Below are 72089 nucleotides of genomic sequence, written 5' to 3' on the forward strand. Positions count from 1 at the left end.
ATTTGGGACACCGTCCGCACAACAAATGAAAAATTAACCTCTCTGCTTCTTACATTTCAAATGAAAAATAAAGAATAAAATATAAAGTTGTGGGATATGATTGTAAAACAGTGATCTTTTAGCAGTCGAAAGGACAAATATTCAGCAGGAGGCAGGCAGGTAGAGGTGCAAATGACTGTTGGATTTATTTACACAGTGCTGGGGTTCAAGAGGATGGTGGTACAATTACAAATAATATATATATATATATATATATATATATATATATATATATATATATATATATATATATTATACAAACTTCTGACTTTAAATGTCAGCATTCCTAAAGAAAAAGGCCTCTTTTCAGCCAAAACCTGTCCTTACTGTACAAGGCACAGGTGGGGTCTCCTAGGCTCAAACACAGCCTTCCCAGTGAGTTACCAAACATGAACTGACGAGAACACTGGTAGTGTCAATACTAGACTAGCTGCATCAGGACACTGGTAGTTTCAACACTAGACTAGCTGCATCAGGACACTGGTAGTGTCAACACTAGACTAGCTGCATCAGGACACTGGTAGTTTCCACACTAGACTAGCTGCATCAGGACACTGGTAGTGTCAACACTAGACTAGCTGCATCAGGACACTGGTAGTTTCAACACTAGACTAGCTGCATCAGAACACTGGTAGTGTCAACACTAGACTAGCTGCATCAGAACACTGGTAGTGTCAACACTAGACTAGCTACATCAGGACACTGGTAGTTTCAACACTAGACTAGCTGCATCAGAACACTGGTAGTTTCAACACTAGACTAGCTGCATCAGGACACTGGTAGTGTCAACACTAGACTAGCTACATCAGGACACTGGTAGTTTCAACACTAGACTAGCTGCATCAGGACACTGGTAGTTTCAACACTAGACTAGCTGCATCAGGACACTGGTAGTTTCAACACTAGACTAGCTGCATCAGGACACTGGTAGTGTCAACACTAGACTAGCTACATCAGGACACTGGTAGTGTCAATACTAGACTAGCTACATCAGGACACTGGTAGTGTCAACACTAGACTAGCTGCATCAGGACACTGGTAGTGTCAACACTAGACTAGCTACATCAGGACACTGGTAGTGTCAATACTAGACTAGCTACATCAGGACACTGGTAGTGTCAACACTAGACTAGCTGCATCAGAACACTGGTAGTTTCCACACTAGACTAGCTGCATCAGGACACTGCTAGTTTCAACACTAGACTAGCTGCATCAGGACACTGGTAGTTTCCACACTAGACTAGCTGCATCAGGACACTGCTAGTTTCAACACTAGACTAGCTGCATCAGGACACTGGTAGTTTACACACTAGACTAGCTGCATCAGGACACTGGTAGTTTACACACTAGACTAGCTGCATCAGGACACTGGTAGTGTCAACACTAGACTAGCTGCATCAGGACACTGGTAGTTTCCACACTAGACTAGCTGCATCAGGACACTGGTAGTGTCAACACTAGACTAGCTGCATCAGGACACTGGTAGTTTACACACTAGACTAGCTGCATCAGGACACTGGTAGTTTACACACTAGACTAGCTACATCAGGACACTGGTAGTTTACACACTAGACTAGCTACATCAGGACACTGGTAGTTTACACACTAGACTAGCTGCATCAGGACACTGGTAGTTTCCACACTAGACTAGCTGCATCAGGACACTGGTAGTGTCAACACTAGACTAGCTGCATCAGGACACTGGTAGTTTCCACACTAGACTAGCTGCATCAGGACACTGGTAGTGTCAACACTAGACTAGCTGCATCAGGACACTGGTAGTTTCCACACTAGACTAGCTGCATCAGGACACTGGTAGTTTCCACACTAGACTAGCTGCATCAGGACACATAGTTTCTGACCAGTAGACTCGATGGGCAGGCAGGCAGCCCAGCTCCCTGGTGTCCTTTGGAAGGGTGCAGAAGGTCAAACAGCTGGCTGAGTTGAACACCACACTAATGCACTGACAACGCAGTTCAGGAAGCTGGGATGCCTCTCTCTCTCTCTCTCTCTCTCTCTCTCTCACTCACTCACTCACAGGCTTGACCTGTCTCAATCCACATTACATCTCTCCTGCTATCCGATCTTAAAGTCAGTAGAACATCAGGGTCACAGGCCAATTCATACAGTTATTGTCACAGACAGTTATTTTCAAAGCAGTACTTGGTGGATGACATTTTGAGGCCAACGTCCCTTTTCAAATGTCCCTCTCTGTGAAAGACTCAAATGTCCCTCTCTGTGAAAGACTCAAATGTCCCTCTCTGTGAAAGACTCAAATGTCCCTCTCTGTGAAAGACTCAAATGGACAAAGGAAAACAGGACATTTTGCATCCAACTGCCATGCAGCTTTGACAGACTTAAATTGTGTTTTTATGTCAGTATAGATGAAGGTCGTTGACAGTCTCCCCCTACAATCATCCACACACATGCACAACAATATACTGCTGCATTGTTACTGATGTCAAGCACATCGATGTGTGAACATGGGGTTTGTGGTGCGTGTTTCTCCGTGGGAAATGAGTGCAGTTCATTAAAACCACACAATAACAGGATGATACGTTTCCATCCTATTCCGCCTGTCTGTCATGATAGGAGATTTATAAACACACGAAGAAGAAATGCTCCCCTTTTAAATCACATCTAACTCGTGAAGATCACACAGGAAGTAACTAATAGCCGTTGCAGAAAGGTGAAAAATAAAAACAACTGCTGTGTGTGAAACATGTTGTCTGACATTGGCTACACAGTAGGCTGCTGAATGTCAACAACATAGAGACAGGTATGCCTAACTAGCCACAGGACAATTTACAGGAATAGACTTTGCTCACAAGGCAAGGAAGCGTATTTGGGCAAAAACAATGGGAGCTTTTAGCATTAACAATTCAGATACTTTTGAAAGCAAGCACCAAAATAAATGGTTGGGGCCACATAGTTCTCCACTGTTGCTATATTCTATCAGTATTCCAATGCATTATTAATTCATATGCAGCTCCCAACTTACTCATGCAACTCAACTCAGATATTTCCATGGATAGTCAACTCTTCCTAAGCAGGTGAAGGTTCCGTATATTTATGGAAGGTGAAATTAGCTGCGCACTCAGAAGGGGGCGCCTTGGCCGTCCTCGTCCTGCGTTGTAAAGCCACCATCTCGTTCGGACATGACCGGGGCTCGCGGTTGGCAGGTTTGTGGCTGAGAATATGCTAAACGCTCTGTCATTGGCTGCTTCCGAGTAAACAGTGCTTTGGCATAGCAATTGATATCCTACAGCTGGAAGGTAGTGTTTGTCACACAAAGTGAGAGGGCTCAGAAAGTGTACGAAAGCTTAATGTAGGGTCTCAAAAGGAGGGATACCGAGGTTGTTTATTTTTTTAAAGAGAGGTATAGACCAAAGCTAAACTATTAGATTGCCAAAATGCTTTGCCATGTTACCCGGCCGGATTCGGTGGTTATGGAAGTGGAAGTTGATACGAAGGCGAATGGTGAAGACTGTCTGAATAAGGTATGGATAGTGGATACTAATTTAATTACCCCCTTTTCAGGATGTTAATACGTTATTTATAACATATAACATTTGTGTCAAATTCCAGTGAATATTGTCCTGCAAGTGTAATTTACAGTGAAATGTTCAGATTGAAACGCAACACTTGGCAACATGAGCGCGTGTGTTGGTTTGTCGAGATGATAAATCCAAATGTTGATGTACAGGCGAAGTTCAATGTTATTTGCTAGATTTTCTGCCAACGTCAGTTATCTCGAAATGGCATTCTCTGTCAAATGATAGACTACCTACCCATACATTGTCACACACAGCATTACAAATGATTATTAATTTAATCTGTAATTTTATTACATTTTTCCTCTATCGTGCAACAATGTTGCTTTGGTCGAAAATAAGTTGGCTATATTTTCCGTGAAATATTCCCCCCCCCCCATCAAACTCATTAAATTGGTGATTTCCTAAATCGGTAATTTACTATTAAGGTTCTTTCCGAGGGAGTTGTTTCCTGGTAGTATATTCGCGAGGAAAGGCTTTGTCAAGCCAAGGTTACTTCAGTTCATTTGGTTCCCCGGTGCATGCTTGGCAAATTGGCAATGCTGTTGTGAAGCTTGAATGGGGGTTCCCATTGTTGACTAGATCAACATTGAATATACAATAGTTCCAAATTGCTGCGAAATCCGTTTTGAAAGAGTTAATAAATACTATCACGCGTGCACAGAGCTGCTGGTGTCAGACTGTACATATATTCATGTTTCTATTGTGTTATGGACTGTACGTTTGTTGATGTGTAACTGTGTTTTGTTGTCGCTTTGCTTTATCTTGGCCAGGTCGCCGTTGTAATTGAGAACTTGTTCTCAACTTGCCTACCTGGTTAAATGAAGGTGAAAAAAAATAATGTAATGTTAGTCCTCAAACCAGGAAATAAAAGGAACCAATGTGAATTTATCGGAGGCTTTAATCGCCTTGTTTTCTAATGAGTTCTATCCATTTTATATCATATGCACAGCGCGTTGACACTAGTCCTCATCCTCCGTCCCGTCTGGAAGTAGGCTGTCCTTGACGTTATGTAACTCCATCCCGTCTGGAAGAAGGCTGTCCTTGACGTTGTGTAACTCCGTCCCGTCTGGAAGTAGGCTGTCCTTGATGTTATGTAACTCTGTCCCGTCTGGAAGTAGGCTGTCCTTGACGTTATGTAACTCTGTCCCGTCTGGAAGTAGGCTGTCCTTGACGTTATGTAACTCTGTCCCGTCTGGAAGTAGGCTGTCCTTGACGTTATGTAACTCTGTCCCGTCTGGAAGTAGGCTGTCCTTGATGTTATGTAACTCCGTCCCGTCTGGAAGTAGGCTGTCCTTGATGTTATGTAACTCCGTCCCGTCTGGAAGTAGGCTGTCCTTGACGTTATGTAACTCTGTCCCGTCTGGAAGAAGGCTGTCCTTGACGTTGTGTAACTCCGTCCCGTCTGGAAGTAGGCTGTCCTTGACGTTATGTAACTCCGTCCCGTCTGGAAGTAGGCTGTCCTTGACGTTATGTAACTCCGTCCCGTCTGGAAGTAGGCTGTCCTTGACGTTATGTAACTCTGTCCCGTCTGGAAGTAGGCTGTCCTTGACGTTATGTAACTCTGTCCTGTCTGGAAGTAGGCTGTCCTTGATGTTATGTAACTCCGTCCCGTCTGGAAGTAGGCTGTCCTTGATGTTATGTAACTCCGTCCCGTCTGGAAGTAGGCTGTCCTTGACGTTGTGTAACTCCGTCCCGTCTGGAAGTAGGCTGTCCTTGATGTTATGTAACTCCGTCCCGTCTGGAAGTAGGCTGTCCTTGACGTTATGTAACTCTGTCCCGTCTGGAAGTAGGCTGTCCTTGACGTTATGTAACTCTGTCCCGTCTGGAAGTAGGCTGTCCTTGATGTTATGTAACTCAGTCCCGTCTGGAAGTAGGCTGTCCTTGATGTTATGTAACTCTGTCCCGTCTGGAAGTAGGCTGTCCTTGATGTTATGTAACTCCGTCCCGTCTGGAAGTAGGCTGTCCTTGATGTTATGTAACTCCGTCCCGTCTGGAAGTAGGCTGTCCTTGACGTTATGTAACTCTGTCCCGTCTGGAAGAAGGCTGTCCTTGACGTTGTGTAACTCCGTCCCGTCTGGAAGTAGGCTGTCCTTGACGTTATGTAACTCCGTCCCGTCTGGAAGAAGGCTGTCCTTGACGTTGTGTAACTCCGTCCCGTCTGGAAGTAGGCTGTCCTTGACGTTATGTAACTCCGTCCCGTCTGGAAGTAGGCTGTCCTTGACGTTATGTAACTCCGTCCCGTCTGGAAGTATGCTGTCCTTGACGTTATGTAACTCTGTCCCGTCTGGAAGTAGGCTGTCCTTGACGTTATGTAACTCTGTCCTGTCTGGAAGTAGGCTGTCCTTGACGTTATGTAACTCAGTTTCTTTCTTGTCGCTGTTGAGAGGCGCGTGGGATGCGCTCGAGGTGAGTTGTATTATCAGGTGAAAAAGATCCCATGTGTTTTCCATCAACGCTCCCACTGGCTTTACGGCCTGCATATTGATGTGTACGAGCCACGGAGTCAATGGCAAAGGCAAAAAATTGTCATAAAAAAAATACACGGTAAACTCAGTCTCATGTTTTATTGAAGATGCGCTAGACTTTTTTTTAGGCCTTCACAAACCAAATCAACTGAGGTTTTACTTTGATAGAATGACTATTCTGTGGGTTTGACTGGTTTCCCCCTGATCACTTTGTTTAACCTAACACACTGAATTCTTCTATTCTAAAGGTGTGTAGGAAGTTGGGAATCCTAGAGGTGGACTACTTTGGCCTGCAGTTCTCAGGCAATAAAGGAGAGAACCTGTGGCTCAACCTCAGGAACAGAATCTGTCAGCAGGTGGACAATCTGACTCCCTGCCGACTCCGGCTTCGAGTCAAGTTCTTTGTGGAACCACATCTCATACTCCAGGAACAGACGAGGTATGGATATTCTGTATCACACACACACACACACACACACACTCTTATTACCACATGGTCCTTACATCGTCTTGTTATGATGGGAAAAGGAAGCTAAATAAATCTAGGGCATGTTACTCATTAAATATTCATATTTTAACATATTCTCTAACTCAACCCTTAACTGTTCAGATTCCCTCTGACTCCAGTCATGTGCTGTAGGAGGAGAAGCTTAACACCCAGATAATTCAGCACCGTACTGTAGCTACTGTATCCTGTGAAGTAAGTTGTGACTTCCTGATTAGGCTCTACAGTGGAGCGAACTACAGTAACCCCGCAGCACACAGGGTTACTACAGGTCATTGTGGAGCAGGGCGGGAGGCATCCAGGAAATGGGAACTCTGTAAAGGCTCTGTTGCTGATGCCTGCCTGGTCCTGCCTGCTGAGAGCTATACAGCCCTCCCCAGACCTTCCCTGCTGGCTCTCATTCAAGTGAATGAAGTAGAAGTGGGCTTTACTTCAACATTTGTTTCTCTTTGCTTTTGGTTTCTTTTCTTTTGTTGACTTTCTCATTTAAGGAGAAGCGTCCTTGTTCTTGTGCATTTCTCTGTTGTTAGTTTCTTTTGGCGTTTGACAGTCTCAAAGGCACGTCTCACCGTTGTGAATGTGTTTAAATGCTAAAATGCTTTTACTACATACTCAGAAAATATGCATGAGTTAAAATAACTATAAAAAGACCAGTGTGAAAGGCTTTTTTTCTCATTTAATATGCTCTTAGCTCTGTATTTTGTCAGACTCATTTTTGAAATCGTTCTTCTTTTCCACAAACAAACCAGAGAATAAATGATCCAGTCTTCCAAAGAAAGCATGTTGATACTTCTCTAGTGAATACCCTGACACGCTGACTTCATCAGGCTGATAGATACCCTGACACGCTGACTTCATCAGGCTGATAGATACCCTGACACGCTGACTTCATCAGGCTGATAGATGGCCTGACACGCTGACTTCATCAGGCTGATAGATGGCCTGACACGCTGACTTCATCAGGCTGATAGATGGCCTGACACGCTGACTTCATCAGGCTGATAGATGGCCTGACACGCTGACTTCATCAGGCTGATAGATGGCCTGACACGCTGACTTCATCAGGCTGATAGATGGCCTGACACGCTGACTTCATCAGGCTGATAGATGGCCTGACACGCTGACTTCATCAGGCTGATAGATACCCTGACACGCTGACTTCATCAGGCTGATAGATACCCTGACACGCTGACTTCATCAGTCTGATAGATACCCTGACACGCTGACTTCATCAGGCTGATAGATACCCTGACACGCTGACTTCATCAGGCTGATAGATACCCTGACACGCTGACTTCATCAGGCTGATAGATACCCTGACACGCTGACTTCATCAGGCTGATAGATACCCTGACACGCTGACTTCATCAGGCTGATAGATACCCTGACACGCTGACTTCATCAGGCTGATAGATACCCTGACACGCTGACTTCATCAGGCTGATAGATACCCTGACACGCTGACTTCATCAGGCTGATAGATACCCTGACACGCTGACTTCATCAGGCTGATAGATACCCTGACACGCTGACTTCATCAGGCTGATAGATACCCTGACACGCTGACTTCATCAGGCTGATAGATACCCTGACACGCTGACTTCATCAGGCTGATAGATACCCTGACACGCTGACTTCATCAGGCTGATAGATACCCTGACACGCTGACTTCATCAGGCTGATAGATACCCTGACACGCTGACTTCATCAGGCTGATAGATACCCTGACACGCTGACTTCATCAGGCTGATAGATACCCTGACACGCTGACTTCATCAGGCTGATAGATACCCTGACACGCTGACTTCATCAGGCTGATAGATACCCTGACACGCTGACTTCATCAGGCTGATAGATACCCTGACACGCTGACTTCATCAGGCTGATAGACACGCTGACTTCATCAGGCTGATAGACACGCTGACTTCATCAGGCTGATAGACACGCTGACTTCATCAGGCTGATAGATACGCTGACTTCATCAGGCTGATAGATACCCTGACACGCTGACTTCATCAGGCTGATAGATAACCTGACATGCTGACTTCATCAGGCTGATAGATACCCTGACACGCTGACTTCATCAGGCTGATAGATACCCTGACACGCTGACTTCATCAGGCTGATAGATACCCTGACACGCTGACTTCATCAGGCTGATAGATACCCTGACACGCTGACTTCATCAGGCTGATAGATACCCTGACACGCTGACTTCATCAGGCTGATAGATACCCTGACACGCTGACTTCATCAGGCTGATAGACACGCTGACTTCATCAGGCTGATAGACACGCTGACTTCATCAGGCTGATAGATACGCTGACTTCATCAGGCTGATAGATACGCTGACTTCATCAGGCTGATAGATACGCTGACTTCATCAGGCTGATAGATACGCTGACTTCATCAGGCTGATAGATACGCTGACTTCATCAGGCTGATAGATACGCTGACTTCATCAGGCTGATAGATACGCTGACTTCATCAGGCTGATAGATACGCTGACTTCATCAGGCTGATAGATACGCTGACTTCATCAGGCTGATAGATACCCTGACTTCATCAGGCTGATAGATACCCTGACTTCATCAGGCTGATAGATACCCTGACTTCATCAGGCTGATAGATACCCTGACTTCATCAGGCTGATAGATACCCTGACTTCATCAGGCTGATAGATACCCTGACTTCATCAGGCTGATAGATACCCTGACACTCTGACTTCATCAGGCTGATAGATAACAGGACCTTGAACCTGGTTGTGTTTTTTTCTTCCCTTCTCCTCCTCCCCTAGCCCTTTAGAGGACCTCTATTGAGAAGTCCTGACTGCATCTCTCATGGAACCCTATTCCCTATATCGTGCACTTCTTTAGACCAGCGACCTATGGGCAGTGCACAATAAAGGGGATAGGGTGCTGTTTGATACACAGAATCTCAACTCGGCTTCTCTTTTGATGTTATTTATAGGGCACTCTGATCTCAGTGTTAACCCTCCCTCTCTACCGCCTGCCCGTTGCAGAAAAACAGCTTTGCATGCAGTATTCATGTTAATATCATCATGTCTATCTTTCCACAGCTGTGGGAGATCCTGTATCATTTAAAGCTGATTCTAACCCCAGTCAGTCAGTCTGCCAGGAGAGGCATCAGATAACTCAGTGTTAGAGTAGAAAAGTGTGTGGGGAGCAGAGCCCCTGAGCTGCTCATCTCCTCTCTCTGTGTCTCTGTGTGTGGGGAGCAGAGCCCCTGAGCTGCTCATCTCCTCTCTCTGTGTCTCTGTGTGTGCACGTTTGGCCAGTAACTGTTCATTAAACAGAGATCTATCCCTCATGGCCAGCAGCCTTCATTTTCCGTCTGGACTCCAAGCACACACTACGGCTTTCTCTCCCCTTACTCCTGACTTATTTCAGGATGGACTGTGTGTGTGTGTCTTTAGGACTGGACAGTGTACCTGTGGAGTTGGGGGGAGGAAAGGGATAGATAAGGGTACTGCTGTCTCCCTCCGCTCGTCACCCAGTTAGACTACTGCTGTCTCTACTCGTCACCCAGTTAGACTACTGCTGTCTCTGCTCGTCACCCAGTTAGACTACTGCTGTCTCTGCCCGTCACCCAGTTAGACTACTGCTGTCTCCCTCCGCCCGTCACCCAGTTAGACTACTGCTGTCTCTGCCCGTCACCCAGTTAGACTACTGCTGTCTCCCTCTGCCCGTCACCCAGTTAGACTACTGCTGTCTCCCTCTGCCCGTCACCCAGTTAGACTACTGCTGTCTCTGCCCGTCACCCAGTTAGACTACTGCTGTCTCCCTCCGCCCATCACCCAGTTAGACTACTGCTGTCTCCCTCCACCCGTCACCCAGTTAGACTACTGCTGTCTCCCTCCACCCGTCACCCAGTTAGACTACTGCTGTCTCCCTCTGCCCGTCACCCAGTTAGACTACTGCTGTCTCTGCCCGTCACCCAGTTAGACTACTGCTGTCTCCCTCCGCCCATCACCCAGTTAGACTACTGCTGTCTCCCTCTGCCCGTCACCCAGTTAGACTACTGCTGTCTCTGCTCGTCACCCAGTTAGACTACTGCTGTCTCTGCTCGTCACCCAGTTAGACTACTGCTGTCTCCCTCTGCTCGTCACCCAGTTAGACTACTGCTGTCTCCCTCTGCTCGTCACCCAGTTAGACTACTGCTGTCTCTGCTCGTCACCCAGTTAGACTACTGCTGTCTCTGCCCGTCACCCAGTTAGACTACTCCTGTCCCCCTCTGCCCGTCACCCAGTTAGACTACTGCTGTCTCCCTCTGCCCGTCACCCAGTTAGACTACTGTTGTCTCCCTCTGCCCGTCACCCAGTTAGACTACTGTTGTCTCCCTCTGCTTGTTTCCCAGTTAGACTACTGCTGTCTCCCTCTGCCCGTCACCCAGTTAGACTACTGCTGTCCCCCTCTGCCCGTCACCCAGTTAGACTACTGTTGTCTCCCTCTGCCCGTCACCCAGTTAGACTACTGCTGTCTCCCTCTGCCCGTCACCCAGTTAGACTACTGTTGTCTCCCTCTGCTCATTTCCCAGTTAGACTACTGCTGTCTCCCTCTGCCCGTCACCCAGTTAGACTACTGTTGTCTCCCTCTGCCCGTCACCCAGTTAGACTACTGTTGTCTCCCTCTGCCCGTCACCCAGTTAGACTACTGCTGTCTCCCTCTGCCCGTCACCCAGTTAGACTACTGCTGTCTCCCTCTGCCCGTCACCCAGTTAGACTACTGCTGTCTCCCTCTGCCCGTCACCCAGTTAGACTACTACTGTCTCCCTCTGCCCGTCACCCAGTTAGACTACTGTTGTCTCCCTCTGCCCGTCACCCAGTTAGACTACTGTTGTCTCCCTCTGCTTGTTTCCCAGTTAGACTACTGCTGTCTCCCTCTGCCCGTCACCCAGTTAGACTACTGCTGTCTCCCTCTGCCCGTCACCCAGTTAGACTACTGCTGTCTCCCTCTGCCCGTCACCCAGTTAGACTACTGCTGTCTCCCTCTGCCCGTCACCCAGTTAGACTACTGCTGTCTCCCTCTGCCCGTCACCCAGTTAGACTACTGCTGTCTCCCTCTGCCCGTCACCCAGTTAGACTACTGCTGTCTCTGCCCGTCACCCAGTTAGACTACTGTTGTCTCTGCCCGTCACCCAGTTAGACTACTGCTGTCTCCCTCTGCCCGTCACCCAGTTAGACTACTGCTGTCTCTGCCCGTCACCCAGTTAGACTACTGCTGTCTCTGCCCGTCACCCAGTTAGACTACTGCTGTCTCTGCCCGTCACCCAGTTAGACTACTGTTGTCTCTGCCCGTCACCCAGTTAGACTACTGTTGTCTCTGCCGTCACCCAGTTAGACTACTGTTGTCTCTGCTCGTCACCCAGTTAGACTACTGCTGTCTCTGCCCGTCACCCAGTTAGACTACTGCTGTCTCTGCCCGTCACCCAGTTAGACTACTGTTGTCTCTGCCCGTCACCCAGTTAGACTACTGCTGTCTCTGCCCGTCACCCAGTTAGACTACTGTTGTCTCTGCCCGTCACCCAGTTAGACTACTGTTGTCTCTGCCCGTCACCCAGTTAGACTACTGCTGTCTCTGCTCGTCACCCAGTTAGACTACTGCTGTCTCTGCCCGTCACCCAGTTAGACTACTGCTGTCTCTGCCCGTCACCCAGTTAGACTACTGCTGTCTCTGCTCGTCACCCAGTTAGACTACTGCTGTCTCTGCCCGTCACCCAGTTAGACTACTGCTGTCTCTGCTCGTCACCCAGTTAGACTACTGCTGTCTCTGCCCGTCACCCAGTTAGACTACTGCTGTCTCTGCTCGTCACCCAGTTAGACTACTGCTGTCTCTGCCCGTCACCCAGTTAGACTACTGCTGTCTCTGACCGTCACCCAGTTAGAATACTGCTGTCTCTGCCCGTCACCCAGTTAGACTACTGCTGTCTCTGCCTCTCACACTCCAACCACAAACAGACAGGAGTGCTACGTCACTGCTTGTAAGTTAAGTAGAAATATATAAGAAATATAAGATGTGTTAAATGAATGATATCCAGCTCAGATAGCGCCCCTTGTGTGCACTTCCGGTAATACCATATACCCTGGTATGGTACAGAAACAGTACGACAGTGTGACCATCTGGAGAGCACCCGACCAGTAGACTCTCACAGTGAGAGCAGAACATATAGGTAGAATGCGTGACCGTGTCCAACTCCTATTCCTCCGTCTCTCCTCTGCATGTGCTCTAGTCTATTCCTCCGTCTCTCCTCTGCATGTGCTCTAGTCTATTCCTCCATCTCTCCTCTGCATGTGCTCTAGTCTATTCCTCCATCTCTCCTCTGCATGTGCTCTAGTCTATTGCTCCATCTCTCCTCTGCATGTGCTCTAGTCTATTCCTCCATCTCTCCTCTGCATGTGCTCTAGTCTATTCCTCCGTCTCTCCTCTGCATGTGCTCTAGTCTATTCCTCCATCTCTCCTCTGCATGTGCTCTAGTCTATTCCTCCATCTCTCCTCTGCATGTGCTCTAGTCTATTCCTCCATCTCTCCTCTGCATGTGCTCTAGTCTATTCCTCCATCTCTCCTCTGCATGTGCTCTAGTCTATTCCTCCGTCTCTCCTCTGCATGTGCTCTAGTCTATTCCTCCATCTCTCCTCTGCATGTGCTCTAGTCTATTGCTCCATCTCTCCTCTGCATGTGCTCTTGTCTTCCTCCATCTCTCCTCTGCATGTGCTCTAGTCTATTCCTCATCTATCAGCTTCTTCTGACGGCTACAAGTGTTACACTGCCAGTGTATGAGTGAGAGAGACCCCGGCCAATAGTTTACTAATGAAGGACGACTCTCAGAATCTACTATATACCAATGGAACATGCTCACAAGCTAATATCCACCAATGGAACTGAGTGTTCTTGGCAAGTAACAGTGCTGAATGGTGACCTGGCCCAGGGGGATTTTCCAGCATTATAGGCATGCTCACACTTACCCTCACAGCTATACACACGTACCCTCACAGCTATACGCACTTACCCTCACAGCTATACGCACTTACCCTCACAGCTATACGCACTTACCCTCACAGCTATACGCACTTACCCTCACAGCTATACGCACTTACCCTCACAGCTATACGCACTTACCCTCACAGCTATACGCACTTACCCTCACAGCTATACGCACTTACCCTCACAGCTATACGCACTTACCCTCACAGCTATACGCACTTACCCTCACAGCTATACACACTTACCCTCACAGCTATACACACTTACCCTCACAGCTATACACACTTACCCTCACAGCTATACGAACGCACGTACGTACACCCTGGTACTGGAAAGCCTGCAGGTAGTAACAGATGCTGGAGAGCGTGTGAATTGTCCTTAGTGGGTACAGACGCACGCAGAACGCCAGTATGTACACACTCACTCACGTACGCATATACATGGACCTCTCTCTCTCACCCTGTTACATAGCATATGGTGGACTCTGCACCCACAGAACACAAAACAAAAAGCTGCTTACATAAGCTGGACTGCTTAAATTTACAGAATCATCACCAAATCCTGCTGCTGTCCCATTGTGTGTGTGTGTGTGTGTGTGTGTGTGTGTGTGTGTGTGTGTGTGTGTGTGTGTGGGCCCACTCTGGTACAAGTCTGCACAGGACTGATTTATTCACCCCTCTCGCACCTGCAGCTTTTCGTCCCACTCCTGCCCACACCAGCTGTCTTTGTCGGACTCCCACTCGCTACCACAAGAACTGATCCCACAATGTTATTTTAGGCTCATGTGAAGACTCTTACCCTTATTGGCAATATCGAAATGTGCAAAAATAAATAACCTACGAAATAGGTTAAATTACTAGAGATTCTCACGTGGCCATTTTTATATTAAGCTTTCGGTATTACCGGGCTATATCAGCGAGTAGGCTAGACGTGGACTTTCTGTATTACCGGGCTATATCAGCGAGTAGGCTAGACGTGGACTTTCTGTATTACCGGGCTATATCAGCGAGTAGGCTAGACGTGGACTTTCTGTATTACCGGGCTATGTCAGCGAGTAGGCTAGACGTGGACTTTCTGTATTACCAGGCTATGTCAGCGAGTAGGCTAGACGTGGACTTTCTGTATTACCGGGCTATATCAGCGAGTAGGCTAGACGTGGACTTTCTGTATTACCGGGCTATATCAGCGAGTAGGCTAGACGTGGACTTTCTGTATTACCGGGCTATATCAGCGAGTAGGCTAGATGTGGACTTTCTGTATTACCGGGCTATATCAGCGAGTAGGCTAGATGTGGACTTTCTGTATTACCGGGCTATATCAGCGAGTACGCTAGATGTGGACTTTCTGTATTACCGGGCTATATCAGCGAGTAGGCTAGATGTGGACTTTCTGTATTACCGGGCTATATCAGCGAGTAGGCTAGACGTGGACTTTCTGTATTACCGGGCTATATCAGCGAGTAGGCTAGATGTGGACTTTCTGTATTACCGGGCTATGTCAGCGAGTAGGCTAGACGTGGACTTTCTGTATTACCGGGCTATATCAGCGAGTAGGCTAGACGTGGACTTTCTGTATTACCGGGCTATATCAGCGAGTAGGCTAGACGTGGACTTTCTGTATTACCGGGCTATGTCAGCGAGTAGGCTAGACGTGGACTTTCTGTATTACCGGGCTATATCAGCGAGTAGGCTAGACGTGGACTTTCTGTATTACCGGGCTATGTCAGCGAGTAGGCTAGACGTGGACTTTCTGTATTACCGGGCTATATCAGCGAGTAGGCTAGACGTGGACTTTCTGTATTACCGGGCTATATCAGCGAGTACGCTAGACGTGGACTTTCTGTAATACCGGGCTATATCAGCGAGTAGGCTAGACGTGGACTTTCTGTATTACCGGGCTATATCAGCGAGTAGGCTAGATGTGGACTTTCTGTATTACCGGGCTATATCAGCGAGTAGGCTAGACGTGGACTTTCGGTATTACCGGGCTATGTCAGCGAGTAGGCTAGATGTGGACTTTCTGTATTACCGGGCTATATCAGCGAGTAGGCTAGATGTGGACTTTCTGTATTACCGGGCTATATCAGCGAGTAGGCTAGACGTGGACTTTCTGTATTACCGGGCTATATCAGCGAGTAGGCTAGACGTGGACTTTCTGTATTACCGGGCTATATCAGCGAGTAGGCTAGATGTGGACTTTCTGTATTACCGGGCTATGTCAGCGAGTAGGCTAGACGTGGACTTTCTGTATTACCGGGCTATGTCAGCGAGTAGGCTAGACGTGGACTTTCTGTATTACCGGGCTATATCAGCGAGTAGGCTAGACGTGGACTTTCTGTATTACCGGGCTATATCAGCGAGTAGGCTAGACGTGGACTTTCTGTATTACCGGGCTATATCAGCGAGTAGGCTAGACGTGGACTTTCTGTATTACCGGGCTATGTCAGCGAGTAGGCTAGACGTGGACTTTCTGTATTACCGGGCTATATCAGCGAGTAGGCTAGACGTGGACTTTCTGTATTACCGGGCTATATCAGCGAGTAGGCTAGACGTGGACTTTCTGTATTACCGGGCTATATCAACGAGTAGGCTAGACGTGGACTTTCTGTATTACCGGGCTATATCAGCGAGTAGGCTAGACGTGGACTTTCGGTATTACCGGGCTATGTCAGCGAGTAGGCTAGACGTGGACTTTCTGTATTACCGGGCTATGTCAGCGAGTAGGCTAGACGTGGACTTTCTGTATTACCGGGCTATATCAGCGAGTAGGCTAGACGTGGACTTTCTGTATTACCGGGCTATATCAGCGAGTAGGCTAGACGTGGACTTTCTGTATTACCGGGCTATATCAGCGAGTAGGCTAGACGTGGACTTTCTGTATTACCGGGCTATATCAGCGAGTAGGCTAGACGTGGACTTTCTGTATTACCGGGCTATATCAGCGAGTAGGCTAGACGTGGACTTTCTGTATTACCGGGCTATATCAGCGAGTAGGCTAGACGTGGACTTTCTGTATTACCGGGCTATATCAGCGAGTAGGCTAGACGTGGACTTTCTGTATTACCGGGCTATATCAGCGAGTAGGCTAGACGTGGACTTTCTGTATTACCGGGCTATGTCAGCGAGTAGGCTAGACGTGGACTTTCTGTATTACCGGGCTATGTCAGCGAGTAGGCTAGACGTGGACTTTCTGTATTACCGGGCTATATCAGCGAGTAGGCTAGACGTGGACTTTCTGTATTACCGGGCTATATCAACGAGTAGGCTAGACGTGGACTTTCTGTATTACCGGGCTATATCAGCGAGTAGGCTAGACGTGGACTTTCGGTATTACCGGGCTATGTCAGCGAGTAGGCTAGACGTGGACTTTCTGTATTACCGGGCTATGTCAGCGAGTAGGCTAGACGTGGACTTTCTGTATTACCGGGCTATGTCAGCGAGTAGGCTAGACGTGGACTTTCTGTATTACCGGGCTATATCAGCGAGTAGGCTAGACGTGGACTTTCTGTATTACCGGGCTATATCAGCGAGTAGGCTAGACGTGGACTTTCTGTATTACCGGGCTATATCAGCGAGTAGGCTAGACGTGGACTTTCTGTATTACCGGGCTATATCAGCGAGTAGGCTAGACGTGGACTTTCTGTATTACCGGGCTATATCAGCGAGTAGGCTAGACGTGGACTTTCTGTATTACCGGGCTATATCAGCGAGTAGGCTAGACGTGGACTTTCTGTATTACCGGGCTATATCAGCGAGTAGGCTAGACGTGGACTTTCTGTATTACCGGGCTATATCAGCGAGTAGGCTAGACGTGGACTTTCTGTATTACCGGGCTATATCAGCGAGTAGGCTAGATGTGGACTTTCTGTATTACCGGGCTATATCAGCAAGTAGGCTAGACGTAGTTTGAAGAGAACAGAATTGGTGAGACTTGCTCTTTCACTTCGTTTTTATAGCTTACCTTTTTAGGAGTGGGACGATTTCCAGACAGACAAATATGGGTGATCAATATTTATTTTTAGGCAATGTAGTTAACTATATTCTAATCCTCATATTTGGGAAGTACATTTCCTTGGAAAGATGAAAAAAAAAATCGTAGGCAGCCTACTCGATTTCATTGAGACCACGGGCAGGCCTCTTAACTTGAAGCAGTGAATGAGACCACAGGCAGGCCTCTTAACTTGAAGCAGTGAATGAGACCACGGGCAGGCCTCTTAACTTGAAGCAGTGAATGAGACCACGGGCAGGCCTCTTAACTTGAAGCAGTGAATGAGACCACAGGCAGGCCTCTTAACTTGAAGCAGTGAATGAGACCACGGGCAGGCCTCTTAACTTGAAGCAGTGAATGAGACCACGGGCAGGCCTCTTAACTTGAAGCAGTGAATGAGACCACGGGCAGGCCTCTTAACTTGAAGCAGTGAATGAGACCACGGGCAGGCCTCTTAACTTGAAGCAGTGAATGAGACCACGGGCAGGCCTCTTAACTTGAAGCAGTGAATGAGACCACGGGCAGGCCTCTTAACTTGAAGCAGTGAATGAGACCACGGGCAGGCCTCTTAACTTGAAGCAGTGAATGAGACCACGGGCAGGCCTCTTAACTTGAAGCAGTGAATGAGACCACGGGCAGGCCTCTTAACTTGAAGCAGTGAATGAGACCGATGTGACTTTTTAATACAATAGGTAGTTTAATGCGCAACAAGCAGAAAGACGACCGTTTACAAATAACCTGCGGGACGACACAAATATACCCATCCCGAAGCCTGTCTGATCTGACCACCCGCTCCCAACCGCAGAATGACAAATGGCGACTGCAGCAGTGTTCTGTCGGGATCCTCAGCGCTCTAAACTCTTCTTATTAGTTAGCTTGCTGAAGGCAAGCTACTCCAAATGTATTACAAACTCATTATTATTATTATTATTATATTTATTCGGCCCGCTCTAGCGCTTAAACCATTTAACACGAAACCAACTTTAAAACGTACATGCAAGCCCCAACTTCTCATAGCATTTCTACTTTGACTACAACAAAGGCACATCTCAATAGGTGGTCCAGATATGTTATGACATGGGGGGGGGGGGGGGGGGGGGGGGGCTTTCCTCTTTTGTTCTCTTATTGTTCCTCGAGCTAGGGATGACATCACGGACTCCCATCAGACCAACTCCTTGAGGTTTGCAGTTGTCTTTACCCTTTAGTGTGTGTACCTCATTGTATTTATACTTTGGATATCGCTTTTCAATCAGTCAAAGTTCAAAAATCGCTGGAGGACGTCTTTTAAGATGATCTCAAATGAATTTCACACACACTCCCACATTTTTTAAAAGCTTTCTATAAATACACACTCAGGTCTTTGGTCTGTGGCGCAGGCTCAGTTCAGTGTGATTTCTGTGGTTCCTCTGTCCTCTGAACATCAAATAAACCCCCATCCTAATCCTGTAGCTTAGATCACAGCAACTCTCTACACCGCTCCACCTGGGTAGCTTTTGAAACACCCTGTCCGACTGCCTAATGCAGCCGACTGCCTGCTAGTGGGAGAGATGTTTTCTCTACTCCCCCCCATCTATTTTTTTTGCTGCTCACACCTAGACTGACTCTGTCTCTGACCATGGTTTGAGTTGAGCCAGTCTTGATGTTTGTGTGTGTGTGTTCACTGACCAGATCTGTGCAGTCTCATAGAGCTACTTCTGCATTTGGTTGTAATTTCTGAATTCTCAGAGGAGTAGTAGATTTAAATTTGTTTTAAAAGCTGTTCGCTCAAACAACAAACATCCCTCTTTATGAAACTTCCTGATAAATCCATCCATTGGTTAGGAGATGATGGGAGTGGTCATGTCTGTTTGGGTGAGAGCAAGGCAGGGATTGAGTTGGGGCCCCATAGAAATAGAATACGTAGAATGTCATCATTGTTCTAGTTGTTTTAATTCTACGGTTGGACCTTGGCCCCCCTCAATGAATGTGTGCTGTCTGCCTCGTTATCCCTCACTAGTCTAGAGGTAGTGCTGCCTGCCTCGTTATCCCTCACTAGCCCAGAGGTAGTGCTGCCTGCCTCGTTATCCCTCACTAGCCCAGAGGTAGTGCTGCCTGCCTCGTTATCCCTCACTAGCCCAGAGGTAGTGCTGCCTGCCTCGTTATCCCTCACTAGCCCAGAGGTAGTGCTGCCTGCCTCGTTATCCCTCACTAGCCCAGAGGTAGTGCTGCCTGCCTCGTTATCCCTCACTAGCCCAGAGGTAGTGCTGCCTGCCTCGTTATCCCTCACTAGCCCAGAGGTAGTGCTGCCTGCCTCGTTATCCCTCACTAGCCCAGAGGTAGTGCTGCCTGCCTCGTTATCCCTCACTAGCCCAGAGGTAGTGCTGCCTGCCTCGTTATCCCTCACTAGCCCAGAGGTAGTGCTGCCTGCCTCGTTATCCCTCACTAGCCCAGAGGTAGTGCTGCCTGCCTCGTTATCCCTCACTTGCCCAGAGGTAGTGCTGTCTGCCTCGTTATCCCTCACTAGCCCAGAGGTAGTGCTGCCTGCCTCGTTATCCCTCACTAGCCCAGAGGTAGTGCTGCCTGCCTCGTTATCCCTCACTAGCCCAGAGGTAGTGCTGCCTGCCTCGTTATCCCTCACTTGCCCAGAGGTAGTGCTGTCTGCCTCGTTATCCCTCACTAGCCCAGAGGTAGTGCTGCCTGCCTCGTTATCCCTCACTAGCCCAGAGGTAGTGCTGCCTGCCTCGTTATCCCTCACTAGCCCAGAGGTAGTGCTGCCTGCCTCGTTATCCCTCACTAGCCCAGAGGTAGTGCTGCCTGCCTCGTTATCCCTCACTAGCCCAGAGGTAGTGCTGCCTGCCTCGTTATCCCTCACTAGCCCAGAGGTAGTGCTGTCTGCCTCGTTATCCCTCACTAGCCCAGAGGTAGTGCTGTCTGCCTCGTTATCCCTCACTAGCCCAGAGGTAGTGCTGTCTGCCTCGTTATCCCTCACTAGCCCAGAGGTAGTGCTGTCTGCCTCGTTATCCCTCACTAGCCCAGAGGTAGTGCTGTCTGCCTCGTTATCCCTCACTAGCCCAGAGGTAGTGCTGCCTGCCTCGTTATCCCTCACTAGCCCAGAGGTAGTGCTGCCTGCCTCGTTATCCCTCACTAGCCCAGAGGTAGTGCTGCCTGCCTCGTTATCCCTCACTAGCCCAGAGGTAGTGCTGCCTGCCTCGTTATCCCTCACTAGCCCAGAGGTAGTGCTGCCTGCCTCGTTATCCCTCACTAGCCCAGAGGTAGTGCTGCCTGCCTCGTTATCCCTCACTAGCCCAGAGGTAGTGCTGCCTGCCTCGTTATCCCTCACTAGCCCAGAGGTAGTGCTGCCTGCCTCGTTATCCCTCACTAGCCCAGAGGTAGTGCTGCCTGCCTCGTTATCCCTCACTAGCCCAGAGGTAGTGCTGCCTGCCTCGTTATCCCTCACTAGCCCAGAGGTAGTGCTGCCTGCCTCGTTATCCCTCACTAGCCCAGAGGTAGTGCTGCCTGCCTCGTTATCCCTCACTAGCCCAGAGGTAGTGCTGCCTGCCTCGTTATCCCTCACTAGCCCAGAGGTAGTGCTGCCTGCCTCGTTATCCCTCACTAGCCCAGAGGTAGTGCTGCCTGCCTCGTTATCCCTCACTAGCCCAGAGGTAGTGCTGCCTGCCTCGTTATCCCTCACTAGCCCAGAGGTAGTGCTGCCTGCCTCGTTATCCCTCACTAGCCCAGAGGTAGTGCTGCCTGCCTCGTTATCCCTCACTAGCCCAGAGGTAGTGCTGCCTGCCTCGTTATCCCTCACTAGCCCAGAGGTAGTGCTGCCTGCCTCGTTATCCCTCACTAGCCCAGAGGTAGTGCTGCCTGCCTCGTTATCCCTCACTAGCCCAGAGGTAGTGCTGCCTGCCTCGTTATCCCTCACTAGCCCAGAGGTAGTGCTGTCTGCCTCGTTATCCCTCACTAGCCCAGAGGTAGTGCTGTCTGCCTCGTTATCCCTCACTAGCCCAGAGGTAGTGCTGTCTGCCTCGTTATCCCTCACTAGCCCAGAGGTAGTGCTGCCTGCCTCGTTATCCCTCACTAGCCCAGAGGTAGTGTTGTCTGCGTCATGCTGGTCTAAATTAACATGTTTTCCACTCCTTGTTGTTTAGCATTCCGATCAGGCCAACGGTTGGTCGGGGGGGTTAGCAAACCAGAGGGCACAGCACAGCCATTAATATAGACCACTGCCATGAATGAGAAAAGGGATGTTTTTAGTTTATTTTCCTTAGAAATATAATCTCTAGAAGGGACTTAAAGCCTCTAACCCTAGCAATTTGACTGGTAAATTCTGCTAATACTAGGTTCAAAATGGAAGGGCATTCTGGCTGGGTTTTTTGAATGGCAGCAACATGCATGCATTCTTGGGTTTGCATGGCCTCTCGGACTCAGTTAGTTGTCCTTCAATCAGAGTCTAGTTGATTTGATTTGTTAGTACACAAATATAAAGGCAACATGTAAAGTGTTGGTCCCATGTTTCGTGAGCTGAAATAGAAGATTCTAGAAATGTTCCATATGCAAAAAAAACATATTTCTCTTAAATGTTGTGCTCAAATGTGTTTACATCCCTGTTAGTGAGCATTTCTCCTTCGCCAAGATAATCCATCCACCTGACAGGTGTGGCATATCAAGCAGCTGATTTAAACAGCATGCTCATTACATGGATGCACCTTGTGCTGGGGACAAAAGGCCACTCTAAAATGTGCAGTTTTGTCACACAACACAATGCCACAACTGTCAAGTTTTGAAGGAACATGCGATTGGCATGAATAAGCCTCATCCAATGTCGTTTTAGAGAATTTGTCAGTACTTCCAACTTGCCTCACAACCGCAGACACATGGTGTGAACGTGGGCGGGCGGTTTGTTGACGTCAACGTTGTGAACAGAGTGCCCCATGGTGGGGTTATGGTATGGGCAGGCATAAGCTACAGACAATGAACACAATTGCATTTTATTGATAGCAATTTGAATGCACAGAGATGCCGTGATGAGATCCTGAGGCCCATTGTCGTGCCATTCATCCGCCACCATCACCTCATGTTTCAGCATGGTAATGCACAGCCCTATGTGGCAAAGAACTGTACTCAATCCCTAGAAGCCTGCATACCAGACATGTCACCCGTTGAGCATGTTTGGGATGCTCTGGATCAACGTATACAACAGCGTGTTCCAGTTCCCATCAATATCCAGCAACTTCACACAACCATTGAAGAGAAGTGGGACAACATTTCACAGGCCACAGTCAACAGCCTGATTTAACTCTGAAAGAGATGTCACACTCCATGAGGCAAATGGTGGTCACACCAGATACTGACTGCTTTTAGGATCAACACCCCTACCTGTTTTAAGGTATCTGTGACCAGATGCATATCTGTATTCCCAGCCATGTGAAATCCATAGATTAGGGACTAATTCATTTATTTCAGTTGACTAATTTTCTTTATACGAACTGTAACTCACTAGAATCTTTGACATTGTTGCTTTTGTTTTGGTTCAATATATCTGTGAATTCAGTTAGAGAGGAACGTTTGAGAATGCTTTGGCAGTTTAACTTGGGTGCAAATGCAGACGTCACGTGTCGTTGTGTTTTGCTATCCTCCCTCTAAACCCCCTGGGAGAGCCCTTGTGTATTATTGAGCCCTGACAACTCCAGTGTCTTTACATGTCTGCACAACCTAGATATTGTCACAACAACAAGGCTGATGGATGTTTTTCATGGAATTCAAGACCATTCGTGTTAGCATTATATCCATTTGCCTTAGTTTAGGAGATGAGGGTTTCCTCAGTCAGCCCCTGTCCTTTTCCCCCAAATTTTTTTTAAAACCTGCCTTTAAGGTCTCTGAACTCAAGTATCAGTCCCTCGTATATCTAGTTTGAACCCATAGCTTTAGTTCCCGGCCAGGAAGGATGTCTGTGGCTGGCTCTGGGCTGTGTGTGTGACCTTTGCCCTTCTACAGTCCATTATTATGGAATACTCTGTTATGTTCCCATGACCACAGGACGTTTTAGCTTACAAAAACAACGTATTAGTTCGCCTCGAAATGCCACTCTTTGGATTCAGGAATACAGTCGGTGTGTGAATAATTTGTATTTATTTATTTAGTGTTTTGTCCCTCTTTCCGTTGCTTAAACGAGCTGATTAACAGCCTTGTGTTGGAGAGTGTAAACTGTGAAGTTTTCATTGAGAGACAGTGAGTGGTGGAATGGGGTTATTAGAGTTCGTTGATTGGGAGTGACCTCTAGCACCACAGCTTTGGGCTGTGTTGTTTGTTACTCCAACAAACCACATTGTTTAGAGCCTGGCCCTGTGAGCTCTGAAACAGACACTTCTCATTGGCTGATGCGGTGCAGTCGCAAGGCAGAGGTTTTTTGGTTTCATTTCACACTGACTTTATGTTCTTCTGTGAACTCTGACGTTCTGACGTTCTGATGTGTTCTATGTTAAGTCCAGTTGAAACAATTGTTTTATTTGTTTTTGGCTACTTTTGAGAACTTGTTAACTCTTTAATTTAGTTAAGAAAAAGTACTGAGGTGAAGAGAGGAGAGCATGTGAAATATATATAGCCTATTTGAAGTCATTTAACTTTGACAACATCTAAAACACAGTTAAAATATGTCATTAATAAAATCATAACTCAAGTGCACTCTTCCTCCTCCCCCTTTCTCTTCTTCTTCTTCCTTCTCCTCCTCTCTTATCTTCCATCTGCTGTCACACATAGGGATCAATGAACCATATTCCCCCCTCAATCTACGGTCCACTTTAATTGAATTATTCCAGCTATGCAGTCAAGTGTTTTAGCATTCCAGCAGTAGAACAGATGACTTTGTGTTGGAGTCCCCGCTGTCATCCATTGCCCGCGGTGGTGTGTGTGTGTGTGAACAGTAAATGTACCATGCGGTCCAGTGGTCTGAGAGCAGGTGTTCCTTGACAGTAACGAAAGCCTTAAAGAGGCTGTGTTCATCCCAGTTGTATTTAAACTGGGCCAGCAGAGAGGAGGAGGTTTGAGGGTTTTCTGTTTCCAGATATCAGATTCCCTGCAGGCTTAACTAGAACCCCTGCTGTTTTGTCCGTCTGTGTTAGAGTTGAATAGTGGCAACCAGGTTAGAGATTTCCAACCCAAACCCGCTCTCTTTTCCAGAGAAAAAAATAACTGCTACAATTGTTATAATAAATGATTTCTATGAACAGCATGACGTGAAATGGATCTGTTTTTAATTGATATGTAACGTCTCAATCTGGCTTCTCTACGGCCGACTCTCTGCTATCTGCATTATCAATCACTGACGGGACAGACAGCACGTCTTCGTATGGAGCGCAGTTCACCATGCGGGGGTGACCTTATTTTGTTTTTTTAATTGTAAAGAGTTTTAATTAAAGCAGCCTATCGCTCAAATATCATTGCTTTAAATCAGTGTGCAGGCAAACACTCTCTCACGGTTTTTCTCTCCATCAATTCCATTCAAATTTGATCAAAAATAGGTCTAATCCTGTTGAAGATTTAATTATATATACAGTTCCAGTCAAAAGTTTGGACACAGTCATTCAAGGGGTTGCCTTTATTTGAATTTTTTACAATTTTCTACATTGTAGAATAGTAGTGAAGACACAAACTATGAAATAACACATGGAATCATGTAGTAACCAAAAAAGGGTTAAACAAATCCAAAAATATTTTATATTTGAGATTCTTCAAAGTACCCACCCTTTTCCTTGACAGCTTTGCACACTCTTGGCATTTTCTCAACCAGCTTCATTTGGTAGTCACCTGGAATGCATTTCAATTAACAGGTGTGCCTTGTTAAAAGTTAATTTGAGGAATTTATTTCCTTCTTAATGCGTTTGAGCCAATCAGTTGTGTTGTGACAAGGTAGGGGGGAAGAGGTATACAGAAGATGGCCCTATTTGGTAAAGGACCAAGTTACTTTTAAGACATGAAGGTCAGTCAATTCTGAAAATGTCTAAAACTTTGAAAGTTTCTTCAAGTGCAGTCGCAAAAACCAAGCGCAATGATGAAACTGTCTCTCATGAGGACCGCCACAGGAAAGGAAGACCCAGAGTTACGTCTGCTGCAGAGGATAAGTTCATTAGAGTTACCTGTCTCTCATGAGGAACGCCACAGGAAAGGAAGACCCAGAGTTACCTCTGCTGCAGAGGATAAGTTCATTCGAGTTACCAGCCTCAGAAATTGCAGCCTAAGTAAATGTGTCTGTTACTTGAAGTCTGAAGCATCTCAACATTAACTGTTCAGAAGAGACTGTGTGAATCAGGCCTTCATAGGTGAATTTCTGTATAGAAACCACTACTAAAGGACAACAATAAGAAGCAGAGGCTTGCTTGGGCCAAGAAACACGAGCAATGGACATTAGACCGGTGGAAATCTGTCCTTTGGTCTGATGAGTCCAAATTAGAGTTTTTTTTTGGCTCCAACCACCGTGTCTTTGTGAGGCGGTGAACGGATGATCTCCGCATGTTTGGTTCCCGCCGTGAAGCATGGAGGAGGTGGTGTGATGGTGATTTACTGGTGACACTGTCTGTGATTTATTTAGAATTCAAGGCACACAAAACCAGCATGGCTACTGCAGCGATACACCATCCCATCTGGTTTGTGCTTAGTAGGACTATGACCCAACACACCTCCCAGGCTGTGTAAGGGCTATTTGACCAAGAAGGAGAGTGATGGAGTGCTGCATTATATGACCTGGCCTCCACAATCACCTAACCTCAACCCAATTGAGATGGTTTGGGATGAGTTGGACTGCAGAGTGAAGGAAAAGCAGCCACCAAGTGCTCAGCATATGTGGGAACTCCTTCAAGACTGTTGGAAAAGCATTCCAGGTGAAGATGGTTGAGAGAATGCCATGAACTTTTGACTACTGGTAGTGTATACTAAACAAAAAAATAAACGCGACATGTAAAGTGTTTCATGAGCTGACATGAATGATTCCAGAAATGTTCCATATGCACAAAAGCTTATTTCTCTCAAGTTTTGTGCACATTTTTTTTACATCCCTGTTAGTGAGCATTCTGCCTGAGCGGCATTTGTGAATTTTTCTACAATACTCCACCTCTAACATCGTTTTAGAGAATTTAGCAGTACATACAACCTGCCTCACAACCGCAGACCACGTGTATGGCGTTGTGTGGACGGCTGATGTCAACGTTGTAAACAGAGTGCCCCATGGTGGGGTTATGGATGGGCAGGCATAAGCTACGGACAATGAACACAATTGCATTATATCGATGGCAATTTGAATGCACTGACTGTTCATCCACCGCCATCACCTCGTGTTGCAGCATGATAACATACACATCCCGTGCCGTTCATCCACCGCCATCACCTCGTGTTGCAGCATGATAACATACACATACCGTGTCGTTCATCCACCGCCATCACCTCGTGTTGCAGCATGATAACATACACATACCGTGTCGTGCCGTTCATCCACCGCCATCACCTCGTGTTGCAGCATGATAACATACACATACCGTGTCGTGCCGTTCATCCACCGCCATCACCTCGTGTTGCAGCATGATAATTCACGGTCCAATGTTGCAAGGATCTGTACACAATTCCTGGAAGCTGAAAATGTCCCAGTTCTTCCATGGCCTGCATACTCAGACATGTCACCCATTGAGCATGTTTGGGATGCTCTGGATCGTTTTCCAGTTGTCGTCAATATCCAGCAACTTCGCAAAACCATTGAATAGGAGTGGGAGAACATTCCACAACCTACAATCAACCGCCTGATCAACTCTATGCGAAGGTGATGTGTTGCATTGCATGATGGTGGTCACACACGGTACTGACTGGTTTTATGTGCAGTGTCCTTCTACCTGGACAGATGGTGGTAGTGTGGGCAGCAGTGTCCTTCTACCTGGACAGATGGTGGGTAGTGTGGGCAGCAGTGTCCTTCTACCTGGACAGATGGTGGTAGTGTGGGCAGCAGTGTCCTTCTACCTGGACAGATGGTGGTAGTGTGGGCAGCAGTGTCCTTCTACCTGGACAGATGGTGGTAGTGTGGGCAGCAGTGTCCTTCTACCTGGACAGATGGTGGTAGTGTGGGCAGCAGTGTCCTTCTACCTGGACAGATGGTGGGTAGGGTGGGCAGCAGTGTCCTTCTACCTGGACAGATGGTGGTAGTGTGGGCAGCAGTGTCCTTCTACCTGGACAGATGGTGGGTAGGGTGGGCAGCAGTGTCCTTCTACCTGGACAGATGGTGGGTAGGGTGGGCAGCAGTGTCCTTCTACCTGGACAGATGGTGGGTAGGGTGGGCAGCAGTGTCCTTCTACCTGGACAGATGGTGGGTAGGGTGGGCAGCAGTGTCCTTCTACCTGGACAGATGGTGGGTAGGGTGGGCAGCAGTGTCCTTCTACCTGGACAGATGGTGGGTAGGGTGGGCAGCAGTGTCCTTCTACCTGGACAGATGGTGGGTAGGGTGGGCAGCAGTGTCCTTCTCTCTGGACAGATGGTGGTAGTGTGGGCAGCAGTGTCCTTCTACCTGGACAGATGGTGGGTAGGGTGGGCAGCAATGTCCTTCTCTCTGGACAGATGGTGGTAGTGTGGGCAGCAGTGTCCTTCTACCTGGACAGATGGTGGTAGTGTGGGCAGCAGTGTCCTTCTACCTGGACAGATGGTGGTAGTGTGGGCAGCAGTGTCCTTCTACCTGGACAGATGGTGGTAGTGTGGGCAGCAGTGTCCTTCTACCTGGACAGATGGTGGTAGTGTGGGCAGCAGTGTCCTTCTACCTGGACAGATGGTGGTAGTGTGGGCAGCAGTGTCCTTCTACCTGGACAGATGGTGGTAGTGTGGGCAGCAGTGTCCTCCTCTCTGGACAGATGGTGGTAGTGGGCAGCGGTGTGGAGATGGTTACTGTCTATGGTAGTGACTGGTAGGTTGTCTGTGTGGGCAGGGTAGTGACTGGTAGGTTGTGTGTGTGGGCAGGGTAGTGACTGGTAGGTTGTGTGTGTGGGCAGGGTAGTGACTGGTAGGTTGTGTGTGTGTGTGTGTGGGCAGGGTAGTGACTGGTGTCATGATGTGTGCTGTTGGCAGTCTGGGCACCTCTGATGCAGCCTGGCGTTGCAGCCTGGCGTTCCCAGACATTGTTGGAGTTCATGTTCGAGCCGTGTACCAGTCACGATCCTGCACAGAGGACAGTCAGACCAGCTCACACCCTCCTCATCACCGCCCTCTACAGTTCACATCAAAGCATGGTGGATGAGGGGAGAATCCTGCCCTGCTGTCCTGGAAGTTGAATTGTGTCGACTTGCTGTACAAGTTAGACTAGACTTGTGACGGTTTCCTATACATTGTCCTTAACAACAATACCTACCTGGTATTTAACTTCTTATTACGAGGATGTTACAGATACTGTATACACCCAGACATGGTCATTTAGCCCTGGTTCTGAGCCCAGATTAAACCCAGTATTCGGTGGGAGGTATGAAAGAGTTGGACTGCACGTGACCGCGCTACAGGAGAAGTGTTCCTTTTCAGTTTGTAGTCACGTAAAGGCGGAGCAGTGAGCTGGCGACCCCGGGGTGACGAGGGAGAGGGAAGGAGAGCAGTCAGGCCAGGCAGGGCCGTGACTGATAGTAAGCCCCAGGCGACCCCGGGGTGACGAGGGAGAGGGAAGGAGAGCAGTCAGGCCCAGGCGACCCCGGGGTGACGAGGGAGAGGGAAGGAGAGCAGTCAGGCCAGGCAGGGCCGTGACTGATAGTAAGTCCCAGGCGACCCCGGGGTGACAAGGGAGAGGGAAGGAGAGCAGCCAGGCAGGGCCGTGACTGATAGTAAGCCCCAGGCGACCCCGGGGTGACGAGGGAGAGGGAAGGAGAGCAGTCAGGCCAGGCAGGGCCGTGACCGATAGTAAGCCCCAGGCGACCCCGGGGTGACGAGGGAGAGGGAAGGAGAGCAGTCAGGGCCAGGCAGGGTCATGACTGATAGTAAGCCCCAGGTAGTCAGAGCCCTTTGGTTTCCAACCAGGCAGGTAGCAAGCAGCCTGCTGGTCACATGAGTCCTGCTGCTGGGCCGAGCACAATAGGGAAACAGACGGCTGTGTGCTGTTTAGAGCCCGACCGCTAAAATCGGTTGACTGATATTATCGGTGATATTAGCCTTTCACATAAATATTAGTATCTGTCTTTATTCCATACATAAAGCACCAAGATTATATACTGTATATAGAATGAACAAAAATAGGTAGAAGAATAGGCATGCTGGTTTGACAGTGAGTAGCGTGCCACCGACAGACTATTTAAAAACAGAAGTAATCCAAAGTACACTTCACCAAGCAAGCAGCCCTCATCACATGATCACTTAGTTAACGTTAGCTGGCTACCTAGGCAGCAGTGTAGTTAGCCTAGCTAGCAATCTGTGCTACTTATGTGTGAACCCTGGACTGGCTCCAAAGTGAACTCATCCTCGATACAAAAATAGCACTGTTACTGTCTGGAGTCCAGACTCTGGACCTAATTATGTTTTCTACCTGAAATATGCAATCTGCAACAAAAACAAGACCGCTGGCGCATTCAAGATGAGATGGGATTGTGTGCTAGCTAAATTAGAATGTTGGTGTGACTAAAACCAGTGCGGCAAGCTTTTTCCTGCATGAATGCTTTCGGCCATCAGCGCAGGGGTGGCAGGAAGAGACCAAGCGGAGTTGACAGTAAAATCTCACACATTCATACACAGTTGGAGTTGTATGTTTACATAGCTTTGTGTTAGCGATGTTGTGTTATTCATTTGTACAGATGGGCTCGGTAGTGGTATGGCAAGGTATGAGGTTACATTATGTGTGAGGAAAACAAGGGAGTCAGTCTGGTCTGGTTTGATCCAGCTGACTGGATCCTATATGATATTATTGGTATCTCAGTTTTGTGTTAACAGCCTCACTGGACAGTGACTTGAAAGAGAAGTGTCATCACATCATAACCAAGTTAAAGTAGGCAACAACTTAATAACTCAATCATTCACCACATCTCAGGAACTAATGCATGTTTTGGGGAAAACAATGTAGAAGCCTCCGTGCCTGTGATTGTACCAGTCCAATGTTCACTGTATTCCATGTTGTTTTTGTCTATTGTTATTCTTTCTTTCTTTAAAAAAAAAATCCAGTTTCTTTCCCGAAGCCTACTATCCCTCCATGTTGAATTCAGCACAATAACAAGTGTTTAGCAACAACATAGGAGGGCCCTTACCTCCCTAAGAACAAGCTTACAGCGTTGCGTCATCATTACATCGATTTAGCCGTGTCTTTGTGTGGGTTTGTTTTGGTATATAACCAGACTTCTTTTTTTAAGAATGAGAGCGGGAGAAGAAGAGAGGCCAAGGCTGAATGGTGCTATCGTACCCAGACCCCACTGTTACAACAGCAGTAGAACCCGGTCTGCTTATCACTCTGTTGCACACTGCTGTGAATAGGCAGCTATACAGAAGTTTACAGGGCTGGCTGCTGACTCCTCTTACACTGTGATAAGAGCTAGAGCTCTGTGTGTGTGTGTGTGTGTGTACAGTGTGTGTGTGTGTGTGTGTGTACAGTGTCTGTGTGTGTACAGTGTCTGTGTACAGTGTACAGTGCACCCTGATTGGAGTTATGAAGCCCCATTTCGGGGCGGAAGGTAGCTTAGTGGTTAGAGTGTTGGACTAGTAACCGAAAGGTTGCAAGATTGAATCCCTGAGCTGACAAGGTAAAAATCTGTCTTTCTGCACCTGAACATGGCACTGTTCCTAGGCCGTCATTGAAAATAAAAATGTGTTCTTAACTGACTTGCCTGGTTAAATAAATATAATAATAATAATTAAAGTCGCTGACTGAGTCACTGGGTTAAAAGTCAGACTTCGTCACGCACTGTCTGGGAACAGCTGTAACTTTTTAACTCTGCTTGTGTTCCTCATTCTATTCCTGGCATCAATGACCGTAGTGAACTAGAAAGCGGAACAGAGTACTACTTTGAGGTATATGGCTTTGGTAAGCTGGAGGTCAGCTGTCAGTCGTAATGTGTGTTGGTGTGAGAGAGAAAGTGAGCTTCTATTGTCAATGAGTGAACAACCATCAATTTTCAGGTGCTCTAGGCCTGTTGCCCCCCCCCCCCCCCCCCCCCACACACACACACACACACAGCTTCTCTGTGTGTAACCCAACCTCTGACTTCCACCTGCTCCCCCAATCATGACCTGTTTGGTTCCAGGCCCTGTGCATCACCCCTCTCCAATCATTACATGTTTGGTTCCAGGCCCTGTGCATCACCCCTCTCCAATCATGACCTGTTTGGTTCCAGGCCCTGTGCATCACCCCTCTCCAATCATGACCTGTTTGGTTCCAGGCCCTGTGCACCACCCCTCTCCAATCATGACCTGTTTGGTTCCAGGCCCTGTGCACCACTCCTCTCCAATCATTACCTGTTCCAGTTCATGTCTAACATTCCCTCCTCTCTCTTCCCTCCACCAGACATGTGTTCTTCATGCAGGTCAAGGAGAACCTCCACAGCGGCCACCTGAGGATGTGTTCGGAGCAGGCTGAGGAGCTGAGTGCCCTGCTGGCCCAAGCTGAGTTCAGAGACTACAACCAGAACACAGCCAAGTACTGGTACTTTGAGCTGTGTGGGAGCGAACCCTGCCCGGCAACAGTCAACAGGTAAGGTCGCACACACACACACAGCTATGTCTTACTATGTTTGAGGACTTTTTGGGGCCCAACAGTTGATTCCCATTCAAGATCCTATTTTCACTTTTTCCCTAAACCTAACCCTAAGTCAGAAATAGCTGGCAAAAATGGCCACACTTCTGAATTCTAGTTAGTTTACTATTCTTGTGAGTACTTTTGGTTCTCACAAGTATAGTAAAATGTGTCCACACACACACACACACACACACACCTATGGTGTGTTTAAACAGGATTGAAGCCATTGTGCTAATTGGATGGAGTTTGCAGGACATGAATACACGGTTGAAATATTGAAAGCAAAGCTACCCTTGACAAGGTCGCTGGCTGGCTTAGAGAACAGATATGTTATTAGAGGCTTATGATATGAAAGTATCAACATCTAGCTGAACCAAGTGACAGATGTGTTGTTAATGATTCATCCTACATCGGTTGGACTTCTAACAATCAGATGCTTCAAAGAGGAAAATTCCCTTTCCTGTCCCAATTCTGAATGTTTGAACATTCATCCCAGAACAGGTCAAACCTTTCATCATTTATTACCATCGGTGTTACCTAGATTTAGCTGTGTTCCTATTCCGAAATAACATATGGTAGCTGTTCAAAACAAATAAACAATTAGGTGTAAAATAGGTTCTAGAATTTGCACCCTAACCCATGAGTTGCTCCGAGCCGTAACACTTCCCTCTACTTAGCCTACCTTCTTGAATAGGAATCAGTCTGTCGCGTGCATCTGACAGAAACATGCAGTGCCATGGGAACCTGATATCAGTTCCACTGACATTGCAGACTGCAGTAGAGTTTGGAAGTCCCCAGAAATTGTTTGCTTTGCAAGTGGAACAAAGTTCAAAACTCATGCCCACGTGTCAGTCGCCATGCGCAAAAGACCGACCAAGAGGAAACTGGAAGAAAAGACACGGTCACGAGGTTCGCTGTACAGAAAGAAAACGTGTTCCCCTCCCATGTTCCTACCATGGAGCCGAGGTTGGTCTGCAATTCGAACAACTGTTTGTCCCACGTGATGTCACCCAACATGAGATGAGTAATAGATGGAAAGGAAATGGCACCCTATTTCCCCATAGACTCTGGTCAAAAGTAGTGCACTAGATGGGTAATAAGGTGCCATTTTTGGAGCCTACTACACATACTCACAAGGTCCCCTCTACAGAGACAGACACACTCCTCTCTTCCCAAAGATTCTACCATGTAGCCACTTGTTTTTCTCTCTCAAGGACCAAACCTGTTCAGGCACGGAACTGAACACCTAACAGGGAATTTCACCAAAGCAAGCAGGGTTATTGAGTTCTAGCCAGGTAACTGTCCTACACATTGTGAAACGACTATAAATCATACAAATGAACACTTGAAAAGGGAATGGTACAGTTGAAGTTGGAAGTTTACGTACACTTATGCTGGAGTCATTAAAACTTGTTTTTCAACCACTCCACACATTTCTTGTTAATAAACTATAGTTTTGGCAAGTCGGTTAGGACATCTACTTTGTGCATGACACAAGTCATTTTTCCAACAATTGTTTACAGACAGATTATTTCATTGTATCACAATTTCAGTGGGGCAGAAATGTACATACAGCTTGGAAAATTCCAGAAAATGATGTCATGGCTTTAGAAGCTTTCCCAAAGGCTAATTGACATCATTTGAGTCAATTGGAGGCGTGGATGTATTTCAAGGCCTGCCTTCAAACTCAGTGCTTCTTTCCTTGACATCATGGGGAAATCAGCCAAAGACCTCAGAAAATAAATGGTAGTTATTTATATTTTCTGTGAAACCCAGCCCGGAAGTTGTTTTCCACTCTAACACATAAAGCCGTCTGTCTGCCTGTCTGCCTGTCTGTCTGTCTGCCTGTCTGCCTGTCTGTCTGCCTGCCTGTCTGTCTGCCTGCCTGTCTGTCTGCCTGTCTGCCTGTCTGCCTGTCTGTCTGTCTGTCTGTCTGCCTGTCTGTCTGCCTGTCTGTCTGCCTGTCTGTCTGTCTGCCTGCCAGCCAGCCAGCTACAACAACAACAACATGGTTGTGAGAACCAAGCGAGCGATTAGAGCGTAGCCCAGCAGCTCGTTGACTGGTTAAGTCAACAGTTTGAGAAGACTGCCAGTTTGGGTGGAGGCCAAGCTAAACTAGGGACTGTTCATACTAGGTCAGAGGACCGATCTATCGCTGTGTTTACACACACTCTAGGACACACACACTAGAAAACACATGCAAGACAAGCACACACAAACTAGGATCCTCCTGACATCGTAATTGGAGGGAAATGTCAGGCTAATATGGACATGAAGCTGTCCTGTTAATGTATTGTCAATTATAATAGCCCATTTGGTGATTTCCGTCAGCTCTGTTGTTTTGAGTAATTGCCGATAGCATACTTCTATTGCACTATGGGTAATGTTCTGGACATTCTTGCCCCTCATAATCAAGCGTATGTCTTGGGAGGAAGACTTAACCAATGTATGTACTGTGTTTAACTCATTTTGTGATACCATTTACAGAGGCACTCACATACAGATCATTTTACCATAGTAAAGAAATCACGGCAGGAGAATATTATCACTGTTGTGAAAGTTTCCGAACAGCAAAGCTGTCTGTAAGAGGAAATTTATTGGTGATGCATTCCATAGACACAGTTGTTGGGAGTCGACATCAGTACCCCCGTATAGCTGCATGAGAAATGTCCGTATGGAACTGAGGAGGGAGTCGACATCAGTACCCCCGTATAGCTGTATGAGAAATGTCCGTATGGAACTGAGGAGGGAGTCGACATCAGTACCCCCGTATAGCTGTATGAGAAATGTCCGTATGGAACTGAGGAGGGAGTCGACATCAGTACCCCCGTATAGCTGTATGAGAAATGTCCGTATGGAACTGAGGAGGGAGTCGACATCAGTACCCCCGTATAGCTGTATGAGAAATGTCCGTATGGAACTGAGGAGGGAGTCGACATCAGTACCCCCGTATAGCTGTATGAGAAATGTCCGTATGGAACTGAGGAGGGAGTCGACATCAGTACCCCCGTATAGCTGTATGAGAAATGTCCGTATGGAACTGAGGAGGGAGTCGACATCAGTACCCCCGTATAGCTGCATGAGTAATGTCCGTATGGAACTGAGGAGGGAGTCGACATCAGTACCCCCGTATAGCTGCATGAGAAATGTTCGTATGGAACTGAGGAGGGGTCGACATCAGTACCCCCGTATAGCTGCATGAGAAATGTTCGTATGGAACTGAGGAGGGGTCGACATCAGTACCCCCGTATAGCTGCATGAGAAATGTTCGTATGGAACTGAGGAGGGAGTCGACATCAGTACCCCCGTATAGCTGCATGAGAAATGTCCGTATGGAACTGAGGAGGGAGTCGACATCAGTACCCCCGTATAGCTGCATGAGAAATGTTCGTATGGAACTGAGGAGGGAGTCGACATCAGTACCCCCGTATAGCTGCATGAGTAATGTCCGTATGGAACTGAGGAGGGAGTCGACATCAGTACCCCCGTATAGCTGCATGAGAAATGTTCGTATGGAACTGAGGAGGGAGTCGACATCAGTACCCCCGTATAGCTGCATGAGAAATGTCCGTATGGAACTGAGGAGGGAGTCGACATCAGTACCCCCGTATAGCTGCATGAGAAATGTCCGTATGGAACTGAGGAGGGAGTCGACATCAGTACCCCCGTATAGCTGCATGAGAAATGTTCGTATGGAACTGAGGAGGGAGTCGACATCAGTACCCCCGTATAGCTGTATGAGAAATGTCCGTATGGAACTGAGGAGGGAGTCGACATCAGTACCCCCGTATAGCTGTATGAGAAATGTCCGTATGGAACTGAGGAGGGAGTCGACATCAGTACCCCCGTATAGCTGCATGAGAAATGTTCGTATGGAACTGAGGAGGGAGTCGACATCAGTACCCCCGTATAGCTGTATGAGAAATGTCCGTATGGAACTGAGGAGGGAGTCGACATCAGTACCCCCGTATAGCTGCATGAGAAATGTTCGTATGGAACTGAGGAGGGGTCGACATCAGTACCCCCGTATAGCTGCATGAGAAATGTTCGTATGGAACTGAGGAGGGGTCGAAGTTCGTATGGAACTGAGGGGGGGGGGTCGAGGTTCGTATGGAACTGAGGAGGGGTCGAGGTTCGTATGGAACTGAGGAGGGGTCGAGGTTCGTATGGAACTGAGGAGGGGTCGAGGTTCGTATGGAACTGAGGAGGGGTCGAGGTTCGTATGGAACTGAGGAGGGGTCGAGGTTCGTATGGAACTGAGGAGGGGTCGAGGTTCGTATGGAACTGAGGAGGGGTCGAGGTTCGTATGGAACTGAGGAGGGGTCGAGGTTCGTATGGAACTGAGGGAGGGGTCGAGGTTCGTATGGAACTGAGGAGGGGTCGAGGTTCGTATGGAACTGAGGAGGGGTCGAGGTTCGTATGGAACTGAGGAGGGGTCGAGGTTCGTATGGAACTGAGGAGGGGTCGAGGTTCGTATGGAACTGAGGAGGGGTCGAGGTTCGTATGGAACTGAGGGGGGGGTCGAGGTTCGTATGGAACTGAGGGGGTGCTGTCTTGGTGCTGTCTGTAGTAACTGGGACCTTGGTGCTGTCTAGTATCTGGGACCTTGGTGCTGTCTGTAGTATCTGGGACCTTGGTGCTGTCTGTAGTATCTGGGACCTTGGTGCTGTCTGTAGTATCTGGGACCTTGGTGCTTGCCTTGTGGTGCAGCTGACATACTGACTGTGGCCATTGAGTGATTAATGTAGCAGTGCCTCATCCTGGCTGCTGGACTCACTGTATGTCTGGTGTTAGAACCCTTCATGTCTTCTAGATGGCCATCGGTAGGGATGTTCATGACTTCATTACCAGCAGTCTGTCACGTTTCTCAGTTGTGTGAAGATGTTTCTCTACTGTTTTCTCACAGCCCTCCCAGGAAATGAATGCAGAACATGAACTATTTCAAGCACAGTAGCTCTTTGTGTGAACCCTTTGAAGCAATGAGGCTCTGCATGTGAATCAGTAGTAACACTGCCATCTCCCTCTCCTCTCTCTCGCCACAGTATCATCTCTAAGCACAAGGCGTTGGAGGGTCAGAGCCCGGGGTCGGTGGAGTACCAGGCCCTGCAGCTGGTGTCCAGTCTGGAGCACTACGGGGTGGAGTGGCACTGGGCCAGGGACGCAGAGGGACAGAGGCTGGCCATAGGGGTTGGCCCTGAAGGTATCGCTGTCTGTAAAGAGGACTTCAGCCTGGTCAACAGGTAAAGGAGGATCTTAACCATACTTAACCAACTACTCCATATCTTGTACATATCTTCCAAAACAACGTCACCAGAGAGCTTGGCATGTGGGTCTCATAGTGCACAATACACAATCTACTGTACGTAGTTCAGATTGCCTCCTAGAAATACTGTACCTTTACTGTACCGTCCACATCTATGAAGGGTAAAGTCCATCTGACCCGCTAACTTTACCTTCTAGGAAATCTGAGATTGTCATCAAACTTGAATTATATATTTGTTTTATTGTTGTGCGATAGTCTCTCTGTCTCTGTCTCTCTGTCTCTGTCTGTGTGGGTGTAATATTACAGGATTTCAGTTGAAAGAATACCGTTTCTAAGTTCAGCTTTTCTTTATCCATTCTAGGATCAGCTATCCCATAATACAAACAGCCACCCAGTCAGGGAAGAGTGTTTACCTGACGGTGACCAAGGATACCAGCGACAGTGTGGTTCTGCTATTCAAGCTGATCAGCAACCGGGCAGCAAGCGGACTGTACCGGGCCATCACTGAGACACACGCCTTCTACAGGCGAGTGGAGAGGGTTACCTTGTGGGAAGCCAGAACACAAATACATGCAGTCCAATTCTACACTCTGCACATACAGTGCCTTGCGAAAGTATTCGGCCCCCTTGAACTTTGCGACCTTTTGCCACATTTCAGGTTTCAAACATAAAGATATAAAACTGTATTTTTTTGTGAAGAATCAACAACAAGTGGGACACAATCATGAAGTGGAACGACATTTATTGGATATTTCAAACTTTTTTAACAAATCAAAAACTGAAAAATTACTCACTTGACTCTACATCCTTCTGAATACACGAAGAGTCCCTGAACCAGTCTGGCGTGACTTTATACTGCCTAGGGGCTGGTCAACCAGCCAACCGTTACACTCCCCCCATTTTAGTCCAGTTAGATAACGTTCTCTCTCTCTCATCACTTAAACCTTGGTGTTTCTGAAGACTCTGCTCCCTGAATATGCATCCTGATCTGTAGTTGTACACATTCACTGAGACTGTGCTTTGGTCCTTAGTGTCGTCAACAAACTGCCTCCCCCATGTGAGTGGTTAGAGCGTTGGACTAGTAACCGGAAGGTTGCAAGTTTGAATCTGTCCTTCTGCCCCTGAACAAGACAGTTCACCCATTGTTCCGTCGTTGACAATAAGAATGTGTTCTTAACTGACTTGCCTAGTTAAATAAAGGTCCTGATCTTGAGGAAGCCATAGGCAGTACAGGAAATGAAGAGCCTGTCTTAGTGTTGATATTTAATGAAACTAAAAGTGCTTCTTCCTGGAAAAATGGATGTCAGCTGTTTTCAATTGTGCAATAGCAAAGCTTGGCTTACAATAGTCACAAAGGTACAAGGATGACCTCTCTATTATGTGTGGGGGGTTTTCACCACGTATTCCTCAGCTTGTCCAGATGTGCCTGTTCTGTAGGACCTGTAGCAGTGTCTGTCAGTGTAGAGGACTTCTAGAGTCCTATACTGCTGTTGAACATGATCAACCCCCTTTTTATAGGGTTTTGACTAGATGGTATACAGATTGGACTTTTTCTAGTAGATTAAGAGAATTTACAGGACATAGCATGTTAGGAAAACGGTTAGCCAGAATGCTAAAATTCTCCCAGACTCAAACATGCAACATTTTTACCTTAGCTGTACACCATTTAGCCACAACCCTTATATAGGTTCAGAGCCAAAAGAGATGTGGACAATGGAGAAATCAATTGATTTGAAAATGGTGTCTAACATTCAGTTGACAGATGAACACAGAATGAGATTGATACTTCCTGGTTAATAATGTCTCCCTCTCTCCTTCAGGTGTGACACGGTAACCAGCGCGGTGATGATGCAGTACAGCCGTGACTTCAAGGGTCACCTGGCGTCTCTCTTCCTCAATGAGAACATCAACCTGGGCAAGAAGTACGTCTTCGACATCCGACGCACCTCCAAGGAGGTCTACGACTACGCACGCCGGACGCTCTACAACGCCGGAATCATGGCGGCGGTTGGCGAGAGGACGCCATCGGGGCTCAGTCCACTGCGTGGCCAGGAGGAGGGGCTGGGAGAGGACTGTGGGAGCTGTCAGCAGAGCAGGGCGCTGCTGGAGAGACTAGATAAACTCAGAGAAGCTCTGCTGTGTATGTTGTGCTGTGTGGAGGAGATCGACTCAGCCTTCTGCCCCTGTGGACACATGGTGTGCTGCCAGACCTGCGCCAACCAACTACAGGTGAAGAGACCCAGATAGAAGGGATTACTTGTGATTGGTTGAAAATGATCTCAACACACATGTTATTTCCTGCATGGTGGTCTTGGCTACATTGAGAAGCTACTACCAGTCAATGATAGAGGAGGAGTCCAGAAAACACTTTCATCTCTGCACATTCATTTAGTTGTTGATGGTTTTTTGGTTAAGTCAACCATTGGTCAAGACATTTGGATGCCACCACTGCCGTCAACCCCCAGAACACTCGGCTGTCTCATTAGGTTTAAATGTCTTCCCTTTCTCATCTTTCTTGAGGCCGTATTTCAGCTAGGTCTTAATACAGTACAGCAGTAGGACAGAAACCCATCCGGTCCTTTGTGCCATTGTAGGAAAGAACACTTGGGAAGGAAGGAAGCTGTTGAGTAGTATTGGAACCTAGCCACAGTTTGTGTTAGTGGTTGTTGTCCACACTCTGTGGTTCTAGCTGTGTAATACCATGAGTGGCAGAGCGCTCTGATTCCAGGAGAATACTTGACTTTTCTCCTGAGTCACTCATCACTTTTAAGGCTTTTTAAAAAAAACGATCCAGTGTTTTGCTCATGCATGACTTCAGCTAACCTGATTGTCCCTCCAACTAATCTCCTAAATGTGCCCAACTTTGCTTAAACTGCCGTCTCAGATGGTGAATTAGTGGCTGTGGATTAAAGCTGCCGGCAGCAGACCAGCAAATCTCTATTCCATTAAATCCACAAGGAAACGTGTCATTTGATGACTAGACCCAAACACATTGAGAGGAGAGAGAGAGAACAGGAGATTTTTCCTCCCCCAAAAAAATGTACTCACTTTCCAAGATGGCCGCCCCCTTATAACACACTATTAACCATCTTCTAGATATGTCTGAACAGAGTGTATCGTGGGTAATTTGATCTGGAGGTCCCGGTTGGTTAACTAACAGGCTTTTACTCGACTTCAATAAAATTGACAGGCTAAATGAGAATGGAGTGTGTTTCCACTATCCCTTCTCCATCACTGTGGCAGATTGGTTAGTATTGTTGGTCGGTGTTCTGGGTGTCTGAAATATGATTGGTTGGCTACCTGGTCCATTCTGCAGCCCAGGGCTGGTGGTGGTTCATGCTTTCTGTAGCATTGTGGATCTGCATGTGCAACTCGGCCTCTTAACGTGCTTTCTGTAGCATTGTGGATCTGCATGTGCAACTCGGCCTCTTAACGTGCTTTCTGTCTACAGAATGTATTGTACCTGTCCTGTACCTCAAATGAAGTGACAGTTTTATGTTGACGTTCTCTCTTTGTCCTCTCCCCAGTCGTGTCCGGTGTGTCGGTCGGAGGTGGAACACGTGCAGCATGTCTACCTTCCCACCTGCACCAGTCTCCTGAACTTCACCACCACCTCTCACCATGGCGACGACAGCCCCGGTCCCATCCACAGAGCTATGTGTGGTCTAGGACACACCTGCCACACCAAGGACTACTGCAACACCAACACCCGACACGACTCCAACAACATCTACCACACAGAGACATAGAACCACTTCACCACTACCAGGCTGTGTACCAAATGTCTCCCTGGCACTACATGGGGAATCGGGTGCAATTTGGGAAGCAGCCCAGTCCAGTTCCAACACCATTGGGTTCTGTTGGGTTGTTTTCACCGTGCCACTCTCCCTGACGATGGTATTTTCTCCACTCCCCACTGTAAATGATATGGATTATTTAAACCAATGATGGACTTGGGATTTTTTTTAATAACCTCCCCTCCCTTTTAGATTTAGGTTTATTGCATATTATTTAGTTTTAATCTAATTTCATCAGTTGATCTGATCTGAATTAGTGGCGTTATTTTTGATTTATTTCACCATTTTTTGGTTGTGTTGTTGTTTTTCTCCATATTGGTCTACAGAACGTGAATTATGTATTGGGCTCATAACCTGCAGCGTTTGTACAAGACGAGGACATTCTGTGTTCTAGGAGAGTACTAGGCAACGTAGAGTCATTCAGTTTTAAATGGTTCTTTTTAAGCTTTGAGAACCTCATTTCATGGTTCTAATGGAGTGAAATGCGTTTCATTTTTGTTGTTCGTTTCCTGTTTAGGTGTTTGTTTCCCATGTAGTTCCTATGGTTTCCATGCCAATGAGAAGGTATCTGACGGGTAGGAAGCTGATGGAATGCGTCCCAAATGACATGCTATTCCTTATATGTTGTGCACTACTTTGGGCTCTGGTCAAAAGTAGTGCACTATATAGGGAATAGCATGTCATTTGGGATACCGTTGTGGGTAAGCCTTGACGATAAGCCCAGTATTATTCTCTTCATGGGTTCTGGAACCAAACAAGAACTTTGACAGGGAAAGAGAAATGGTTGAATGACCCTCAGAAAAAAGACCAGATTCAAACAGAACTCCATGAGCTCCGTCCATTCATTATTTCATCCCATATGAACAGGAACCCACAGAAATGCAGGTCCCCAAAATAAGATGTTTTAATTATTCCCTGATTTTTATTTATTGCTAAGGCTGTTTTTTTTTTCTCCAATTTTTTTTCTAGCCTTATCCCAGATCTGTTTGTGTTGCATCACTAACCCAGACCATAGGAGTTAGTTATATAACACAAACAGATCTGGGATCAGCCACTACTGTGTATTCTGTGATCAGTATTTCTGTTTTTTATGTGGTCAACTAGTGAGTTCCTTATGATTTCATTATTAAAGGGTACTAGTCTTATCAGTGCAATACTAGCTGCTTTTTGAAAAGCCTTTCTACGTATTTTTAGGGCAAAATATTTTTTTTCTATCTACATTCACTTTACCAAGGAATCTCCCCAAGTGAATTATCTGTAGGGTTTTGCCTTATTAATGTAGCAACATGGGGTTTGTCTTCCAAATGGCACCCTATTCCTTACGTAGTGCACTACTTTTGACCAGGGCCCATAGGATTCTGGTCAACAGTAGTGCACTGAATAGGGAATAGGCTGCCATTTTGGTATGCGTTCGTTCTTTGCACAGACTTTATTTGTTTTGAAAGATGATGATGAATGTTTTCTTTATGGCTGGAACCATTTGGCACATTGTCACTGCAGGGGATTGATGCTTTTATTCACTTTGTACAAGTAGGATTTGTTTCTGTTTTTTTGAAGCAAAAACCTATGCTCTGTAAATGTAGAAAGAAATTACTTTGGATCTTTTGTATGTTATTTCTTTGAATGAGAAAAGTGTTAATAAAGTTGTTTTTTTAAACATTACTTTTCTGACTGAGTTATTAAAAAAAAAAAGTTAATCCATTTTTATTCATGGCTTTGACAGTGTTGATCTAAAGTTACCCTGGCAACACAGTTACCCTGGCAACACACAGTTACCCTGGCAACACTCACATTCACAGCTGACAGGTCAGATAAAGATATGGGATTAAATGACAGGATGTTTTGTGATTGAAGATTACTAAAGGTCAAAGGTAATGCCTGCTATGCTTTTAATCAGATCTCAGTAAATAAATGTTTTGTCGTTAAAGTTTCTGTATGTTGATATACTGATCATTTCATTATCAGAATGATGCATTATCAGATTACAAACTGTTTTTACTAATGATTATTTTAGGATACGCGTTGCTTCACTGTGATTAAACAGCTTGGCGATCGAGGGGAGGGGACCCGAAAGAACGTTGATCCACTATCTGTACTGATACACACACACACTGTCAGGCAACATCTATACTGTTAAAGAGACTCCAAGGACACTGATGACAGCTGGAAAAGAGGGAGGGTCCTGAATGAGTAGTAGGAGTGACTGACTTTAAAGGCACAATCTGCAATATTTACAGCTGTTCTGTGGTCTATTCCATAAAGGATGAATAAATAACCATTTGATTCTTAAATATTTTTTTCAGAGCTGATCTGATTTGGTCAAAATACCAAAATTCTGATCTGGTCTGCCTGTGTGAACGCAGTCGAGGAGGCCCCCTTTTGTTGCTCAGTTTCCAGTGTCTAGCCACGAGGCCTTAGGCAGCCAGTAACCCAGATGCACATAGAAACTTCATCTAGTACAGAGGTGGACAATTCCAGTCCTCAAGGGCCTGATTGGTGTCTCACTTTTTCCTCCATCCGTAGCAAACAGTCGAGGCCTGGAGTTGGCCACCCTCGATCTAGTGTGTTCTGCTCTGTGACGCAGCAGCAGTCATGTCTGTCGCTGCCCTGTGGCCGTACAGTGTGGTCAAAAGCACACAGGCAAAATGTATTAGTGGTGTCAGAGAACAATGGGAAACTATAACAAGCTTGTGGGTATTATGTCTGACAATGAAAATATAATGTATTACAAAATTGTTAATATCAGCATAAGACCATAATCTGTCTTTAAAATAATATAGAAGAAACACAAACATTATTACTTATTTTGTCCAAGAGTCTAATCAAAAATTTATTTAAGTGAAATGCTATATGATTGCATAAATTCCTCATTACATAACTGCCAATAAAACACTATACTGTAGGCTTACACAATAAGTGGCAACATGTACTACATGACATACTAGGGAGTGGTTAACACAGAGAACAGGAGAAAGAGGGAGGTTATCAGAGAGAGAAAGAAGGAGGTAATCAGAGAGAGAGAGAGAGAGGTAAACTAGAGATCTGGTAGTCTAATAATCCATGTCTAGTCATTCTTTTTATAATCCATCCAACTTTCACCTCTGTTGAGTTTATAGCCTCAAAGTTCTCTTCAGACACTCACGGCTAGGTAGAGATGGCTTTCACCTCTGTTGAGTTTATAGTCTCAAAGTTCTCTTCAGACACTCACGGCTAGGTAGAGATGGGTTTCACCTCTGTTGAGTTTATAGCCTCAAAGTTCTCTTCAGACACTCATGGCTAGGCAGAGATGGCTTTCACCTCTGTTGAGTTTATAGTCTCTTCAGACACTCATGGCTAGGCAGAGATGGGGTTCACCTCTGTTGAGTTTATAGTCTCTTCAGACACTCATGGCTAGGCAGAGATGGCTTTCACCTCTTGAGTTTATAGTCTCTTCAGACACTCATGGCTAGGTAGAGATGGCTTTCACCTCTGTTGAGTTTATAGTCTCAAAGTTCTCTTCAGACACTCACGGCTAGGTAGAGATGGGTTTCACCTCTGTTGAGTTTATAGCCTCAAAGTTCTCTTCAGACACTCATGGCTAGGCAGAGATGGGTTTCACCTCTGTTGAGTTTATAGCCTCAAAGTTCTCTTCAGACACTCATGGCTAGGCAGAGATGGGGTTCACCTCTGTTGAGTTTATTGTCTCTTCCAACACTCATGGCTAGGCAGAGATGGGTTTCACCTCTGTTGAGTTTATAGTCTCTTCAGACACTCATGGCTAGGCAGAGATGGGGTTCACCTCTGTTGAGTTTATAGTCTCTTCAGACACTCATGGCTAGGCAGAGATGGGGTTCACCTCTGTTGAGTTTATTGTCTCTTCCAACACTCATGGCTAGGCAGAGATGGGTTTCACCTCTGTTGAGTTTATAGTCTCTTCAGACACTCATGGCTAGGCAGAGATGGGTTTCAGTGTAAATGTAATGCATTTAATTGCATGCAACTCCTTCATGGTTGGTGAGTTCAAGTCCTCTCAGGGTTTTAGTTAGAAAAAGTGTTCAGTTTAGAATGTACATTTTGTATCAAAAGATAGAAGGGTTCTACCCCTTGATGAGAGTTCCATTTAGAACACATAGATTAGAAGATTGAAGGTGTTGTAGGTAGACGCCTTAATAAAGGGTTCTAGGTAGAACCATGTACAGAGGATTCTAGGTAGAACATTTTGCAGGCGGTTTTACCTAGAACCATTAAGGTTACCCCTATCGGGACAAGCTTCTATGGTTATAGTTAGCACCCTTTTTTCTACGGGTATAGTTGTTGTTCTCAGAAAGAGAGTGGCATTACAGAAAGAGAACAATCGTTTTTAAAAACATGAAGTGAACAACTAACATTCCTTCCCTTAATGTACATACATCCATGTCTTTCTGGCCAACTTAAAGACTTCATTACTTTTCACTTACAGATCTACGGTCTACGTCTGAAATGACATGCTATGTATGGCCTGTATAGTGCAGTGTGCACTATAATAGTAGATAGCCGTGGAACCTTGCTTATGGAAAGTGTTCTAAAAGAGTTGCTGTTATGAAGAACAGTCAAATTCAAAGCAGGAAACAACCTGAGAATATGTGCTTCAAACTCAGCCCTTAGAAGTGCTGAAAGTAATATGCTTCTCTACTGTAAACAACAGTTTTCACATTAGGCGATAGTTACATTACCCAACAAAATGGACAGGAAATCTATGATCTCCATCATCTACAATCGTTCATGCAAAAATATATATATATATATTTTTCAGATATAATTGTAACATAGGTGTACTGTCTAATCAAATGGAAGAAATTAAATGAAAGAAATTAAATGAAAATAACACAACGTTTAGCACACATTAATGTGCATCAAGCCTGTCTTGAGCATTTCACCATACATTCTCATACACATCACAGTGAATGTCCTCATTGTTCCTGCACTGCGGGAAAAACCTTTAGGCATGGCGAATACAAGCTTGACACTGGTCTGCATTGATGTCGTCGCATGCCTCATCCATGACCAGAAGGAGGGTGTCACGCTCATAGGGATGGCGATCGTACACCTTCCACCTCCATGCTGAAAACAAATCCTCAATAGGGTTGAGGAAGGAGAGTATGGGGGCAGGTATAGGGTCACAAATTGGGGATGGGTCCCAAACCATGCCTGAACCGCCTCTGCATTGTGGAACCTGACATTGTCCCACACAATGACATAAGGGACCCCTTCACCTTGACAGGCCTGCTCAATTTCAATGAAAAACACAATGAGGTGTGGAGATGTTTCTCCCATGTTGTACAGGCACTTGGACGGTCGCTCGTTGGCCAATGAGGTAGAACAGAGTTTACTGTCCATAGATCATACTGGAACAATACTGGAACATGTTTAGTGAATTTACACGCATTACAATATGTAATGGGAAAGCATAGTGCATATCCTGCAGACTTACCAGTTTCCTTGGTGAAATGTTCTCATGATCGAATTGACAGTTGATCTTTTCCAATTGGGGTGAACTAATCTGGCAGCCTCTGCCATGTTAAGGCCTCTGTTTACATGGTCAACGACAATGGCACAGACTTCATTAGACACAACAGTTCCCTTCCGTCTGCCTCTCTCTCTCTCTCTCTGATGGCCATCTATCTGATGGGTGCCTTGACGGAAGGGAACTGGTCAAAGAGGTGGGCATGGGTCCCATCAGAGAGGTGGACAAGTTAACATGTAACTAGATGGGTAAACCCCAATATAATAACAGGTAACTAGATGGGTAAACCCCAATATAATAACAGGTAACTAGATGGGTAAACCCCTATATAATAACAGGTAACTAGATGGGTAAACCCCTATATAATAACAGGTAACTAGATGGTAAACCCCTATATAATAACAGGTAACTAGATGGTAAACCCCTAAAATAATAACAGGTAACTAGATGGGTAAACCCCTATATAATAACAGGTAACTAGATGGGTAAACCCCTATATAATAACAGGTAACTAGATGGGTAAACCCCTATATAATAACAGGTAACTAGATGGGTGTCCCCCTAAAACAATAACAGGTAACTAGATGGGTAAACCCCAATATAATAACAGGTAACTAGATGGTAAACCCCAATATAATAACAGGTAACTAGATGGTAAACCCCTATATAATAGCAGGTAACTAGATGGGTGTCCCCTTAAAACAATAACAGGTAACTAGATGGGTAAACCCCAATATAATAACAGGTAACTAGATGGTAAACCCCAATATAATAACAGGTAACTAGATGGGTGTCCCCCTAAAACAATAACAGGTAACTAGATGGGTGTCCACCTAAAACAATAACAGGTAACTAGATGGGTGTCCCCCTAAAACAATAACAGGTAACTAGATGGGTGTCCCCCTAAAACAATAACAGGTAACTAGATGGGTAAACCCCAATATAATAACAGGTAACTAGATGGGTAAACCCCAATATAATAACAGGTAACTAGATGGGTAAACCCCAATATAATAACAGGTAACTAGATGGTAAACCCCAATATAATAACAGGTAACTAGATGGTAAACCCCAATATAATAACAGGTAACTAGATGGGTAAACCCCAATATAATAACAGGTAACTAGATGGTAAACCCCAATATAATAACAGGTAACTAGATGGGTAAACCCCAATATAATAACAGGTAACTAGATGGGTGTCCCCCCTATATAATAACAGGTAACTAGATGGTAAACCCCTATATAATAACAGGTAACTAGATGGTAAACCCCTATATAATAACAGGTAACTAGATGGGTAAACCCCAATATAATAACAGGTAACTAGATGGGTGTCCCCCCTATATAATAACAGGTAACTAGATGGGTAAACCCCTATATAATAACAGGTAACTAGATGGGTAAACCCCTATATAATAACAGGTAACTAGATGGTAAACCCATATATAATAACAGGTAACTAGATGGGTAAACCCCAATATAATAACAGGTAACTAGATGGGTAAACCCCTATATAATAACAGGTAACTAGATGGGTAAACCCCTATATAATAACAGGTAACTAGATGGTAAACCCCTATATAATAACAGGTAACTAGATGGTAAACCCCTATATAATAACAGGTAACTAGATGGGTAAACCCCTATATAATAACAGGTAACTAGATGGGTAAACCCCTATATAATAACAGGTAACTAGATGGGTAAACCCCTATATAATAACAGGTAACTAGATGGGTGTCCCCCTAAAACAATAACAGGTAACTAAATGGGTAAACCCCAATATAATAACAGGTAACTAGATGGTAAACCCCAATATAATAACAGGTAACTAGATGGTAAACCCCAATATAATAACAGGTAACTAGATGGTAAACCCCAATATAATAACAGGTAACTAGATGGTAAACCCCTATATAATAGCAGGTAACTAGATGGGTAAACCCCATATAATAACAGGTAACTAGATAGTAAACCCCTATATAATAACAGGTAACTAGATGGGTGTCCCCCTAAAACAATAACAGGTAACTAGATGGGTGTCCCCTTAAAACAATAACAGGTAACTAGATGGGTAAACCCCAATATAATAACAGGTAACTAGATGGGTAAACCCCAATATAATAACAGGTAACTAGATGGGTGTCCCCCTAAAACAATAACAGGTAACTAGATGGGTGTCCCCCTAAAACAATAACAGGTAACTAGATGGGTGTCCCCCTAAAACAATAACAGGTAACTAGATGGGTAAACCCCAATATAATAACAGGTAACTAGATGGGTAAACCCCAATATAATAACAGGTAACTAGATGGTAAACCCCAATATAATAACAGGTAACTAGATGGGTAAACCCCAATATAATAACAGGTAACTAGATGGGTAAACCCCAATATAATAACAGGTAACTAGATGGGTGTCCCCCTAAAACAATAACAGGTAACTAGATGGGTGTCCCCCTAAAACAATAACAGGTAACTAGATGGGTGTCCCCCTAAAACAATAACAGGTAACTAGATGGGTGTCCCCCTAAAACAATAACAGGTAACTAGATGGGTAAACCCCAATATAATAACAGGTAACTAGATGGGTAAACCCCAATATAATAACAGGTAACTAGATGGGTGTCCCCCTAAAACAATAACAGGTAACTAGATGGGTGTCCCCCTAAAACAATAACAGGTAACTAGATGGGTGTCCCCCTAAAACAATAACAGGTAACTAGATGTGTAAACCCCAATATAATAACAGGTAACTAGATGGTAAACCCCAATATAATAACAGGTAACTAGATGGTAAACCCCAATATAATAACAGGTAACTAGATGGGTAAACCCCAATATAATAACAGGTAACTAGATGGGTAAACCCCAATATAATAACAGGTAACTAGATGGGTAAACCCCAATATAATAACAGGTAACTAGATGGGAGTCCCCCTAAAACAATAACAGGTAACTTGATGGGTGTCCCCCTAAAACAATAACAGGTAACTAGATGGGTGTCCCCCTAAAACAATAACAGGTAACTTGATGGGTGTCCCCCTAAAACAATAACAGGTAACTAGATGTGTAAACCCTATTCAATAACAGGTAACTAGATGTGTAAACCCTATTCAATAACAGGTAACTAGATGGGTATTTCCAAATACAAAAACAGACAACTAGATGGGTAAACCCTATATAATAACAGACAACTAGATGGTTAAACCCCTATATAATAACAGACAACTAGATGGGTAAACCCCTATATAATAACAGACAACTAGATGGTTAAACCCCTATATAATAACAGACAACTAGATGGTTAAACCCCTATATAATAACAGACAACTAGATGGTTAAACCCCTATATAATAACAGACAACTAGATGGTTAAACCCCTATATAATAACAGACAACTAGATGGTTAAACCCCTATATAATAACAGACAACTAGATGGTAAACCCCTATATAATAACAGACAACTAGATGGTTAAACCCCTATATAATAACAGACAACTAGATGGTTAAACCCCTATATAATAACAGACAACTAGATGGTAAACCCCTATATAATAACAGACAACTAGATGGTTAAACCCCTATATAATAACAGACAACTAGATGGTTAAACCCCTATATAATAACAGACAACTAGATGGTAAACCCCTATATAATAACAGACAACTAGATGGTTAAACCCCTATATAATAACAGACAACTAGATGGTTAAACCCCTATATAATAACAGACAACTAGATGGTTAAACCCCTATATAATAACAGACAACTAGATGGGTAAACCCCTATATAATAACAGACAACTAGATGGTTAAACCCCTATATAATAACAGACAACTAGATGGTAAACCCCTATATAATAACAGACAACTAGATGGTTAAACCCCTATATAATAACAGACAACTAGATGGTTAAACCCCTATATAATAACAGACAACTAGATGGTAAACCCCTATATAATAACAGACAACTAGATGGTTAAACCCCTATATAATAACAGACAACTAGATGGTTAAACCCCTATATAATAACAGACAACTAGATGGGTAAACCCCTATATAATAACAGACAACTAGATGGTTAAACCCCTATATAATAACAGACAACTAGATGGGTAAACCCCTATATAAAAACAGACAACTAGATGGGTAAACCCCTATATAATAACAGACAACTAGATGGTTAAACCCCTATATAATAACAGACAACTAGATGGGTAAACCCCTATATAATAACAGACAACTAGATGGTTAAACCCCTATATAATAACAGACAACTAGATGGTAAACCCCTATATAATAACAGACAACTAGATGGTTAAACCCCTATATAATAACAGACAACTAGATGGGTAAACCCCTATATAATAACAGACAACTAGATGGTTAAACCCCTATATAATAACAGACAACTAGATGGTTAAACCCCTATATAATAACAGGTAACTAGATGGGTAAACCCCTATATAAAAACAGACAACTAGATGGGTAAACCCCTATATAATAACAGACAACTAGATGGTTAAACCCCTATATAATAACAGACAACTAGATGGGTAAACCCCTATATAATAACAGACAACTAGATGGTTAAACCCCTATATAATAACAGACAACTAGATGGTTAAACCCCTATATAATAACAGACAACTAGATGGTTAAACCCCTATATAATAACAGACAACTAGATGGGTAAACCCCTATATAATAACAGACAACTAGATGGTTAAACCCCTATATAATAACAGACAACTAGATGGTTAAACCCCTATATAATAACAGACAACTAGATGGTAAACCCCTATATAATAACAGACAACTAGATGGTAAACCCCTATATAAAAACAGACAACTAGATGGGTAAACCCCTATATAATAACAGACAACTAGATGGGTAAACCCCTATATAATAACAGACAACTAGATGGTTAAACCCCTATATAATAACAGGTAACTAGATGGGTAAACCCCTATATAAAAACAGACAACTAGATGGGTAAACCCCTATATAATAACAGACAACTAGATGGGTAAACCCCTATATAATAACAGACAACTAGATGGTTAAACCCCTATATAATAACAGACAACTAGATGGGTAAACCCCTATATAATAACAGACAACTAGATGGTTAAACCCCTATATAATAACAGACAACTAGATGGTTAAACCCCTATATAATAACAGACAACTAGATGGTAAACCCCTATATAATAACAGGTAACTAGATGGTAAACCCCTATATAATAACAGACAACTAGATGGTAAACCCCTATCTATATAATAACAGACAACTAGATGGTTAAACCCCTATATAATAACAGGTAACTAGATGGTAAACCCCTATATAATAACAGACAACTAGATGGGTAAACCCCTATATAATAACAGACAACTAGATGGTTAAACCCCTATATAATAACAGGTAACTAGATGGTAAACCCCTATATAATAACAGACAACTAGATGGTTAAACCCCTATATAATAACAGACAACTAGATGGTTAAACCCCTATATAATAACAGACAACTAGATGGTTAAACCCCTATATAATAACAGACAACTAGATGGGTAAACCCCTATATAAAAACAGACAACTAGATGGTTAAACCCCTATATAAAAACAGACAACTAGATGGTAAACCCCTATATAAAAACAGACAACTAGATGGTTAAACCCCTATATAAAAACAGACAACTAGATGGTAAACCCCTATATAAAAACAGACAACTAGATGGTTAAACCCCTATATAAAAACAGACAACTAGATGGTTAAACCCCTATATAAAAACAGACAACTAGATGGTAAACCCCTATATAAAAACAGACAACTAGATGGTTAAACCCCTATATAAAAACAGACAACTAGATGGTTAAACCCCTATATAAAAACAGACAACTAGATGGTTAAACCCCTATATAATAACAGACAACTAGATGGTTAAACCCCTATATAAAAACAGACAACTAGATGGTTAAACCCCTATATAATAACAGACAACTAGATGGTTAAACCCCTATATAATAACAGACAACTAGATGGGTAAACCCCTATATAAAAACAGACAACTAGATGGTTAAACCCCTATATAATAACAGACAACTAGATGGTTAAACCCCTATATAATAACAGACAACTAGATGGTTAAACCCCTATATAATAACAGACAACTAGATGGTAAACCCCTATATAATAACAGGTAACTAGATGGTAAACCCCTATATAATAACAGACAACTAGATGGTAAACCCCTATATAAAAACAGACAACTAGATGGTTAAACCCCTATATAATAACAGACAACTAGATGGTTAAACCCCTATATAATAACAGACAACTAGATGGGTAAACCCCTATATAATAACAGACAACTAGATGGTAAACCCCTATATAATAACAGACAACTAGATGGTTAAACCCCTATATAATAACAGACAACTAGATGGTTAAACCCCTATATAATAACAGACAACTAGATGGGTAAACCCCAATATAATAACAGACAACTAGATGGTTAAACCCCTATATAATAACAGACAACTAGATGGGTAAACCCCTATATAATAACAGACAACTAGATGGTTAAACCCCTATATAATAACAGACAACTAGATGGGTAAACCCCTATATAATAACAGACAACTAGATGGTTAAACCCCTATATAATAACAGACAACTAGATGGTTAAACCCCTATATAATAACAGACAACTAGATGGTTAAACCCCTATATAATAACAGACAACTAGATGGGTAAACCCCTATATAATAACAGACAACTAGATGGTTAAACCCCTATATAATAACAGACAACTAGATGGTTAAACCCCTATATAATAACAGACAACTAGATGGGTAAACCCCTATATAATAACAGACAACTAGATGGGTAAACCCCTATATAATAACAGACAACTAGATGGGTAAACCCCAATATAATAACAGACAACTAGATGGTAAACCCCTATATAATAACAGACAACTAGATGGTAAACCCCTATATAATAACAGACAACTAGATGGTAAACCCCTATATAATAACAGACAACTAGATGGGTAAACCCCAATATAATAACAGACAACTAGATGGTAAACCCCTATATAATAACAGACAACTAGATGGGTAAACCCCTATATAATAACAGACAACTAGATGGTTAAACCCCTATATAATAACAGACAACTAGATGGTTAAACCCCTATATAATAACAGACAACTAGATGGGTAAACCCCTATATAATAACAGACAACTAGATGGGTAAACCCCTATATAATAACAGACAACTAGATGGGTAAACCCCAATATAATAACAGACAACTAGATGGTAAACCCCTATATAATAACAGACAACTAGATGGTAAACCCCTATATAATAACAGACAACTAGATGGTAAACCCCTATATAATAACAGACAACTAGATGGGTAAACCCCTATATAATAACAGGTAACTAGATGGTAAACCCCTATATAATAACAGACAACTAGATGGGTAAACCCCTATATAATAACAGACAACTAGATGGTAAACCCCTATATAATAACAGACAACTAGATGGTAAACCCCTATATAATAACAGACAACTAGATGGGTAAACCCCTATATAATAACAGGTAACTAGATGGTTAAACCCCTATATAATAACAGACAACTAGATGGGTAAACCCCTATATAATAACAGACAACTAGATGGTAAACCCCTATATAATAACAGACAACTAGATGGTTAAACCCCTATATAATAACAGACAACTAGATGGTTAAACCCCTATATAATAACAGACAACTAGATGGTTAAACCCCTATATAATAACAGACAACTAGATGGTAAACCCCTATATAATAACAGACAACTAGATGGTAAACCCCTATATAAAAACAGACAACTAGATGGTTAAACCCCTATATAATAACAGACAACTAGATGGTAAACCCCTATATAATAACAGACAACTAGATGGGTAAACCCCTATATAATAACAGGTAACTAGATGGTTAAACCCCTATATAATAACAGACAACTAGATGGGTAAACCCCTATATAATAACAGGTAACTAGATGGTAAACCCCTATATAATAACAGACAACTAGATGGTAAACCCCTATATAATAACAGACAACTAGATGGTAAACCCCTATATAATAACAGACAACTAGATGGGTAAACCCCTATATAAAAACAGACAACTAGATGGTTAAACCCCTATATAATAACAGACAACTAGATGGTAAACCCCTATATAAAAACAGACAACTAGATGGTAAACCCCTATATAATAACAGACAACTAGATGGTTAAACCCCTATATAAAAACAGACAACTAGATGGTTAAACCCCTATATAAAAACAGACAACTAGATGGTTAAACCCCTATATAAAAACAGGTAACTAGATGGTTAAACCCCTATATAATAACAGACAACTAGATGGTTAAACCCCTATATAAAAACAGACAACTAGATGGTAAACCCCTATATAAAAACAGACAACTAGATGGTAAACCCCTATATAATAACAGACAACTAGATGGTTAAACCCCTATATAATAACAGACAACTAGATGGTTAAACCCCTATATAATAACAGACAACTAGATGGTAAACCCCTATATAATAACAGACAACTAGATGGGTAAACCCTCACGCGAAAACACACGTCAATGTAATAGTTAAAGAGTCAATGTAATAGTTAGGTAAGCCCTTTAATAAAATAAAGAAGTGGGTAACATTGAGTTTTATTGAGGTCACCCTCCCTCTGTCCATGCAGCGATGGTGACCCCCACATGAACTTTCACCTACAGGCAGCATCTATCTATCTCTCCGGTGTCATAAAATCTAACAATGTATTACACAGTAGACACAGAGGCAGATCTGAAGCCTCATCTTCAGCTCCAACATGCTGACACAGGTTCTTATGGTGGACTTTCTGTAACACAGACTGCCCCACCTCTAATTCAATATTGCATAAGACTGACTTATCTTGCTGACTTATCAATGCAGGGCAGTGTGTTGCTGTGTCTCTGTCTCCTGATAAGGCACAGTGAGAGGGTTATACAATACAAGGGGTCAAAGATGAGTTGGCTATACAGTGCTGTGAAAAAGGAATTGCCCCTTTAACATTTTCTCAACTTCAGAATATTTTAGAGACTGATTAACACAATAGTTAAGTATGTAATTATTGTGTTATTTGTAAACTCAGGTTCCTTTGATCTAATATTAGGTTTTGGTTGAAGACATTTTTATTTATTTCACCTTTATTTAACCAGGTAGGCCAGTGGAGAACACCTTTATTTAACCAGGTAGGCCAGTTGAGAACAAGTTCTCATTTACAACTGTGACGTGGCCAAGATAAAGCAAAGCAGTGCGACACAAACAACACAGAGTTACACATGGAATAAACACAATATACAGTCAATAACGCAATAGAAAAGTATATATACTGTCACGTTCTGACCTTAGTTATTTTGTTATGTCTTTGTTTTAGTATGGTGAGGGTGTGAGTTGGGTGGGTTGTCTATGTTCGTTTTTCTATGTTGTGTTTTGCGTTTGGCCTGGTATGGTTCTCAATCAGAGGCAGGTGTCGTTAGTTGTCTCTGATTGAGAATCATACTTCGGTAGCCTTTTCCCACCTGTGTTTCGTGGGTGATTGTTTTCTGTTTGTTGTTTGCATTCTGCACCAGACAGAACTGTTTCGCTTTCGTTCGTTCACTTTGTTGTTTTTGTTCAGTGTTCTATTATTAAAAATATGGACACTTACCACGCTGCGCATTGGTCCTCACTTTCTTCCACCGACGACCGTTACATATACAGTGTGTGCAAATGTAGTAAGATTAGGGAGGTAAGGCAATAAATAGGCCAGAGTGGCGAAATAATTACAATCTAACAATTAAACAATGGAGTGATAGATGTGCAGAAGATGAATGTGCAAGTAGATATACTGGGGTACAAAAGAGCAAAAAAATAAATAACACTATGGGGATGAGGTAGTTGAATGGGCTATTTACAGATGGGCTATGTACAGGTGCAAGGATCGATAAGCTGCTCTGACAGCTGATGCTTAAAGTTAGTGAGGGAGATATAAGTCTCCAGCTTCAGTGATTTTTGCAATTGGTTCCAGTCATTGGCAGCAGAGAACTGGAAGGAAAGACGACCAAAGGAGGAGTTGGCTTTGTGGGTGACCAGTGAAATATACCTTCTGGAGCGTGTGCTACGGGTGGGTGCTGCTATGGTGACCAGTGAGCTGAGATAAGGCGGGGCTTTACCTAGCAAAGACTTATTGATGACCTGGAGCCAGTGGGTTTGGCGACGAATATTAAGCGAGGGCCAGCCAAAGAGAGCATACAGTCACAGTGGTGGGTAGTGTATGGGGCTTTGGTGACAAAACGGATGGCACTGTGATAGACTGCATACAATTTGCTGAGTAGAGTGTTATTTTATAAATGACATCAACGAAGTCAAGGATCGGTAGAATCCTGTTTGGCAGCATGAGTGAAGGATGCTTTGTTGCGAAATAGGAAGCCGATTCTAGATTTAATTTTGGATTGGAGATGCTTAAAATGTGAGTCTGGAAGAAGAGTTTACAGTCTAACCAGACATCCAGGTATTTGTAGTTGTCCACATATTCTAAGTCAGAACCGTCCAGAGTAGTGATGCTAGATGGGCGGGCAGGTGAGGGCAGCGATCTCGGTTGAAGAGCATGCATCTAATAACATTCAGTATCAAAAATATGCAAAAATAGAGAAAATCTGAAATGGGGCAAAAAAAAATTCACAGCACTGTTTATATGCTTTAGGTTATCACAGCTATCACAGTTATTTCTGTGAGGTTATCACAGTTATCACAGCTATCGCTGTGAGGTTATCACAGTTATCACAGCTTTCGCTGTGAGGTTATCCCAGTCATCACAGCTATCGCTGTGAGGTTATCGCTGTGAGGTTATCCCAGTTATCACAGCTATCGCTGTGAGATTATCCCAGTAATCACAGCTATCGCTGTGAGGTTATCCCAGTTATCACAGCTATCGCTGTGAGGTTATCCCAGTTTTCACAGCTATCGCTGTGAGATTATCCCAGCTATCGCTGTGAGATTATCCCAGTTATCACAGCTATCGCAGTTATTTCCGTGAGGTTATCACAGTTGTCACTGTTACCGCTGTGAGGTTATCCCAGTTATCACAGCTATGGCTGTGAGGTTATCCCAGTTATCACAGCTATCGCTGTGAGGTTTTCCCAGTTATCACTGTTACCGCTGTGAGGTTATCCCAGTTATCACAGCTATGGCTGTGAGGTTATCCCAGTTATCACAGCTATCGCTGTGAGGTTTTCCCAGTTATCACTGTTACCGCTGTGAGGTTATCACCGTTTTATGGAGAGGAGATAGGAGTTTAGATGGGTTTTCAATCTTGAAAATGTACCTGGAATATTACTAAACCATATCACAAAGTTCAGTACCCCTGTCACGATCATTTGTAGAAACTTAACAATAAACATTAAACGAACAACGAACCGTGACTATGTACACTTACTCAAAATACAAAATACAATATCCCACAAACACAGGTGGGAACAAACACTACTTAAATATGATCCCCAATTAGAGACAACAATTACCAGCTGCCTCTAATTGGGAATCATACAAATCACCAACAAAGAAAAATTAAACTAGAACACCACATAGAAATAATAACCTAGAACCCACATAGAAATAATGACCTAGAAAAAACCCAATCACAACCCCGCTGTACCAAAACACAGGGCATAAGGCTCACTGTACCAAAAACAGGGCATAATGCTATACCTGTACCAAAACACAGGGCATGAGGCTGTATTTCCTTAGCTATTGTGACCCCTTCTGGCCATAGTGAGTATGTTGTAGAATGTAGGGGGAGATCCTTGTGGTGTTTCACCCTTCCTATCCACCACGTCTCATTCCAGACATGGTTCATCTGAAAGTAATGAACACGTTGTGAAGTTTGCATGTATTTTAGCAATGTTCCTCCGTGAGAATCAACCTCTCATCCCTGGTGTTGCAAGAGCCACGCTGTACCAACCGAGTACCACTTTCCTTGTCCGTTCTCCTCTCTCTCTCTCTCCCTCTCCTCAATTCTCTCTCTCTCTCTCTCTCTCTCTCATTATACTCTACTGGACTATACTCTACTGGACTATACTCTACTGGACTATACTGGACTATACTCTACTGGACTATACTCTCCTGGACGATACTCTACTGGACTATACTCTACTGGACTATACTGGACTATACTCTACTGGACGATACTCTACTGGACTATACTCTACTGGACTATACTGGACTATACTCTCCTGGATGATACTCTCCTGGACTATACTCTACTGGACTATACTCTCCTGGACGATACTCTCCTGGACGATACTATACTGGACTATACTCTACTGGACGATACTATACTGGACTATACTCTACTGGACGATACTCTACTGGACTATACTATACTGGACTATACTATACTGGACTATACTATACTGGACTATACTCTACTGGACGATACTCTCCTGGACTATACTCTACTGGACTATACTCTACTGGACTATACTCTACTGGACTATACTATACTGGACTATACTCTACTGGACGATACTCTACTGGACTATACTATACTGGACTATACTATACTGGACGATACTCTACTGGACTATACTATACTGGACTATACTATACTGGACGATACTCTACTGGACTATACTCTCCTGGACTATACTCTACTGGACGATACTCTACTGGACTATACTATACTGGACTATACTATACTGGACTATACTATACTGGACGATACTCTCCTGGACGATACTCTCCTGGACGATACTATACTGGACTATACTATACTGGACTATACTATACTGGACGATACTCTACTGGACTATACTATACTGGACTATACTATACTGGACGATACTCTCCTGGACGATACTATACTGGACTATACTCTACTGGACGATACTCTACTGGACTATACTATACTGGACTATACTATACTGGACTATACTCTCCTGGATGATACTCTCCTGGACTATACTCTACTGGACTATACTCTACTGGACGATACTCTACTGGACGATACTCTACTGGACGATACTATACTGGACTATACTATACTGGACTATACTATACTGGACAATACTATACTGGACTATACTATACTGGACTATACTATACTGGACTATACTATGCTGGACTATACTATATGGGACTATACTATGCTGGACTATACTATACTGGGCTATACTATACTATACTATACTGGACTATACTATACTGGACTATACTATACTGGACTATACTATGCTGGACTATACTATACTATACTATACTATACTGGACAATACTATACTGGACTATACTATACTGGGCTATACTATACTATACTATACTGGACAATACTATACTGGACTATACTATACTGGACTATACTATACTGGACTATACTGGACTATACTGGACTATACTATACTGGACTATACTATACTGGACTATACTATACTGGCCTCTACTGGACTATACTATACTGGACTATACTATACTGGACAATACTATACTGGACTATACTATACTGGACAATACTATACTGGACTATACTATACTGGACTATACTGGACTATACTATGCTGGACTATACTATACTATACTATACTGGACAATACTATACTGGACAATACTATACTGGACTATACTATACTGGACTATACTATACTGGACTATACTGGACTATACTATACTGGACTATACTATGCTGGACAGGAGGTGATGGTCAAAAGTTTTAGAACACCTACTTATTCAAGGGTTTTTCTTAATTTTTTACTATTTTCTACAATGAAGAATAACAGTGAAGACATCAAAACTATGAAATAACACATATGGAATCATGTAGTAACCAAAAAAGTGTTCAACAAATCAAAATATATTTTATATTTGAGATTCTTCAAATGGCCACCCTTTGCCTTGATGAAAGCTTTGCACACTCTCTGCATTATCTCAACCAGCTTCATGAGGCTTCATCCAGCCCAGTCAAGGACCAGGATGTCATGCTCCCAGGCAGACTAAATAACTTTTTTGCCCGCTTTGAGGACAATACAGTGCCACTGACACGGCCTGCAACGAAAACATGCGGTCTCTCCTTCACTGCAGCCGAGGTGAGTAAGACATTTAAACGTGTTAACCCTCGCAGGGCTGCAGGCCCAGACGGCATCCCCAGCCGCGCCCTCAGAGCATGCGCAGACCAGCTGGCCGGTGTGTTTACGGACATATTCAATCAATCCCTATACCAGTCTGCTGTTCCCACATGCTTCAAGAGGGCCACCATTGTTCCTGTTCCCAAGAAAGCTAAGGTAACTGAGCTAAACGACTACCGCCCCGTAGCACTCACTTCCGTCATCATGAAGTGCTTTGAGAGACTAGTCAAGGACCATATCACCTCCACCCTACCTGACACCCTAGACCCACTCCAATTTGCTTACCGCCCAAATAGGTCCACAGACGATGCAATCTCAACCACACTGCACACTGCCCTAACCCATCTGGACAAGAGGAATACCTATGTGAGAATGCTGTTCATTGACTACAGCTCGGCATTCAACACCATAGTACCCTCCAAGCTCGTCATCAAGCTCGAGACCCTGGGTCTCGACCCCGCCCTGTGCAACTGGGTACTGGACTTCCTGACGGGCCGCCCCCAGGTGGTGAGGGTATGCAACAACATCTCCTCCCCGCTGATCCTCAACACTGGGGCCCCACAAGGGTGCGTTCTGAGCCCTCTCCTGTACTCCCTGTTCACCCACGACTGCGTGGCCACGCACGCCTCCAACTCAATCATCAAGTTTGCGGACGACACAACAGTGGTAGGCTTGATTACCCACAACGACGAGACGGCCTACAGGGAGGAGGTGAGGGCCCTCGGAGTGTGGTGTCAGGAAAATAACCTCACACTCAACGTCAACAAAACTAAGGAGATGATTGTGGACTTCAGGAAACAGCAGAGGGAACACCCCCCTATCCACATCGATGGAACAGTAGTGGAGAGGGTAGCAAGTTTTAAGTTCCTCGGCATACACATCACAGACAAACTGAATTGGTCCACTCACACAGACAGCATTGTGAAGAAGGCGCAGCAGCGCTTCTTCAACCTCAGGAGACTGAAGAAATTCGGCTTGTCACCAAAAGCACTCACAAACTTCTACAGATGCACAATCGAGAGCATCCTGGCGGGCTGTATCACCGCCTGGTACGACAACTGCTCCGCCCTCAACCGTAAGGCTCTCCAGAGGGTAGTGAGGTCTGCACAATCACCGGGGGCAAACTACCTGCCCTCCAGGACACCTACACCACCCGATGTCACAGGAAGGCCATAAAGATCATCAAGGACATCAACCACCCGAGCCACTGCCTGTTCACCCCGCTATCATCCAGAAGGCGAGGTCAGTACAGGTGCATCAAAGCTGGGACCGAGAGACTGAAAAACAGCTTCTATCTCAAGGCCATCAGACTGTTAAACAGCCACCACTAACATTGAGTGGCTGCTGCCAACACACTGACACTGACTCAACTCCAGCCACTTTAATAATGGGAATTGATGGGAAATTATGTAAATATATCACTAGCCTCTTCAAACAATGCTACCTTATATAATGTTACTTACCCTACATTATTCATCTCAATATGCATACGTATATACTGTACTCTATATCATCGACTGTATCCTTATGTAATACATGTATCACTAGCCACTTTAAACTATGCCACTTTGTTTACATACTCATCTCATATGTATATACTGTACTCGATACCATCTACTGTATCTTGCCTATGCTGCTCTGTACATCACTCATTCATATATCCTTATGTACATATTCTTTATCCCCTTACACTGTGTACAAGACAGTAGTTTTGGAATTGTTAGCTAGATTACTCGTTGGTTATTACTGCATTGTCGGAACTTGAAGCACAAGCATTTCGCTACACTCGCATTAACATCTGCTAACCATGTGTATGTGACAAATAAAATTTGATTTGATTTGATTTGAGGTATTCACCTGGAATCCATTTTAATTAACAGGTGTGCCTTCTTATTCTCTCTGGGATAGGCGGGATGCTTGCGTCCCACTTGGCCAATAGCCAGGGAAAATGCAAGAGCACCAAATTCAAACAAATCAAACTTTCATTAAATCACACATGCAAGATAGCAAATTAAAGCTACACTCGTTGTGAATCCAGCCAACATGTCAGATTTAAAAAAGGCTTTTCGGCGAAAGCATAAGATGGTATTATCTGATGAAAGCACAACAGTAAACAACGAGAGAGTAGCATATTTCAACCCTGCAGGCGCGACACAAAACGCAGAAATAAAATATAAATTATGCCTTACCTTTGACGAGCTTCTTTTGTTGGCACTCCAATATGTCCCATAAACATCACAAATGGTCCTTTTGTTCGATTAATTCCGTCCATATATATTCCAAAATGTCAATTTATTTGGCACGTTTGATCCAGAAAAACACTGGTTCCAACTTGACCAACGTCACTACAAAATATTTCAAAAGTTACCTGTAAACTTTGCCAAAACATTTCAAACTACTTTTGTAATACAACTTTAGGTATTTTTAAACGTCATTAATCGATAAAATTGAAGACGGGATGATCTGTGTTCAATACCATAAGAAAACAAACTGACGCTACTTTTCTGGTCACGCGCCTCTCAAACAGTCCACTTCAAGTGACTCTCATTCAAGATGGCCGTACTTCTTCATTACACAAAGGACAAACCTCAACCAAATTCCAAAGACTGGTGACATCCAGTGGAAGTGGTAGGAACTGCAAGCAAGTCCCTTAGAAATCTGGTTTCCCAATGAAAACCTGTTGAGAAGACAGTGACCTCAAAAAAAAGAAATCTGAATGGTTTGTCCTCTGGGTTTCGCCTGCTACATAAGTTCTGTTATGCTCACAGACACGATTCAAACAGCTTTAGAAACTTCAGAGTGTGTTCTATCCAAATCTTTGGGCAATTTGGGCATGCTATTCACCCAAAAGTGAAAATGCTGCCTGCCCCCTGTCCCGAAGAAGTTTTAAAAGTTAATTTGTGGAATTTATTTCCTTTATTATGCGTTTTAACCAATCAGTAATGTTGTGACGAGGTAGATGGGTATACAGAAGATATTTGGTAAAAATCAAAGTCCATATTATGGCAAAAACAGCTCAAATAAGCAAATAGAAACGACAGTCCATCATTAATTTAAGACATGAAGGTCAGTCAATACGGAATATTTCAAGAACTTTTAATATTTCTTCAAGTGCAGTCGCAAAAACCATCAAGCACTATGATGTAACTGGCTCTCATGAGGACCGCCACAGGAATGGAAGGCCCAGAGTTACCTCTACTGTAGAGGATACATTCATTACCAGCCTCAGAAATTAAAGACCAAATAAATGCTTCACAGAGTTCAAGTAACAGACACATCTCAAAATCAACTGTTCAGAGGAGACTACGTGAATCAGGCCTTCATGGTTCAATTGCTGCAAAGAAACCACTATCAAAGGACACCAATAAGAAGAGACTTGCTTGGGCCAAGAAACACGAGCAATGGACATTAGACCTGTGGAAATTTGTCCTTTGGTCTAGAGTCCAAATTGTAGATTTTTGGTTCCAACCGCTGTGTCTTTGTGAGACGCAGAGTAGGAGAACGGATGATCTCTGCATGTATATTTCCCACCGTAAAACATGGAGGAGGTGGTATTATGGTGTGGGGGGACTTTGCTGGTGACACTGTCTGTGATTTATTTAGAATTCAAGGCACACTTAACCAGCATAGTTACCACATAATTCTGCAGCAATACGCCATACCATCTAGTTTGTGCTTAGTGGGACTATCATTTGTTTTTCAACAGGACAATGACCCAACACACCTCCAGGCTATGTAAGGTCTATTTTACCAAGAAGGGTAGTGATTGAGTGCTGCATCAGTTGACCTGACGTCCACAATCACCCGACCTCAACCCAATTGAGATGGTTTGGGATGAGTTGGACCGCAGAGTGAAGGAAAAGCAGCCAACATGTGCTCAGCATATGTGGGAACTCCTTCAAGACTGTTGGAAAAGCATTCCAGGTGAAGCTGGTTGCGAGAATGCCAAGAGTGTGCAAAGCTGTCATCAAGACAAAGGGTGGCTATTTGAAGAATCTCAAATATAACATATATTTAGATTTGTTTAACACTTTTTTGGTTACTACATGATTCCATATGTGTTATTTCATAGTTTTGATGTCTTCACTATTATTCTACAATGTATAGAATAGTTTTAAAAAATAAAGAAAAACATTTGAATGAGTCGGTGTTCTAAAACTTTTGACCGGTAGTGTATGTTTACAAGATGTGTGTGCTTAATCTGCCCGGACAAGCAACGTCTGCGGCTGACACAGCTGCTGTGTCCACTCCACTGCGAGAGAGGGAGGTGGAAGGGAGAACAACAAAGGATAGGGGAGAGCGAGGGTGAAGGGGAAAGAGAAGGAGATTCCAGGGGGGCTGGGAGGGCCACCATACACTATAAATCTGCTCCTGGAGGTTGCGGTCCAGGTCTTGGTGCCTACGAAAAACCCAGCAGCCTGCTGCTTCAGAATAACCTCCTCAATAATCCTCCATAACTCAGGAACCATGCCTCGTGTAGACACAGATCTCAAACTGGACTTTACGGATGTCCTGATCAGACCCAAGTGGGGGTAGGGGACTGGGGGTAGGGGACTGGGGGTAGGGGACAGGGGGTAGGGGGATTGGGAGTTGTGGATTGTGTTCCTCTGGGTTTGCTGTGTGATGCTTGTTTGTACCCCTGGCATTATTACAGGGAACATCTTGTGATCTAGTTGTAGTGGCTGGTCTTGATTTATTGGCTAAAGTGTATCACAATAAGAAAGACTTGTCATTGTACTTGATTCCTTTGAGAGAGTGTTTGCTTGAGTACAGTGTCAGTAAAGGTGAGTTGTATAAGAAGTCTGACCAAGAAAGAGAGGGAGGGATTCAATTAAGGTTTTATATTTTACTGACTGAGTAAGGTTTCATATTTTACTGACTGAGTAAGGTTTTATATTTTACTGACTGAGGTTTTATATTTTACTGACTAAGGTTGTATATTTTACTGACTGAGGTTTCATATTTTACTGACTGAGGTTTTATATTTTACTGACTGAGGCTTTATATTTTACTGACTGAGTAAGGTTTTATATTTTACTGACTGAGGTTTTATATTTTACTGACTGAGTAAGGTTGTATATTTTACTGACTGAGGTTTCATATTTTACTGACTGAGGTTTCATATTTTACTGACTGAGGTTTTATATTTTACTGACTGAGGCTTTATATTTTACTGACTGAGTAAGGTTTCATATTTTACTGACTGAGGTTTTATATTTTACTGACTGAGTAAGGTTTCATATTTTACTGACTGAGGTTTTATATTTTACTGACTGAGGCTTTATATTTTACTGACTGAGTAAGGTTTCATATTTTACTGACTGAGTAAGGTTTTATATTTTACTGACTGAGGTTTTATATTTTACTGACTGAGTAAGGTTTTATATTTTACTGACTGAGGTTTTATATTTTACTGACTGAGTAAGGTTTTATATTTTACTGACTGAGTAAGGTTTCATATTTTACTGACTGAGTAAGGTTTTATATTTTACTGACTGAGTAAGGCTTTATATTTTACTGACTGAGTAAGGTTTCATATTTTACTGACTGAGTAAGGTTGTATATTTTACTGACTGAGTAAGGTTTTATATTTTACTGACTGAGTAAGGCTTTATATATTACTGACTGAGTAAGGCTTTATATTTTACTGACTGAGTAAGGTTTCATATTTTACTGACTGAGTAAGGTTGTATATTTTACTGACTGAGGTTTCATATTTTACTGACTGAGGTTTTATATTTTACTGACTGAGGCTTTATATTTTACTGACTGAGTAAGGTTTCATATTTTACTGACTGAGTAAGGTTTCATATTTTACTGACTGAGTAAGGTTTCATATTTTACTGACTGAGGTTTTATATTTTACTGACTGAGGTTTTATATTTTACTGACTGAGGTTTCATATTTTACTGACTGAGGCTTTATATTTTACTGACTGAGTAAGGTTTTATATTTTACTGACTGAGGTTTCATATTTTACTGACTGAGTAAGGTTTTATATTTTACTGACTGAGTAAGGTTTCATATTTTACTGACTGAGTAAGGTTTTATATTTTACTGACTGAGTAAGGTTTCATATTTTACTGACTGAGTAAGGTTTCATATTTTACTGACTGAGGTTTCATATTTTACTGACTGAGGTTTCATATTTTACTGACTGAGGTTTCATATTTTACTGACTGAGGTTTCATATTTTACTGACTGAGTAAGGTTTTATATTTTACTGACTGAGGTTTTATATTTTACTGACTGAGGTTTTATATTTTACTGACTGAGGTTTTATATTTTACTGACTGAGGTTTCATATTTTACTGACTGAGGTTTCATATTTTACTGACTGAGTAAGGTTTCATATTTTACTGACTGAGTAAGGTTTTATATTTTACTGACTGAGTAAGGTTTTATATTTTACTGACTGAGTAAGGTTTCATATTTTACTGACTGAGTAAGGTTTCATATTTTACTGACTGAGTAAGGTTTCATATTTTACTGACTGAGTAAGGTTTTATATTTTACTGACTGAGTAAGGTTTCATATTTTACTGACTGAGGTTTCATATTTTACTGACTGAGTAAGGTTTCATATTTTACTGACTGAGGTTTCATATTTTACTGACTGAGTAAGGTTTTATATTTTACTGACTGAGTAAGGTTTTATATTTTACTGACTGAGTAAGGTTTTATATTTTACTGACTGAGTAAGGTTTCATATTTTACTGACTGAGTAAGGTTTCATATTTTACTGACTGAGTAAGGTTTTATATTTTACTGACTGAGTAAGGTTTCATATTTTACTGACTGAGTAAGGTTTTATATTTTACTGACTGAGTAAGGTTTCATATTTTACTGACTGAGGTTTTATATTTTACTGACTGAGTAAGGTTTTATATTTTACTGACTGAGTAAGGTTTTATATTTTACTGACTGAGTAAGGTTTTATATTTTACTGACTGAGGTTTTATATTTTACTGACTGAGTAAGGTTTTATATTTTACTGACTGAGGTTTCATATTTTACTGACTGAGTAAGGTTTCATATTTTACTGACTGAGTAAGGTTTTATATTTTACTGACTGAGTAAGGTTTTATATTTTACTGACTGAGTAAGGTTTTATATTTTACTGACTGAGGTTTTATATTTTACTGACTGAGTAAGGTTTTATATTTTACTGACTGAGGTTTTATATTTTACTGACTGAGGTTTCATATTTTACTGACTGAGTAAGGTTTCATATTTTACTGACTGAGTAAGGTTTTATATTTTACTGACTGAGTAAGGTTTTATATTTTACTGACTGAGTAAGGTTTTATATTTTACTGACTGAGGTTTTATATTTTACTGACTGAGTAATGTTTTATATTTTACTGACTGAGGTTTTATATTTTACTGACTGAGGTTTCATATTTTACTGACTGAGTAAGGTTTTATATTTTACTGACTGAGTAAGGTTGTATATTTTACTGACTGAGTAAGGTTGTATATTTTACTGACTGAGTAAGGTTGTATATTTTACTGACTGAGTAAGGTTGTATATTTTACTGACTGAGGTTTTATATTTTACTGACTGAGTAAGGTTGTATATTTTACTGACTGAGTAAGGTTGTATATTTTACTGACTGAGGTTTTATATTTTACTGACTGAGTAAGGTTTTATATTTTACTGACTGAGTAAGGTTGTATATTTTACTGACTGAGGTTGTATATTTTACTGACTGAGGTTTTATATTTTACTGACTGAGGTTTCATATTTTACTGACTGAGTAAGGTTTCATATTTTACTGACTGAGTAAGGTTTTATATTTTACTGACTGAGTAAGGTTTCATATTTTACTGACTGAGGTTTCATATTTTACTGACTGAGTAAGGTTTTATATTTTACTGACTGAGTAAGGTTTTATATTTTACTGACTGAGTAAGGTTTTATATTTTACTGACTGAGGTTTTATATTTTACTGACTTGAGGTTTCATATTTTACTGACTGAGTAAGGTTTCATATTTTACTGACTGAGGTTTCATATTTTACTGACTGAGGTTTCATATTTTACTGACTGAGTAAGGTTTCATATTTTACTGACTGAGGTTTCATATTTTACTGACTGAGGTTTCATATTTTACTGACTGAGTAAGGTTTCATATTTTACTGACTGAGGTTTCATATTTTACTGACTGAGTAAGGTTTTATATTTTACTGACTGAGTAAGGTTTCATATTTTACTGACTGAGGTTTTATATTTTACTGACTGAGGTTTTATATTTTACTGACTGAGGTTTTATATTTTACTGACTGAGGTTTCATATTTTACTGACTGAGGTTTTATATTTTACTGACTGAGGTTTCATATTTTACTGACTGAGTAAGGTTTTATATTTTACTGACTGAGTAAGGTTTCATATTTTACTGACTGAGGTTTCATATTTTACTGACTGAGGTTTCATATTTTACTGACTGAGGTTTTATATTTTACTGACTGAGGTTTTATATTTTACTGACTGAGTAAGGTTTCATATTTTACTGACTGAGTAAGGTTTTATATTTTACTGACTGAGGTTTCATATTTTACTGACTGAGTAAGGTTTTATATTTTACTGACTGAGTAAGGTTTTATATTTTACTGACTGAGTAAGGTTTCATATTTTACTGACTGAGTAAGGTTTCATATTTTACTGACTGACTGAGGTTTCATATTTTACTGACTGAGTAAGGTTTTATATTTTACTGACTGAGGTTTTATATTTTACTGACTGAGGTTTTATATTTTACTGACTGAGGTTTTATATTTTACTGACTGAGGTTTCATATTTTACTGACTGAGGTTTTATATTTTACTGACTGAGGTTTCATATTTTACTGACTGAGTAAGGTTTCATATTTTACTGACTGAGTAAGGTTTCATATTTTACTGACTGAGTAAGGTTTCATATTTTACTGACTGAGTAAGGTTTCATATTTTACTGACTGAGTAAGGTTTTATATTTTACTGACTGAGGTTTCATATTTTACTGACTGAGGTTTCATATTTTACTGACTGAGTAAGGTTTTATATTTTACTGACTGAGGTTTCATATTTTACTGACTGAGGTTTCATATTTTACTGACTGAGTAAGGTTTTATATTTTACTGACTGAGGTTTCATATTTTACTGACTGAGGTTTCATATTTTACTGACTGAGGTTTTATATTTTACTGACTGAGTAAGGTTTTATATTTTACTGACTGAGTAAGGTTTTATATTTTACTGACTGAGTAAGGTTTTATATTTTACTGACTGAGTAAGGTTGTATATTTTACTGACTGAGGCTTTATATTTTACTGACTGAGTAAGGTTTCATATTTTACTGACTGAGGTTTTATATTTTACTGACTGAGGTTTTATATTTTACTGACTGAGGTTTCATATTTTACTGACTGAGGTTTTATATTTTACTGACTGAGGCTTTATATTTTACTGACTGAGGTTTCATATTTTACTGACTGAGTAAGGTTTTATATTTTACTGACTGAGTAAGGTTTCATATTTTACTGACTGAGTAAGGTTTCATATTTTACTGACTGAGGTTTCATATTTTACTGACTGAGTAAGGTTTCATATTTTACTGACTGAGTAAGGTTTTATATTTTACTGACTGAGGTTTTATATTTTACTGACTGAGTAAGGTTTTATATTTTACTGACTGAGTAAGGTTTCATATTTTACTGACTGAGTAAGGTTTTATATTTTACTGACTGAGTAAGGTTTCATATTTTACTAACTGAGTAAGGTTTTATATTTTACTGACTGAGTAAGGTTTTATATTTTACTGACTGAGTAAGGTTGTATATTTTACTGACTGAGGTTGTATATTTTACTGACTGAGGTTTTATATTTTACTGACTGAGTAAGGTTTTATATTTTACTGACTGAGGTTTTATATTTTACTGACTGAGGTTTTATATTTTACTGACTGAGTAAGGTTTTATATTTTACTGACTGAGGTTTCATATTTTACTGACTGAGTAAGGTTTTATATTTTACTGACTGAGGTTTCATATTTTACTGACTGAGGTTTCATATTTTACTGACTGAGGTTTTATATTTTACTGACTGAGTAAGGTTTTATATTTTACTGACTGAGTAAGGTTTTATATTTTACTGACTGAGTAAGGTTTTATATTTTACTGACTGAGGTTTCATATTTTACTGACTGAGTAAGGTTTTATATTTTACTGACTGAGTAAGGTTTCATATTTTACTAACTGAGTAAGGTTTTATATTTTACTGACTGAGTAAGGTTTTATATTTTACTGACTGAGTAAGGTTTCATATTTTACTGACTAAGGTTTTATATTTTACTGACTGAGGTTTCATATTTTACTGACTGAGTAAGGTTTTATATTTTACTGACTGAGTAAGGTTTTATATTTTACTGACTGAGGTTTTATATTTTACTGACTGAGTAAGGTTTTATATTTTACTGACTGAGTAAGGTTTTATATTTTACTGACTGAGGTTTTATATTTTACTGACTGAGTAAGGTTTCATATTTTACTGACTGAGTAAGGTTTTATATTTTACTGACTGAGTAAGGTTTCATATTTTACTGACTGGGGTTTTATATTTTACTGACTGAGTAAGGTTTTATATTTTACTGACTGAGGTTTTATATTTTACTGACTGAGGTTTCATATTTTACTGACTGAGTAAGGTTTCATATTTTACTGACTGAGGTTTCATATTTTACTGACTAAGGTTTTATATTTTACTGACTGAGGTTTTATATTTTACTGACTGAGTAAGGTTTTATATTTTACTGACTGAGTAAGGTTTTATATTTTACTGACTGAGGTTTTATATTTTACTGACTGAGTAAGGTTGTATATTTTACTGACTGAGGTTTTATATTTTACTGACTAAGGTTTTATATTTTACTGACTGAGGTTTCATATTTTACTGACTGAGTAAGGTTTTATATTTTACTGACTGAGTAAGGTTTTATATTTTACTGACTGAGTAAGGTTTCATATTTTACTGACTGAGGTTTTATATTTTACTGACTGAGTAAGGTTTTATATTTTACTGACTGAGGTTTCATATTTTACTGACTG

General features: G+C 43.1%; 1 protein-coding gene across 1 annotated transcript; it reads left to right on the plus strand.

Moving 5' to 3' along the window:
- Window positions 1-3138: 3138 nt before the first annotated feature.
- On the plus strand, window positions 3139-42969 carry LOC110487935 (E3 ubiquitin-protein ligase MYLIP-A). Its single transcript, XM_021559855.3, has 7 exons — window positions 3139-3539; window positions 6310-6500; window positions 32019-32204; window positions 37292-37489; window positions 37874-38038; window positions 39333-39741; window positions 41040-42969. The coding sequence occupies exons 1-7, from the start codon at window positions 3453-3455 to the stop codon at window positions 41259-41261; spliced, it is 1458 nt and encodes a 485-aa protein (XP_021415530.1). The 5' UTR covers window positions 3139-3452; the 3' UTR covers window positions 41262-42969.
- The last annotated feature ends 29120 nt before the right edge of the window (window positions 42970-72089 follow it).

The sequence above is a fragment of the Oncorhynchus mykiss genome, chromosome 30 (genome assembly GCF_057628025.1).
Source record: "Oncorhynchus mykiss isolate SJ-2025 chromosome 30, ASM5762802v1, whole genome shotgun sequence".
Classification (NCBI taxonomy): Eukaryota; Metazoa; Chordata; class Actinopteri; order Salmoniformes; family Salmonidae; genus Oncorhynchus; species Oncorhynchus mykiss.

What these genes read in the sequence shown, in the direction of transcription:
- LOC110487935 (XM_021559855.3), top strand. Translation starts at nt 3,453, where the DNA reads ATGCTTTGCCATGTTACCCGGCCGGATTCGGTGGTTATGGAAGTGGAA. An exon ending in GTGAAGACTGTCTGAATAAG is followed by an intron (nt 3,540 to 6,309) that starts GTATGGATAGTG and finishes TCTATTCTAAAG; the next exon opens with GTGTGTAGGAAGTTGGGAAT. An exon ending in TGCCCGGCAACAGTCAACAG is followed by an intron (nt 32,205 to 37,291) that starts GTAAGGTCGCAC and finishes CTCTCGCCACAG; the next exon opens with TATCATCTCTAAGCACAAGG.